The sequence below is a fragment of the Muscardinus avellanarius genome (genome assembly GCF_963383645.1).
Source record: "Muscardinus avellanarius genome assembly, chromosome: 1".
NCBI classification, from domain to species: Eukaryota; Metazoa; Chordata; class Mammalia; order Rodentia; family Gliridae; genus Muscardinus; species Muscardinus avellanarius.
Genome location: NC_137786.1, coordinates 46540612 through 46609052, shown reverse-complemented (window position 1 = coordinate 46609052; position 68441 = coordinate 46540612). Strand labels below are relative to the sequence as shown.

The following is a 68441-nucleotide window of genomic DNA, read 5'->3' as shown; positions in this document are numbered from 1 at the left end:
TGGCTCCCAGGACATGAGGTGCCAGCCGATCCAACCATGCGGGGCACCATCTGACGTGCCTCAAACATTTTCCTTACATAGTATATTGTCCAGAGTTCCTGAGCATGTGGAGCAGTGTTATGAGTCTTACTGATGCAGTGGCGAGAATGACAGGCCACACTTAATGTCTTTCATGAATACTTGGTTTATTTTACAATGCTCAAAGCACTCCCATCCCTCTCTAACTAAGCCACTAGCCAGATAGCATTTGGTTACCTGAGGCAAAACAGGTCTCCGCAGGTAACCTAGGTTCAGGATCGCTGTCACGCCCATCATCGATGGTCAAGGTGCAGATGCTCGATGACCAGGGAGTCAGACAGGGATGAGCCCAACTGTCATTTAGAGGAGTTGTCCAGCAGCTACCAGAGGAATGTTTCCTTCTGGCTGGGCTAACTTTCAGCCTCTTAGACAGTTGGGTCAGAGCCGCCAATCTAGACATTTGGTAGGTCTTATATACCTTAAATTGATGTCATTAATAGTGTCGGCTCATTACTTCAACCATCATCTTGTTTTCTCAGCTGTTTCATCTTATGGATGTATGTCCGGGATGTATGTCCATTACTTCATCCTTGCCTTGTCTTCCAGTTGTCTCATCCTACAGATGTGTGCTGGGGAGTGTGTCCATAAATTTATCTTGGGCATGTCAATTGCATCCTTCTTTTGCCTCTTCTTCTTTGCATATCTGGCCAGTCCACCTGTCCCTATGTTATACCTATATCCTGACATATATTTCATATACTCACAACATTTTTGACATATATTTTGTATGCTCACAACAGGCAGGTGCAGTCTACTTTCAGGGAGATTTCCTCAAAAGTTCAGGGTGGATTAGAATGAATTTGCCTGCCTCTCCCCGATACTGGCCGTTGCCGTTGCCACCATCTTGGCCCTCCTCCTGAGAATTTTTCTTACATAGTATGTTGTCCAGAATTCTTGAGTATGTGGGGCAGGAACAGTATTTTTTCGGGGTAGATTTCTCCAACAGTTCAAGGCAGGTTGGATTGGTTTTATCTACCTCTCCCGAATACTAGCCACTGCTGCCGCCGCCATCTTCACCATCTTGGTCCATCTCTTCTTTCTTATATTTTAGTTAGGAAGTCATGGCTATAAATGTCTCTATATATTGTCCCAATCAGATATTAAACCAGAATCTTATATCTAGGGTTCCTCAGAGGAATACCTGCCCTATTTGGCCACTGCCAGCTATTGTTGCTGCGGCCGCCATCTTCCCAGAAATCTATATATATATAATTTCTAACTGTGGATCTTGTTCAGAATGGTCTAGGGGAACATAAATATACAACTGTGTCAATTTAAGGTTGGATAGCATGGTCCATTAAGATTTCCAGCTCTTTTTTAGTTATACATCAGCAGCAAACAGTGCCAATGATTGAGTCATATTCCTCAGTTTACCCTGCGATTGGCATCAGTACACACCTGGTTCCAGTACCACACTAAGGATATTCTCTGGATGAGACAATGGGCTCAGCTTTCATGAAGGACACGCCAAACATGCCCAGGAATTTATGTCAGGAGTGATCTTAGCATTCTCACTGCTGTATCCCAGTAAACCTGACCACACAACATAGAGTCAGAAAGATTTATTTGTTCACAGTTTCCTTGAAATTCTGGGTTCAGTCCATGTGAGGTCAGCATCCAGGAGGAGGAGAGCAGAGAGAGGGAAAGCACAGGGTCTCTGGCTCCTCACATCACAGAGACTGGAGGCCTGAAGCAATAGTGCAAACAAGGGAATCAGGGACCATATATAATCACCAAGGCTTCAACCCAGGGACCCATCTTCTCTAGCCATACCCTACCTCCCTAGGTTACCACCCAGTAAATCCATCACAATGGATTATCCATTGATGAGATTATAACCAAGTCCCACTTCTAACACTGCTATCTTGTTTCCATGAGGGCTCAGGGGACATATTAAACCCAAACCATTACATGGGAATAGGAATTGGAAGACAAACCTCTAGCCTCTTCACTCTTTCAAGATATTTTACATTTCTAAAATATTAAAACACTATGTCTAAGAAGATCTTCAGTGGGATGGAAACCCTGTTGCCTCTAGTGAGAACTTCTCATCAATGCACGACTGGCTTCCTTTCTCCCTTCACTGACTCATCTTTTGCAATAAGATCATCTTTCAAAAATCTACTTCATCCAAACCTTTGCTTTGGGAAGAACCCAAACTAATAAAATAGCTATTGGCCTCTGTCTTGTTATTGTTCATTTACTAGATGCTAAGTAATATGCTAAACAAAGATTGAGAAAAGGAAAATAAGGTTCAGATAAATGACTTATCCAAGGTCACATGGACAGTAAATAAGAAAATCTTTGATTTAAACTTGGGTTCTTTATTCCAATGCCCATTTTGCAATAACTGTGTTATGAGGTGTTTTTTTTTTCTTCCAAAAGCATGGGATATCTCAGCATAGGCTCTGTGGAGAAACAGTGCCTCAGGGTCTCCCATCCAAGGCATTTAAACCACCTGCACCCCTGAATCTCCAGGTTCCCCATTCAATCAAGTTTTGCCTCATATAGAATTAGTGTATCTATATTTCTGGCTTATACCACTGACCTCATTCAGATGACCACTGGGAAGCTGGGCAGCATGTTCTGCTGGGGAGTAGAGAACACGTAGAAGAAGCCAGACTTCAGTCAACAGCTGCCTGTGCAGGGCTGGCCATCTATGGTGGAGGCTGCAGGGTAGAAGGAATCCCCGGGGCTGCATGTCATTATGCTAACTGTTCCATCCCCTGATTTCATATGCTAAAGCTCCCCCATCTCAGAATGTCACTAGTTTGGAGACTGGGTACTTAAAGATGTGGTTAAGGTAAAATTAGAACATTGAGGTCGTTCCTAATCCAATCTGATCAGTGTTCTTATAAGAAGAGGAAAATTGGAAAGAAGGAAGCCATTTGTACACCAAGGACAGTGTGTCATTAAAGGAGACCAACCCTGCTGATACCTTGGTCTCAGACCTCTATTCACCAGAACTATGAGAAAATTAATTTCTGTTATTTATGCTGCACTGTCTGTGGAATTTTGTTGTGGCAACACTAGCAGACTAATATAGCACAAAGATATTTCTGATACATCCAGTTCCTAAAATTCCTTCTTTCTCTGGAGAGAGGTTCTCCCAGAGGAGATGGTTGTTCTTATATAACTGTAACATTGTAATATTGGAAAGAAATCCACCCAGGGCAACGTGGATTTATTTCTGTGTAAATAAAAATGTTGGGGTTTAATGACTTCTAAAGCTGTCATAAAAGTTGGTGAGTAAGGAGAGCTGCCTTGCAGCATAGATTTGAAAGTCTCCCTTTACTTATTCTAGCACAGGGAGCTCAATCTCAACCTTCCTCTGTCAGATGGAAAAGCCAGATAGAGCTGAAATGGCCAGCCTGGGGCTTGTGTGGACCAGACAAAACCTGCAGCTGTGGGTAATAGAGATGTCCGGAGGTCCCTGTTCATCTCCTAGAGAGAATGCTGAAGGTGGAAGCCAAAGAAGCATGTCCTGGTGAGTCTGACAAGGGTCCCCAAAGAACATCACTCTGTGTACGGCATTAGGAAGAATTAGGTGTCTGAGACAGGGGGACCACAGCAAATCAGAACAAGTGAGCAGAAGTATTTCCTGACTGCATAGTGAAGACAGAGGGCTGCTGTCTGCAGCTGGTACATGGTGCATATATTGTATGGGCCGTCCTAACCCAACCAAAGCCCAGGGCTGGAAATCATTTGTAAATGGATTAACAATGGAATCACTGTTACTGTGTAATTCCCTACCTAATGAGGTGGTAGAACATTCCCTATTATCACCATTATTATATACCTTGGGTCATTTCTCTCCAAAGTAGTGACTGCAGTTGAATTAGATCCTGATTCATTTATTTGAATGAATTTATTTTGATTCAGGGTCAAGTATATGTAAAGAGTGATGGAGATAGCCATGGTCTCTGCTATCAGTTCTGTCTCTGCTTTCAGCTTATCATCCTTTTTTTTTTTTTTTTTTTTTTTTTTTTTTTTTTTTTTGCAGTACAGGGATGGAAACCAGAGGCATTCTACCTCCGAGCTACACCCCGTGCCCTATTTTTTTATTCTTTATTTTGAATCAGGGTCTCGATAGGTTGCAGAGGACCTCAACTAAGTAGTAGCTGAGGAAGGCCACAAACCATGATCCTCCTGTCTCAGCTTCTCCAATGCTGGGATTAAAAGCGTGCGCCACCACGCCTGGCTTCAGCTTATCATCTTTTAAGTCCTTATATTAGCCAATTTTCTGAAACTATGACAAAAGCTATACTAGAAGCCAGGAATTGTATAAAGAAAAAAGGCTTATTTCTACTCACAGTTTCAGAAGCTGGAAGTCTAAGACTTAGTGGTCTCATCTGTTTTGCCTCTTATGAGAACTCTCTTGCCTGGATCACAATACAGTAGAGAGGCAGAAAGGAAAATTTCCACGTATGTACAGAAGAGACCAAGCATGTAGGGTAGCCTCCTGTTATAACAACCCATTCTCTCCAGAGCTAACTCACTCTGTAAGACTAGCGTTAATCTCATCTGAGGGTTGTGGCTCCAGTGATCTAATTACACCCCTATGGTCTCCACTTCTTAAAGATTTCACCACACTGGAAACCAAGCTTCCAACCCACGAGCCAGTGGAGGACACACCAAAACAATAGCGATACTGTACACTTTGGGGTTATTTTGCCTAACTGTATTATTATTATAATAAAATTCTATGCATTTTTCTTTCATCTAGTTTCACAGATTATTCCAGAACTTTGGTCACTTAGTTGACATATTTTTTGTTTGTTGGTTGGTTTTGCTCAAGTGAGATTGCTTAGTCTCACTCATAATTGCCAAAATTTCATTTAATTATTTAATTAATTAATTAATTAATTAATTTTTGGTGGTACTGGGGTTCTTGGAAACCCTTCTACCTCCGGGCTACACTCCCAGACCTATTTTTATACTTTTTAAAAATTGGTGGGTTTTTTTGTTTGTTTGTTTTTGTTTTTTGCGGGTCTGGGGGTGGAACCCAGGGGCATTCGACCTCCGAGCTACACCCCATGTCTTAGTTTTTATTCTTTATTTTGAAACCGGCTCTCACTGAGTTGCAGAGGGCCTCACTAGGTAGCCGAGGCTGTCCCTGAACCGTGATCCTCCAGTCTCAGCCTCCTGAATGCTGGGATTACAAGCATGTGCCACCTCGCCCAGCTTTATACTTTTTAAAATTTGGAAATAGGGTCTCTTAAGCCAGCGCGGCTGGCTTCAAACCTGCGCGATCCTCCTGTCTCCGCCTCCCAAGCGCGGGAATTATAAGTGTGTACCACCACGCCTGGCTCAAAATTTCATTTAAATGCTATCTTTTTGGTTTTTAGTTTGTTTGTGGTTTAATTATTAACATCTTGATATGAAGAAAAGTGTCTGGCTTTGATTTCAAGCAGACTTGGCCCCAAGTTTAGTTCTTATCATTCATAAGTGGAGAGGGGGTTAACTTCTCTAATTTTCCTTATCATTAAAATGGAAACAATAACATTGCCATCACAAGATAGTTGAAAGATATGAAGGAATATTCACTTAATAGTAAAAAATGCTTATAACATGAAATTATACTTACATTTAGTTTGAGCAAGCTAAATGAAAAAGAAGAAAAGTTATTTAAATGCCATACTTTGGGGAACTGGGGGTGTAGCTTTATGGTAGAGTACCTTACCTTGCATGCATGAGAACCTGGGTTTGATCCCCAGCACCACCAGCAACAACAAAAAAGAAATGAAAGAGAAAAATGTTAGTGGCATACTATTGATATTCTTGAAATATTTAAGAATAACAATTTTTAGAGAAATTAAGCCTTTTGAAAAAGCCCTAAGAAAGTGCCTCACTGTGGATATGTAGCCTCCCCAAAAGCCCACTGCAGCCAATTTTTCTTTAGTATTGGGTTTTTCTTTAGTTGCATACTAGATGAAGGAATTGGCTTGGATATATAGACCATGCGGTACCAAAAAAAAAAAAAAAGTGTTTCTTTAAACACCAGAATTACACTCAATGTAGCAAGATGCTCTCACTATGAGAAGCCACGCAACAGTATGGAAGATTCCCGTCTTCCATCTCAAGCTAAACTAGAGTGTATTTATTGAGTGGAAGGAGAACACAGTTACTGGTGTTCCCTAAGTTGTGCCTTCTATCTGCAAGGTAATTCTTCCAACGAATAAGACTAGTTCTGCCAATACATGCTTTGGGAGGTGCTACCACCCTTCATCAGAAGTCCCCATTTCTCCTAATCCTTTGTAAATCCAGTTCCCCAAACTGGTTGACCCTAGTTTCTTTGTGTTAAAATTCTTAAGCTGAAATTTAAGCATTTTCAAGACACTCTTTAGCTTCCATTCTCCTTCAGTACAATATAAAACTACAAAGCAACTGTTAGTACTGATGATTCACTCAACCTTTCTGGTCAGTCTTAAAGGAGTAAGTCTTTGGGGGCAGGGTATGTAGCTCAATGGTAGAATACTTGCCAGTGTGTGCAAGGCCCTGGGTTTGATTTCCAGATGAAAACAGAGAGAGAAGTCTTCTTTTTTAAAGCTAAAGTTAAATGATATTAGAAAATTTTTCACACTATTTTTGAAATACACAAGAAATAAAGAATATGTAATATGCTTTTAAGTCATTTATTATATGTTGAATCTTCCTGTCTTGTATATTTTTCCTTAGAGATTAAGCCTAGTGTGAGGTTTGGGGTATTTTGGTCCTTGGGATTTTCTGATATCAAATACATAATACCATGTAGTGAAAGAAATAACACTTTTCATTTAGTGACTTTCTTCTCTTTTTTGCTGTTGTCAAAGAATTCAGAGGGTCTGAAAAGAACAAAATGAAGAAGCCAGCATTAGTAGGAAATACTAAACAGTATTGAAATTTAAGTATTTTCAACTAGTATCAATACTCACCCATAAGCCATGGTTTTGAGAAGAAACAGAAATGTTTTGAGAGACTTTGATATTTACATGAACATCGTCTAAAAACCACAGATAAAAATTTTTATAAGATTTCTTGTAATATTTTCCACTTCCTACTAAAAATAAAATGATAAACCCAGGCACAGTGACACACATCTGTAATACCATTACTTGGAAGGCTGAGTAAGTAGGGTCGCAGGTTCAAGGCCAGAGCATGGTAACTTAGTGAGACCTTATTTCAAAATGCCTATAATCCCAGTACTTGGAAGGCTGAGCCAGGGAGATTGCAGGTTCATGGCCAGCCTCAGCAATTTATAGGGAGGCCCTCTGCGATTTAGTGACTTTAGCACTACTTTAGAGTCTCCACATCCAAATATAGTTGTTGCTTAATGATCAATAGGGGCAGGTTCCAAGAAACAGGTGTTGAGATATTTTGTTGTGCAAACATCACAGAGTGTACTTACATACATATACATATATATATATATATAGCCTACTGCATACCAAAACCAACTCCATGATATATACCATTATATATGCTCTATGTTGTTGACTAAATGTCATGATGAGGCTCATAATTATACAACCACACTGGGGATTAGGACTTCAACATATGATATTTGGGAGAACACAAGCATTCAGTCCACAACATGCTTATCCAAAACAAACAAACAAACAAACAACAAACAACCCAGCATGCATTTTATCATATTCTTTGCAATATAAATAACAATTTTTAGCTATATATCACATTGTATTATAATAAAATAAGTAGTGAGGAACTGTATACTGATTACTCTTATAACTTACAAAATAAATTTGATTCGATTTTATACATTTTAATCTTGAATTGCCTTTTAGTAATCTATCTTGTAATATATGTTTTGTCATTTATTTCTCGGTGATTTTAAATGTCTCAAAATAAAAATTAGTATGCTCATTAGAATTAAAAAATGATGGGCCAGGCATAGTGGCACACACCTGTAATCCTGGTTCTTGGGAGGCTGAGACAGAGGACCACAGAACTGAAGCCAGCCTCAGCAATTTATTAGACCCTCAGCAACTTAATGAGACTGTTTTAAAATAAAAAGTAAAAGGGGCTGCAGTATAGCTTGGAGGTTGAATACCCCTGGGTTCAATCCCTAGTATAAAAAAAAATGTGGAAGACATTTTCTACAAACTGAAAGGGCTTAATCTGTAACTCCACGATTTTGACAAAAATGTTATTTTAGCCGGGAATGGTGACACATGCTTCTAATCCCAGTATGTGGGAGGCTGAGACAGGAGGATCACACAGGTTCAAAGACAGCCTCAGCTACTTAGTGAGGCTCTCAGCAACTTAAGGAGACCCTGTTTCCAAATAGAGTATAAAATAGGTCTGGGAGTATAGCCCAGAGGTAGAAAAGCCCCTGGGTTCCACCTTAATACCACAAAAAAGTTATTTTTAGGGTGATGGGGATTGAACCCAAGAGTGTTATACCCCTCTGAGCCACCGCCCCCAGTTCTATTTTTTAATTTGGAAACAGGGTCTCACTAAGTTGCAGAGGGCCTAAGTTCCTGAGAACCTCACTAAGTTTCTGAGGCTGGCTGCAAACCTGCAATCCTCCTGTCTCAGCCTCCCACATACTGGGATTAGAAGCATGTGTCACCATGCCTGGCTCAAAATTCAATTTTAAATATGTGATAAAAATATTTTACTTAAAATACCATAAAAATACTGTGTTGGCAAGAGGGTATTAGAATTAAAAAATTCTTGTTTCCATTTTCCCTCTTTTTTGAGTGTGTTGTCTTATACAAAGGCCTCTAAGTGAAAACAAACAGTTATATGGTAAGTCTGGGAAAAGTCTTTGGTAATACAAAAATTGAAGTAAATTATAGTGAAGTAAAGGGCTCCGTAACAAATCCTTTTGCAAATCAGGTAGCTTTTAAATCTTTGCTTTCAACAAAACTAAAGGAAGACATTTAGAATGTCAGTATACAAATCATTAAAAATAATATTGCTAGAAGATCACAACATGATAGATTACAAAAGAAGTCAAAGAATTGAGTGGTGGTTTGATAACAAAGCATTCCCAGGCCTATCTACTTATTTTCATGAATATGGCTTCTCAAAGCTCACTCTGTCTACAGAATGTGAATAGCATTAATATTGAACTCTCATTCAAACATTAACCATTGTTCATATTATGGTACTGGGGATTGAACTCAGGGCATTCTATGTCTAAGCTTCCCTCCTCCCACCCTTTTTCTTAATTTGGAAACAGGATCTAAGTTACTGAGGCTAGCCTCGAACCTGCTTTCTTCTTGTCTCAGCCTCCCAGGTACTGGAAATACAGACATGTTACCACACCTGGATTGAATTCATTTTTTAAAGGAACCGTTCATCTGATCAAGAGATTGATTTCTAATATAATTTTTGTTCAATAAGCTTTCATCAAAATTTGTAATCATTTTGGTCAATAATGAATTAATAGTAATTGTATTGATAACTGAATCTGGAGAAAAAGTATTCATCTTGACTGTTAATTTATAGAGATATTTTTGTGACAGAGAAAAATAGTAAGATATTGACAAAAGACTTCCAAGCCTAAAGCATATTATACTCCTTTACAGGAAAGAGAATGAGAATACGAGCTCAAGGAAAAAAAAAATCATGTAACATTCCCCACTGATACAGAAGAAACATAATTATGCATTTAATTTTTAAAAGAATAGTGGAATATTAAATTGCTGTAGTATTTAGATTTCACTGTATAAAGTTTTGAAGTATTATATAATAGATTTACTTTTAAATAGTCACCATTACAATTTGTATATCCTTTGTAACTATTTAAACTTACAAAAATTAGCTACTAACTTAAATATATGAGAAAGAGTATAGTTACTAAAAATTCTTTGGTACCTGTACCTTAAATGTAAAGCTACTGAGCCAGAAGATTCAACTGGGTTAACTTATAAAGATATGTTAGCCTGATACATCCATCTTAAGGATGGTCCTGACTTTTGGGTTGGACGTATTCTCATGTCTATGGACCAGGTTCCCTTCTCCTTTGGAATGAACTGAGGAGACTGCAATATCTGTGTGAACTTTTTTTTTTTCCTTTCGATTAGTTACCATGCAGACCATTTCCTTTTTGTTAGCAATCTTTGTTTAAGCAAAGCTTATTATAATTAATTAGCTTTCGCAGTCTAGTCATTCATTCCAATAAAAATATTTAATTGAGTATCACACAGAACTGGATATAATTAGAAAAATGCAAGTAGGGTAGTTTGATGCTGGCCCAAATTATTGTCATTACAGCTGTTTTCTTGTTGCTGTGGCCCGACTTAGGGGAATAAGGTTTATTCGGGCTCACAGTTTTGGAGGCTTGGTCCATAGCTGGCTGGCTCCAAGGCAGAAACCCAAAAACGGAAGGCATGGTGGTGGAATGCTGCTGTTCTCACAACATAGCCCCAGGAAGCAGAGAAAGGGAGGGGAGAAGGGCGGGGGCATATATAGTCTCCAGAGTCACATTCCCAGCAACCTCCCTCCTCCAGTTATGGCCCATCTCTGAAACTTGCTGCATGGGGACCATGCCTTCCACATAGGAGCCATTTGGGGACATTCCAGACGTAAGCCAGGTTGAGAGGTAATTTTTGAGGGTGGGGGGAAGCTGAAGACTGAACCCAGGGCTTTGTGCATACTAGGCAAATGCTCTACTACCGAGCTACACTCCAGCAAAAGGTAATGTTGAGATGTTCTAGGTCAGACTTTATGAACCAGAAGCTCATAGACTGACCATCATTTACTTAACAGGATTTATTTGATCTACACTGTCTTTATCTTTAAAAACTAGTTGACAAGTTAAAAAAAAAAACAGGCAATTTCACACACACACACACACAAATCCAGTTTTCTCCCTGTTCTTAGAAAACTAGCATGTCTAGAAGCACTGGGGCCCACATTTTCACAGAGCAAGAGACAGTTTGTTGAAACAAAGTCGTGGCTTCTCCATTTAGGCAAGACATATGGTCCCTGAGTTTGCTATCACACTGGCTTTTGTCTATACTCGTTTGTTTCGCTCATTTATTTCTGCTTTACTAGCACAGCCTGTTGAGATTGAGACCTTAACTTTGGATAGTTTATTGTTTTCCCTTGGGTTAGAAAGGAATCTACAGAAGCTAGTCATACTATATTATTGTGGCCCTATTAAACGTGCTTTCCAGTAGTTCATACATAGTGTGCCTTCAATTTTCATGGATGGTCACTGAAAGAAACAGTGTTGTGAAACCTGCTAGTACATTTGGGAACCTGGTGTATTTCCCTCTATGTTATTTTCACTATACAATACATGACGTTTGTGTGTGTGTGTGTGGTACTGAGGTTCCTGGAAACCCTTCTACCTCTGGGTTACACTCCTGGACCTATTTTTATATTTTTATTTGGAAACAGGGTCTCTTAAGCCAGTGAGGCTGGCTTTGAATCTGCCCAATCCTCCTGTCTCCGCCTCCCAAGTGCAGGGATTACAAGCGTGCGCCACCACGCCCGGCAACACATGACTTTTAACTATGCTGAAAAGTTGTTTCCACTAAAGAATTTGTATAAATCTCTAAGATAAGGAGAATCAAGCAACTGACTGTATTTACTTTACTTCTTTTTTTTTTTTTTTTTTTTTTTTTTTGCTTTAGCTGCCAGAGAGCCCTAAGCTATGGCTTAACTCTCATATTTAATGACCTGCATAATCTTGTTCTTTTTCTAATTAACCTCTTGGTCTAATTAGTTTTATTGGTCCTCATTTTTTAGGTGTACATTTTCCTTTCTTATCATATGTATTTACTGGAAGTTGTCTCAAGCTGCACTTTTATGGATAATCTTTTCTTGATTGATTTCATTTCTAAAGATAGCTGGAAGATCTATTACATTTTGTTTTTTCTTAAAAGATTACCATGATTTTAGTTCTGAGTTTGTCTTGCTCTTGTTTCCATCTATCACCTATAGGAATTACTTAGATTGTAATCTTTTGAAGGCAAAGACTTTTATGGTCCCAACAGTGTCTGGCATCCAACAGAGGACTTAGCTTCCACATAATGCCCCCTGATGTATAGTGACAGGATGGCAATGCTAACAGTAAAAAAAATAATATTTTAACTCCCTGGAAAAAAAGGATTGATCTGAAAATCTTTCAAGTCTTGTCATCAAAAAAGAATGAGATCTATCTACATATAGTAGACTTTACTCACTTTATCATGAAAAGGGATGTGTTATGTAAGACTGGGTTATAAACTTTTTCTCTAGTAATCAGGACAGGGAAAGTAGCTGTTTCTCTAGACTGCTAATTAACGTAGCTTCGTTATCTTTTTACGAATTATTCATATCATGGACACAGACCCCCTAAACTACATAGTGTGGATGGAAAGTATACAAGCTGCCAAAATGATCAGTGCTTACATGAAATCTTAACGGTCAAGAATCTGCACAAACTCTACTAAGTCCATGTGAGTGCACAAGTCTGTGCATTTCTCAGACTTGGCAAAAATGTAAACTTAAGGGTACATTTATAGTTTGGATTTATCAAGTTTACTGTAAAGAAAATGTTTTGTTTTGTTTTTTTCCTGGTGTAAAGTACGAGGCAGGCTGTTGGTCGCCTTTCTTGACCAGATTTCTGGCTTAGCACGCTCAGTGGAGCTGCTCTGGGTGCTGTTGAATGGCTCTGTCCACAGGGCATGTCCACAGCCCTGTTCCTAAAGTTGATCACTCGCACTTAATTTCAAGCCATTTTTTACTCTGAAATTTCTAAACGCCTCATTGAGGATGGTAAGTACAATGCGTGCCAAGCCTCTGGTTTCAAAGTTCAGCTGTTTTTGAGTTATTTGACTGGACAAAAGGTCGCATGATAGCTTTCACAGCAGGGAAAGTGTAACTTTCCATGTCTTTATGATGTTTTGAAATAGTTGAAGTATTTTCCCTAAAATTTCCATAAATCATTTTTTTCCAGTGATGTAAGCTTGATTTTGAGATAGATGCCCCGTGGCAAAACGTTCAAAAGTAACCCATTCCCTTCATTCTATAATCCAGTCTCTAACCCCATTCTCAGTATATCCCCCAGGTCAAAATCCAGACCTTTCACATTTAGGTTAAAAGAACGAAAATAAAAAGAAATAGTCTCTAAAAGTCTCTACACTTACGAGATTATGACATCCACCCCACCACTATCATTTACTGCTAACAATGTTTCTGCAAACAGCTGGGAGAAGAGCTCTGGGGTCTTTGGTACTGCTTTCCCAATCCTGGTAGGGCCCTGCCATAGTTGTCTGATGGTGCTTGCATGTCATGTATCTTACAGCACGCTCACATTGTCATGCATATGACTTCTGGCCTCCCTCCTCGGGAACACGTGTGTATTTCCAACTTGCCAGCACAACTCCACATACTACCTTCTTGCAGAATCTACCTCCGTGGGCCACCTGGTCAGTCGTTAGTGTACATCTCTATGTACTTTTCCAAAGTTGTTCGGTGTGGTTGTGGATCCACCAGAGGTTGGACTTAGCTCCCCCCGTGAAGAGCGAATGGCAATAAAGTGTGTAGATGGAGGTTAGACCGTTCAGCATCCCCATCCACTGGCCCACACTACAGCTTTTATGGTCCTAAACAAATGTTTGGCCTTTGGGGGGAGGCAGGGCGGAGTTTTTGAGGTTCTGCTCATGGTTTTGATACACTATTCCTGTCCTTTAACAGGTCCATCAGTGGCTCGCCTCCGGTCCATCCCCTAGACTCCTCGTAACTAAGGATCTGTAGGACCAGCCCAATCTTTTCTTAAGTGCGTCGTTTGCATCTTCGGAGCGGTCTTCTTTGAATTGTGCCAGTAGGTTCATCCTCGCGCCGCTGCCCCGTCGCTCTTCGGCCTTTCCTTCGCCATCGTCGCGCCGGCGGGGCTCCCGGCTGCGTTCCCAGCGGAGCCGGGCGCCGGCCTCCGTCCGCGCGGGTCTCCTCGGGCGGCCTCCCCTCCCGTGCCGAGGGCCCCCGGGGTCCCGCGTCCGCTCGCCCCTCGCCCCCTCCTCGCTCGGGAGCGTCCCTCGAGCTAGGGCGGCTCCCGACGCGCGAGCCCGGCCGGCGGGGCCGGTGCCGTCGGTGCGTGGCGGCGGCGGCGGGCGCGGGCAGAACTTGGCGGGGCGGGCGCCCCTGCCTCCGGGCGCGGCGGCGGCGGCGGCGGCGGCGGCGGCGGCGGCGGCGGCGGCGGCTGCGATTGGCTCAGGCGCCCATCCGGGGACTGGGCTCGGCGCTGCTCGTTCGCCCTAAAGGTACCAATATGGCGGAGGTGAGCAGGGAAACCGGGCAGGAGCGGCCGGGCGGGAGCGGGCAGCGGGCGGGCCCCGCGGCCCCGGGCCGGCGTGGGGGGCCCGGGCGCGGGGGCGGCGGCGCGGGGTCGGCGCGGGGGCGGCGGGCCGGCCGGGGGCGCGGGGGCGGTCTCCCTCCGGGACTAGGCCGCGGCGGCTCCGGCGGGGCCGGGCTGGGCGTCCGCGGCGGGCGGGCGGGCGCTGACGCGGGCCGGGCGGCGGAGCGGCGAGCCCCGCGGCGGCGGCTGCGCCACTGCCCCGCGGAGGAGCGCGCCCGGCGGCGCCGTGACGAGCGGGATGCGCGGCCGCCGGGCTCCGCGGGAGAAGAGCCGGACTGCCCGCCCCGCAGCCCGGGAGGTGCGGGCGCCCGCGGGGCGCGGCGGACCGGACCCTGGAGCCCGGCTCCGGGCGGGCTCGGCGGCCCTCCGCCTGGCGGGAGGGCGCCCGGCGAGCGGAGCTGCCCGGCCATTTCCCCCGGGACCCGGGAGCTGGGGGAGGGGGCGGCCGGAGCCCCTCGGCCGGGGCGGCCCGGGGAAGCTGGACGCCCTGGGAGGAGCCAGCATCCCCGGACCGAGGGCCGGCGCCCTGGACTTGGGAGAGAGGCTGGGGCTTACGCTTTGGTTTGGGGACGAGTGTCCGGTTCGAGCCGGTCTACGTTCGGGGCAGACGACAGCCTCGGAGTTGGGGCTGCCGGGCCCCGAGGGGCAGACTCGGTCTCGGAGGGAGAGCCCCTCGCCAGACGACGGATTGCGTTTGGGGGAGTTCCTTGGGGCCGTGGAGAGCTAAGGGGGAATCGGGGTACTCCCGAGATGCTGGGGACCGGGGACTGATGCTGCGAGGCGATGGCCCAGGGTGTTGTTGCTTCTCCGCTTTGTAACTTGCTGAGTTCCAAAAGGCGGCTTGGAATTGCCTGTTAGACTCCAAGCTTCGTCCCGAGTCTGCGAGTTTGTACACTGGGGACTCGGGGAGGAAGGCCAGGCAGCCAAGAGGGGGCCCGAAAGGGGCTGGGAGCGAGTGGAGCGCAGCTACGTCTTGCACTTTTTGGCAGCTGTGGAGGAGCTTTCGACTCCGCCCCCTCTGCGCCCTGTTGCCGGCGCTGCCTCTTTCCTGACTGTGTGATCTAACCTCACATTTTCTTTTTTTCTCTTTCTCGTAGGCTTCTTTTGGAAGTTCGAGCCCAGGTTTGTTCTATTTTATTGTCTCTTCGGTGGGTCCCAGAAGATAATGCCGACTGAAAGGCCTGTTGCTAAGGGATTCCGTTCAAAAATTTATCCTGGAGTTTTCTATCATTTTTTTTTTAATAATTTCAGTGCGCTTTTGGCAGTCAGATTGTTCGAGGAAGGGACAGTTATGCTCAATTTTATTTTCCTTGCATGTTAAACACCTTGTTCCAAAGCTGCTGACAGATGTTCCTTTAAGTAGTGTGTCTTTAATTCTCATAGGTCTCTTTCCCTCCAATCCCAGAACAGTCGGTCAACTTTCTACCAACTTAAGCAATTTAGTTTTCTTCGGAAAGTTGACGCTTTCTTAGAACTTTGGGCTGCTTAGATTGATTAGTAACCATAACTCTCCAGCTCTCCTTATTTTGTCTCTTTCTCGTAATTGAGAAATGGCTATAGATTGTGTTAAAATGGAGAATTAGGTAAAGCTGCCTTCAAATATAAAAACCGAAGACCTTCTGAGTTTAACACAGGAAAGAGGTGCTATGGGATTTTTGAACTGAGGCAGCCTTAGATCATCTTGTACATTTTCTTTTCTTTTTTTTTTTTTTTTTTTGTTTAAGCCAGAAGCCCTTGTCAGGATTTGGTACAAGCAAGGGATTCTCCCTGGAGCTCTGTGCTTAGATATATTACATTGAGTAGTTTTAGGACCTCCCTGAGGCAGGCCCAAGGAGAAGACCGCTTTTCTCATGTGCTAAAATGCAAAGATAACTTTGTCAATTTCTTATCCCTTTTCCAGCACCACTTATCTCTTTCCCCTCATAGGGTTCAGGAAAAGCACCTCTGAGCTACACAACCTCCCCTATTTTACAGTGGAAACTTTTTTTTTTTTTTCCTGAAGATGGAACCCAGGGGCCTTCTATGTCTGGGAGTGGGTCAATGGAGACTTTTAAATTACTCTGCTGAGTGTCACTAGTTACTAGTGGAATATGGATGAGCCTCCAAGTCTTTCTTTCCATGTTGCCTTACTGTGAACAGTTCATTTTTCTTGCTGTGTTACTTTTTGCATTTCGTTAATATTCAAGGTCTTTCCTTGATTATCAAGTAAAGGAATTATCATCAACACCAAATAGAAGGAATTGGTGGAGCCTGGCATGGATGCACACTTGTAATCCCAGTACTTGGGAGGCTGAGACAGGAGGATCCAGGTTCGCAGCCTCAGCTACTTAGTGAGGCCCTCTGCAACTTAATGAGACTCTGTTTCAAAAATAAAGAATAAAAAAATGAGCCAGGGTGTAGCTTGGAGGTAGAATGCCCCTGGGTTCAATCCCCAGCATCACACAAAAAAAGAAGGGATTGTTGATTATTTTTTTAAAATGGTTGTCTTTGTCTATATACTTAAGAGTTATCTTAAATATTTTCACTAATTTTGAGACAAACATTTCTTTATTATTGGTTTCAGGGAAAGAATATTTATGTACATGATGCCAAACATCTGGATGATAATGGAATTTTTTCATTTTACACCATTGTCTTTTTAAGAAGTTGCAACCTAAATAAAAAGCACAGGCATTGTGCTCTTGGTGTTTGAACAGTTAGCTGCTTTTAATCAGCCAGTTTTTAAAGTGAATTTTAGAGTTGGAAGGGACTCTTAAGTCATGTCAGCCTACCCTGTTTTTTTTTTAACAAATGAAAAACAAGCCAGGCCCAGGAAATTTAAATGATTTGCCTCAGGTCCCAGAAAATCAAGGACAAAGCCAGGACTAGACCCCCAAGCTCTTCTCTTTCATCCCTGACACTTAGCATCTGATAGAATTTGTGGGAGTTCCTCAGAAAAGAAAAAAATTTAATGGTACATGTTTTGTTTATGAGCTACTTAATAAATATTTATCTTTCTCTTTAAAATTGATAAGTCATACCTACTTCAACAGGTTTCTTAAATGAGCAGATAGTATTTTTCAACACTATAGATCATCATCATGTAAATTGTCTAAAGAAATGAATACCATAGAAATTATATTATTTTTAGAACTAATGATTCGAGTATTCAGCGCTTAGAATCAGAAATATTGAATTATATCTGTAGTTTTTCTATTGTAAAAATATTTTAGCCTAGTTCACTGTTTTGATAATGATCTCATACTGGGCTTAAATGTTTAAAATTTTTTAGATATAGCCGGGCGTGGTGGCGCACGCTTGTAATCCCCGCGCTTGGGAGGCAGAGACAGGAGGATCGCGCAGGTTCGAAGCCAGCCGTGCGCGCTGGCTTAGGAGACCCTGTTTCCAAATTTAAAAAATGTAAAAATAGGTCTGGGAGTGTAGCCCGGAGGTAGAAGGGCTTCCAGGAGCCCCAGTACCACCAAAAAAAAAAAAAAAAATAGATATTAGTTTGATGAAAACTGGATCGAGCTTTTTATGTTAATTATGCTTCTATCCACTTTTCTTCCCTGCTCTGAGAGTCATCGATCTAATTGGATTTGATATTAGAAGAAATGAATGGAGAGAATCCTGTTTTTCTTAAATTCTATTCCATTCTTTTGGGGTTATGAATTTTGTTAATTTTCTTTTATTTTGGAGCATCCTGCTCACTTCATGTTTGCTATTTAAAAGTGTTACAATGTTATAAACAAGTATTAATTGATCAAACAACTTGCAATGGGAAATATCTTCCAAAATCTTAAGATATGATTTTCTATGTTCCCTTTACATATCTTAATAAACTCTATTTGTAATCCAAAGTTAAGTATAGACTTACAGTTTAATGGCTTGCTGATTAATGCTAGAGAGCTGGAAGTATAGTTATGGATATATAATATGATTTTAGTGCTTTAAAAAACTGAACTGTTTGAAGAGCTGCTTCACAGAAACTTGTGTCTATCCTATAAACCAAGTTTTTGTAATTTTGTGTCTATTTGAGAGTTTGAATTTTGGTAGAATTTATATTTTCTTTTTCTAAAGTGTTAGCTTTAAGTGTTTTGTGGTGGTAGTGGTGGTTTGTTTTTGTTTTGTTTTGGTTTGGTTTTTTTCGGTACTGGGGATAGAACCCAGGGGCATTCTACCTCCGAGCTACACCCTCAGCCTTATTTTTTATTCTTTTTCTTGAAACAGGGTCACACTGAGTTCCAAAGGGCCTCACTAAGTAGCTGAGGCTGTCTGTGAACTGCCATCCTCTGGGATTACAAGTGTGCGCCACCACGCCTGGCTCAGCTTTAAGTTTGAATGGATTCTCGTGATGCCTTCTATTTATGAAAATTTAGACTTTCTGATATTTACTGTGTTTTTAAACAAAGTTTGACTGCTTTTCTATTAGAATGTTTATTTAAGTCCATGCTATTAAATCACTTTGCAAGTTGGACCCTTGTAAATATGTTTGTGAATTACTTTGCCTTGTTCTTTTGGTAATTTATATATCTTCTTAGAACCATCTGGTCTAACTTTATAACCTGTAAAATATGTAGTAAATTTATTTAATAAAACCCACAAAAAATTAGAAGGAATTGGCAGAACACAATTTTTTATTTTCTTTTGTAAATAGCCTTGTAAATATGTAAAATGATTGTTTCATTCCAGTTGGGTCTCTGTCTTCTGAGGATCATGATTTTGACCCCACTGCTGAGATGTTGGTCCATGACTATGATGATGAAAGAACTCTTGAAGAAGAAGAAATGATGGATGAGGGTAAAAACTTCAGTTCTGAAATTGAAGACTTAGAAAAGGTAAAGGTATCTTCTACTTGAAATAAAAATAGGATGCACATCTTTCTTTTTAGCATGTCACTGATCTCATTGTTTTGAGAGTAGCCCAAGTACTTTTTCATCTAATTCTCAAAGTGGTTTTTATACCTGTTAACTTAGTTTTTAAGCTTTTACCAGCACAGTGAAGTGCATGTAGTCATCATACAAATGAGAAAATTGAAGTATACAGGACCCTCGCTGCAGTTTTGAACCCTCGCCCAGTCCTCTTCATTATGTCACACTGTTCTGCTGAGGGTAGGACTTGAGTTTAGCTAAGTGCTATAGTATATACAGAGAAAGTCTTTTCCTTCAAATAGCTCAAAGTTGGTAGAATAGTATAAGGAAACTGATAAAGTTTACTATATTTTCAAATATAAATTAATATCCCATTCTTCAGTCCTATGTTAAAAAGTTGGCAGAATTGAGTGTAGTTTATAACTTTTTAAACCCAAAATCAACTAAATTCAAATGAACTATATTATAAACCTGCATTTATATTAAGAGGTTTTCATAGGGTAACATTAAAAAACTGCAGGATTATACTTATCTACAAATTAACCTAATTTGAACATTTCACATCAGCTTGGAATAAAGCTTTATCGAAGAATCTTGAATAATACTATCTTCTGAGTTCTTACATCTCTTTTTTTGACAAGGTAAAGCCCATTCTCATATAATTCTTACTATCTTTGTGAGGCAGGGGTGAGATACTCATTTCTTTCTTCGTGTTATTATACAGGGAAACAGAAAGCAGAGCCTCTAGGGCCTAGATTCCAGGTTTGCTTCAGTAACCTGACACATTCTAAGCAGGTTCAATAATTTGGCCTGTTAGTCCAACATGCAAGTTATATTTAGATTTATTCACTTACATATCGCCTATAAAAGCCAAACAGATTTAGGAATGTAAAGTAAAATTGCTGTGAAATACTCAAGTGGTAGAAGAAAGAAAGTCTTTTGCCTATCACTTCTTTCAGATGAATTATAAAATGGTGCCTGTTGATTAGAAAAGATACCCAAGAGTCTTGCTTCAGGCAATTCCTTCCTACTTCTTATGGGTGACTAGCCTTAGAATTACAGTCTAGCTGACATCACTAAGCTAAGGCCTGTGGTACATCCTGGGATTGTAGAAGTGAGCAATTTGACAATGTCCCTGAACTCTAAGAGCTTACTGTCCAATGTGGGATAGCAAGTGAGAACAAGATTTTTAACATGACACAACTGTGAAAGAAGGAAGCAGGGAGAAGTATGAGAATGTTTAATAAAAGTTGTTCAGCCTGGTGTAAAGGTTCGGGGAAAGCATCTTAACATAGACAGTGTCACCCTCCTCTAGTTGTATGTCAGAACAGTGCTGTGGGCATAGGGCAGAAGCCTCAGGTGGGATCATAGTACATCTTCCTGATAATGTTTGTTGTCAAAAGTATAGAGAATAGCAGTTTGATTACATGATGTTATTATGTAAAATTTTGTGAGGAATATGGTTAATATTGCATTTAACCATGTAAATGGCTATTTGCTAGTAAAATAATAGACCTAAATTGCATTAAATGTGTTAACTTAGTGACTATTTGAGTGTGGGTGGGGATGTTTATAGGCTGATAAAATTGTATTTTTTGGATTTTAGGTTTTATCCTTCTAGAGATCATAGTAATAATAGCGGTCTTGGTCTGTGTTCTACTCACACTAACTTAGCTTTCATATTCTTTTCCTCCTGTCCTAGAAGAACTTACCACATTCCAAGCTACCCATACCCCCCCATAATAAAATAATATATATATATTTTTTTACATAGAACCCTGAATTTGGAAGAAATTGTCTTTTGACCCTGCGTTGGCCTCAGTCGTTCTTTTATGGTCAAGTTTCAGGGATGTTTACATATTCTCTTCTCTCCTAGTCAGTTCTTAGCTTGGCTTTTTCCACCTTGTTGTTAAGTCACCAATAATTCCTGATTGCCAGATGCTAAGAATTCTTATCTGTCTTTTCTCTATTGATTTCTCTCTGGTATTTGACCCATGTGGCAACCCCTGGTTTCTCCATACTTGCTTCTTTAGCTTACAAAATTCTGCTTTCACCTACTCTCAGATGTTTTTGTCTCTCTGTTGTTGGGCTTTTCTTCCTTTAACAAATTTTTAGTTGATGGGATCCTGCAAGGCTTTAGCTACTGTCGTCTTATGCTATTTGCCCTTTCTGGGTTATGTCACTCAAGCCACCTGCGTCATCATTCACCGTAAACTTCATCTTTGTCGTTACAAGTGTTGTTTCAGTTTGTCTGGTGTTTCCATCTCAAAATGGTGCTACAGTCATCTAACTTTTCAGGCCAGAAATCTTTCAGTCCATTTAGTCCTTTGTCGCTTTCGTTCCCTCTATCAAATCAGTCAAGAAACTAATTGTTTTCCCCAAAAACATTTCTCTTCCTTACTTCAGACTCATTCTTCTGCTTTCCCTAGAGTGTTAATTCCAAAATACAAATTGTGTTTAAGATTTTTTAGCTATACACCATTGCCTATAAGGTAATATGTCTGAAAATGTGTCTAATAAAGCATAGACCTCCTCTCTTTCCTCTCTGCCCTCTCTGTGGGTGAGCTCATCAACTCCTGTGGCTTTAAATATCATCTAGATGCTAATGAATGCCAGATTTATATCTTTAGCCTAGCCTGATTCTCTGAGCTCCAGGCTCCTGGCCAACTTGACTTTTCTACTTGGATGTCTGATAGTTTTCTCAAACTTAACTTGTATCCTCTGCAGCACTCTTAATTTTTTTCTTTCAAAAACTCTTTTTTCTTTAGTTTTCTCACTAACTGCCAAGAGGTTACTATCCTCTATAGATAGTTGCTCACATAGAAGTCTGCAGACTTGTCCTTCCCGCCTTTACACCTAGTAACCCATTTGATAACATCCCAGAATGCACCTCATCTATCCACTCATTTCCATGTGTGTGCCACCACCCTAAGCCAGCATGAGGCCGAGAGAGTGGGCTTTGGATCACCCCTGCCCCCTCTGCCAACTTTTCTTCATGCAGCTATCCAGCATTTTAAGAAGAAATAATGTCATGTCATGCCAGTCCTCTAATTCTCCATTGGCTTTCCACTGCCCTGGGAATAAAGTCCAAATTCCTTTTCCTGGCTGTGGGGCCCTCTGTGATCTGTCCCTGCCTTTTTCACCGCTTGTGCTTCTCTTCATTCTATTCTCTGAGTTTTGGCTTCTCAGCGTAGTGAGACCTCAAGTTTGTCTTTTCCTTGGCCTGGAATGCTCTCCATGATACTGACATGTTTCAGACTTGAGTCCTCAGCTAAACATAGTTTTATGTCTTTCCCTGCTATCTCATGAAAGTAGATCTCCACTGTTATTTTGTATTCAGGGTTCTTTTGTGTTTTCTTTCCAGGTCCTCTTAGTTGGCAGTTCTGTATTTGTGTGTTGCTGGTAACCTCCAGACTGTCACCCATAGAAGGACAAGGCCTGTGTTTCATGCCAGCAGCTGGTATAGTGGCCTCCTGACCACACAGTGCTCAGTGTCCCTGATGATAGCCCATGTACCCTTGGGACACAGCCCTTACTTGTTAGAAGCCTTTTTTTTCTTAAGACTTAGCTCAGTGTTCACCCTCAGTGTATACCTCTCTACTCCATTACTGTTTTTTCTGAGTTACAGGTTTCTCTTTTCTGCATTTATGTTTTCATAGCACCAATTCCAGAATTGGGCATTGTAGCCATTATATTGTACTATAATTATTAATTTGTCAGTTAACTAGATTCTTTGAGGAGAAGGATTTTCCTGTAAATTTCTATATGCATAGCCAGTAACCCTCAGCAAAGTACCTAGAAGTTAATATAGAGGGGAAGGTAGACCATCAATGCTTAATAAGTGACAGTTGCCATCTTCCTAGCTCAGAGGGAATAACCTGTGACATTTTGGAGAAATGCTATCAGGTGGTTGGCTAAGCTGCAACCCAGTCACCTTTTCTAACTAATTTGAGCCAAAGGGAATGAGCTTCTGTAGAGAGGCCCAAAGTGGATTCCAGTCACCTTTGAGGGGTTCTTTGGTTTTGGAAAAAGTGGAGGTTTTGGTCTGTCCTGATCATTCATCTCATAGCAGAGGGTTTTGTTTTGTTTGAAATTGGTTTCAGTCCAGGCTGAAAAGATTCCACAAGTGATATGATTGTTAAGTCATTAGAAAAAGGTATGTCTGGGCATGGAGGTGAAGCTCCATGGTAGAGCACTTGCTGTGTGTGTGTGTGTGTGTGTGTGTGACAGACAGACAGACAGATAGGCAGACACCCCCTCAGTTTCATCCCTAGAACCAAGGGAGAAAAGGCCAAAAGAAAGCTATATGTCTCCTGCAAATTTCTGACTTAGCATTCTACCATATACCTTATTCTAAGTACATTTAGCCTGCTCTGTCTTCCATCAGGCACAGTGGTATCTAAGTTCCATTTTGCAAAGGGACCTTCAGAACCTGCACCCCTTTGGTCCTGGTGGTTGCCTATAACTCTAGTTGTGGCTCCTATCAGCTCACAGTGTGACCAACTGTGGGCACATTTTATACACTCTGCTTTTTTCACACTGTGCTGTAAGACTTACACGTTTTGTCTTGAAGGGAAAATTAAACTGAAGGGAATAATTAGGTTTATTTAGAAATAAACCTCTTAATTGATAGACAAAACATCTTAAAAATATTTAAGAAATTAACTAGTTTATGAGTATATTGTTTTGAAATTATATGTTAAAATGATAATTATAAATAGTTCTCTACACTAAACTAAAAACTATTTAAACAGGAAACAGAACACTTACATTCAGACAGACTCATTAAGGGGAACGTGGTGCTTGGGTGTCTGAGCCTGGCATGGGTGTCATAACACAGGCAGCACTGGAGCCAGAGTATAGTGTTATCAAAGCGCTGTCCATAACAGAACTTGGGAGACTGGGATCCAAACTTAGGACTAAGCTTCAGTTTCCTCACCTGTAAGGAGAGACTAATACAATTTTCATCAGATAATTGTGGGGAGAAGAAACTGCTATAAGAGCCAGGAGCAGTGCATCATGCCTGTGATCCCAGTACTTAGGAGGCTTAGACCAGAGGATTGAAGGTTTGAGGCACACGTGAGATAACTTAGACCCTGTTTCAAGATTTAAAAAAATTAAAAAGGGTTGAGGGTATAGCTCAGAGGCAGAACACCACTGGGTTCAGTTTCCAGTACTACAAAAAACAAAAACCCTGCACATATCTAATATAGTTGTAAGGATATAAAAAGATAATTGTACTTTGAATACAAACATGTAAATTTTGCTATTGTTAATAAATGTTCAGCCAAGGTCTTCTAAGTAACATGAATAAAACTAGTGGTTACCTTAATTGCAAGGAAACAAGCCAGAAATTACTTGAAGTTATTGGTTGGAAATATTTTCTAGGTAAATCTTTACACTAATGTGAAAGCTAAATAAAAGATCTTCACCAAGGCTGATAGTTGGAAGATTTTTTTAAGTAAAAGGATGGAAAATAAAAAGATGTTGGGCTTTTGATAATATATTAATAATAGCTCTAGGACTTTAGTTCTGTTTTTTTACCATAATACAAAAAGAAACTAAAACTTGGCCTTGATTGATACTGTTTTGATAATGTGCTTTATAAGCTTAAAGGCATCGCAGTTACCTGCAGTTCACAATACTGCAGTTCAGTATTGTGACGTCTGCTGAGCTCATGTTTGTGCTCTGTCCTGAACAGGAAGGAAACATGCCTCTAGAAGATCTACTGGCATTCTATGGCTATGAACATACAATTCCAGCAGTTACGAATTCCAGTGCAAACAGCTCCCCAAGTGAACTTGCAGATGAACTACCAGACATGACACTAGACAAAGTAAGTACTAGTGTTTAAAAGAAAGATTCAGAAAGCTGGGCGTGGTGGTACATGCTTGTAATCCCAGTACTTGGGAGGCTGAGACAGGAGCATCACAGGTTCAAGACTAGTGTCTTCAACTTAATGAAACTTTGTTTAAATAAAAAGTTAAATTTGGCTAGAGGTTTAGCTTGGAGGTAGATTGCCCTTGAGTTTAATATCCAGTACTACAAAAAACAGAAAGAAAGAAAAATTCAGGAGCTGCTACTATTAACTATTTTTATTAGTTTTTTTCTTAAAAAACATTGTATAATTCTGAAATGTAAACCTTGTATTGACCCATGTGTCTTATCATTTTGGTGACAAATTTAAACATTACTTGGCTTTGATCACACTATTTTAAGAATATTACTATTGTTTTAAGTGTAGTAAGAACTCTGCATGCTTGAGTAGTGCTTCCTCCCTTCAATTTTGCCTTATTTTGATCTGTAAATGCATGGATATATTCATTAATAAAAACCTCTGAAGCCTTTAAGTCAGCTGGTTTAGGTGTGGAGTGGTCAGAGAAAAGTTCTGTTTTCTAGGCTCTGAGAGTGACTGTGGCCTTAGTTCTAGGGCCGTGGTTACAGTCTCTAACATAGTAAGCTGATTGTGGGGAGGCCTCAGTTCTACCAACAGATCCCTGGAAAGCTCTTTGCCTTTTAGGCGTCAAGCAGGGAGAGGAACCCCCATCCTAGAACCTTTTTTTTTTTTTTCTTTTTGGCAGTACTGGGGATGGAAACCCAGGGGCATTCTACCTCTGAGATACACCCCCAGCCCTATTTTTTACTTTTTATTGAAAGAGGGTCTCACTGAATTACAAAGGGCCTCACTAAGTAGCTAAGGTTGTCCAAGATACTCCTGTCTCAGCCTCCCAAATGCTGGGATTACAAGCGTGTGCCACCGTGCCTGGCTAGAATCTTTTCTTGTTTCCCTTTTCCGAGAAATGGGATATTCATGTACCACACTCCTGAGTTTCCATAATCATTTAGTATGGAGTATCTACTGTATGCCAGGCACAAAGAATGAGTGTACACTTACATAAAGATTGATTCAAACTTGCTTCTTTTAAAATTATATTACTAATGCCGGACGTGGTGGCACACACTTGTAATCCCTGTACTTGGGAGGCTGAGATAGGAGGATTGCACAGGTTTGAAGCCAGCTGTGCTGGCTTAAGAGACCCTGTTTCCCAAATAAGAAAAGTATAAAAATAGGTCTGGGAGTGTAACCCGGAGGTAGAAGGGTTTCCAGGAACCCCAATACCACCTAAAAATAAAAATTAAAAAAATAAAATTATATTACTAGTCAGAGCTTTTGACTAGTTGGATTTTTTTTGGGGGGGAGCAGAGAGTAAATATAACTGGTAATCAGAAGTCTGATTTTGTTTTTTGTTTGTTTTTGAGATGGGGTCTCACTGTGTTACCTAGGCTGGCTACAGATGCTTGGGCTCTCATAGCTGAGGCTATAGGTATACACAACTGTGCTTGGTTAGAAGAGATCCTTTTTATTGTAAATTCACTGAAATTAGCTTGTAGCTTCATTTAAGTTCTTTGTTCATATCACAAAATAGGCAAATAGTTATAAGTGTATGATTGTATTCATAGTATTATTTAGCAGTATATCACTAAGCATATAACTGTTAAATATTTACACAAAGTAAATTACAGGAAAATTTCAAAGTTACTTTTCAAAACTAATACAACTTAAACTATTTACTATACTATAAAAACTCATAAAAAAGACATTTTTCTTAATACAATATAATCTTTTTAATGCTAACACCACCTTCCTATTCTTCCAGGAGGAAATAGCAAAAGACTTGTTGTCAGGTGATGATGAGGAAACTCAGTCTTCTGCAGATGATCTGACACCGTCTGTGACTTCTCATGAAACTTCTGATTTTTTCCCTAGGCCTTTACGATGTAAGAAACCCAAATATTACTATTTTTCTGCACAGTGTTAGGGAACAAACCCAGGTCTTCATGCATGCTAGGCAAGCATTCTTCCACTGCGCATCTCCAGCCCAGTTATTATTGATGAATAGTAGCAGTGATACTGCAGTTTGAGTATATTTTATTATGTTCAGTGGCTTATGTTAAAATATTCTAAATGTTTTATGTAGTTTAAGTAAAATATTAAGGTGGGTGTAGAGGTGCACACCTGTAATCCCAGTACTTGGCAGGCAGAGACCGGAGGATTCTAGGTTCAAATACAGTCTTAATAAATAGTGAGACTCTCGGCAACCTAGTGAGACCCTGTTTCAACAAAATACAAAAAATATTAAAAAACAGTAGCTTGGAGATAGAATGCCCCAGGGTTCAATCTCCAACACCACAAAAATAACAACAACAACAGCAACAACAACAACAACAACAACAACAACAACAACAACAATAATAATAATAATAAATGAAAATAAAAATAAAAAGCTGGGTGTGGTGAGGCTGAGACAGGAGGATCACAGGTTCAGAGCCAGCATCCATTACTTAGTGAAGCCCTTCACAACTTAGTGAGGGTCCTCTGCAACTTAGTGAGACCCTGTTTTAAAGTAAAGAATAAAAAATAGGGCTATGGGTGTAGTTCAGAGGTAAAATGCCCCTGGGTTCAATCCCCAGTATTTCAAAATCAAATTTAAAAAAAATTTAAAAATACTATTATAGTCTGGAAAATATTATAACCTTTTTATTGGGTTTGAGTTGAATTTATAGGATATTTAAAAATAGAAATATTGACTTAGTTTTGAAAGGCTATCCCCCCGCCCCAAGGCTCATCTGTTGCTATGATAACCTTAGTTCACTTAAGAGAGTTTTACAGACATTATTTTGGTTTCTGTTAAAAGGCCCTACTCTTCTGGTTTTAAAAACTTATCAGTGCTCAAAAAGTTTTTTTACTTTTAGGGATTCATTCTTTTTTTCTCCCTTTTAGTTCTTGGTGTTACTTTGGGTTTTGTTTTGTTTTGTTGTTTTTTTTTTGGTTTTTTTTTTTTTTTTTTTTTTTTTTTTGGTGGTACTGGGGTTCCTGGAAACCCTTCTACCACTGGGTTATATTCTCAGACACCTTTTTAAAATATTTTTATTTGGAAATAGGGTCTCTTAAGCCAGAGAGGCTGACTTCGAACCTGCACAGTCCTCCTGTCTCCGCCTCCCAACCACGGGGATTACAAGTGTACGCCATCACTCCCAGCTATTGGTGTTACTTCTTAACGTTTATCAGTAACATTGAAACATTTTTGGACCAAAATAAGTGTTTACATGCAATCTCACATATCCTTTGAGGTACTTTTATGGTAGAAATTTGTTCAGTTAACAAGTTCAAATACATATATGTATGAGTGTGTGCACAAAAGTGATTTTTTTTTTCTTGGTATCAGGGATGGAACTCAGGGGCATTGTACCTCCGAGCTACATCCCCAGCCCTAATTTTTTTTTTTTTTTTTTTTTTATTTTGAAACAGGGTCTCACTGAGTTGTGAAGGGCCTTGCTAGATAGCTGAGACCATCCACAAACCATGATCCTCTGGTCTCCTCCTCCCCAATGCTGGGATTGCAAGCGTGTACCACCATGCCCGGCTGCACAAAAGCAGTTTTAATGAATTTCGTATTAGCTATGTGTGTCTCCTAATAAGTGCTTTACTGTCTCTTTAGGGTAATTGTAGTGGTTTCCTTTTACTTCCCAATCTCTTTAATGTTAGACTGTGATTATCATAGGGACACTGTAGACTTTATTAGAGTTCTCAGTATCTTGTTTTGATCGTTGTGTAAATATTGCCAGTGTTGTATAATTATACTGATTTCAGTTATTCAACTTATTTTTAGTAAAAGTCTATATAGTAGGCATTCTCCCAGGTATTGCAAAAAATCATCAGTAAAACTCTTTTAATTTTCTTTTTAAGCAAATACTACATGTGATGGTGATAAGGAATCAGAGGTAGAAGATGTTGAAACAGACAGTGGTAACTCACCTGAAGATTTGAGGAAGGTAAGTTGAATTATCATCATAATCCAGTAGGCCATTTGGACTAAAGTACTTTGTAAAAAGAATAGATATAGATATAGATATGTTCCCCCTTTGGTGCTAGGGATGGAATCCAGGGGCATTCTACCTCTAAGCTACATCTTCAGTCCTACTTTATTTTTATTTGAAAGGAGGGTCTCCCTAAGTTGCTGAGAGCCTTGCTAATTTGCCAAGGCAGGCTTTGAATGTGAGATTCTTCTGTCTCAGCCTCCCAAGTACTGGGGATTACAGGTGTGTGCCACCATGCCTGGATCCTTTTAAAAATATTTCTGAAGTGGCCTATGTTAATTTTTTTGTTGCAAGATTAATTTATTTTGTATAAAAACTTCTTAGAAAAACTAATTAATGGCTGGGTATAGTGGCACACACTTGTAATCCCAGCATTTTGGAGGCGGAGATTCTTGGACAGCCTCAGCTACTTATCAAGGCCCTTTGCAACTCAGTGAGACCCTATTTCAAAAATAGAAAGACTAAAAAGTAGGGTTGGGGCTGTAGCTCGGAGGTACATGCCCCTGGGTTCCATCCCCAATACCGCCCCCCCCCAAAAAAAAAAATTATTAATGATTTGGGACTTTTTTCATTGTTCATTTTTAAAATATGTTGTTTTTACCTCCAAATTTTCCTATAGGAAATAATGATCGGTTTACAATATCAGGCAGAGATTCCCCCTTATCTTGGAGAATATGATGGTAATGAGAAAGGTAAGGAAAGCTTTTGATTTTGATAATGTATGGGTAGGCCAAACTCTACCCTCATATGCTTATTCAAATACCTGATTATATACTAAGCTTGACAATGGAAAAATAGATTTGGGACCAAAGGAACTTCCAGAATTGGAATATTCAGTCCTTACTTAGGAAAAATCTATCATAAGTGTGAGGCTCAGTGCCCTTCCCCCACACTAAGAGCTGTGCTTCTTAGCCATTGTGCTTACTCTCCACCCAAGTGCCACACACACCTTGGGAGCCAAGTATCTGCCTAGTAGCCATGGGTTCTTAGGTCAAACATAATGGAAGTCTGTTTTATCTGTTCTGCAAATTCAAGAGGGAACGTATGCCTTCCCTAACTTTTAAAGGAAGTAATTACATTCTTACCTGTCTTACCTATTTCAATTGTGACCAAGGAGTAAAGAAACTGGTTCCAGAAACTTCTCTGAAAGTCAGTCATAATGCTTAATTTTTAGCTTTGCTACTAACTGGGAATAATAGTGTCTGTCTTAAACAGAGTTGTGAATGTATAACACCACAATTCTTACATATAGTGAAGCTATGTGCAATTATTTTTATTAGCTATATTTATAAAATATTACACACTTGAAGATGGGTTTTATTGAAGCACTGAAATATTTGGACCATCCATAGTACTTTATTGTGTAAAGTAGAAGCTTTGAGTAAGGTGGTAGAATGTATTAATAAAATATAAACATTGTTTTAGTGACGTTTTGTCCATTAATGTATCAGTTACTAAGATAGTGTGGAAATTTTACTTCTTTTACTGTTTGCCCTTCTTTCTAAAAACTTCCCTAAGGAGATTTGACCAATCTGTCTCATCCTTTAAAATTCTCCTTTTGGAAAGAAATCAATAAAGGAAAAATATACCTTTCTTAGGCATTTTAATATTATCTGGTTTATATTTGTTGTTTATGTTTACAGTTTTAATCTCTGGGTATTCTCTACAGCCATTTAGGGAATTTGAGAGAAACTTTTAATGAGATTATTAGAGAATTTAATAGGTTATTTTTACCTCTTATTAGAAGAGTATGAGATATCTGTATGGGGTTCTACATTAGGCTCATCTAGGCATGGGAAGCCTTCTGATTGGTTAGTAAATCCAGTTCCTTACTTTGGTGACTGGAACTAGAAAATAAAGTCAAAACAAATATTTTTTTTCATACCAGTGAAAGGCACTACTTGCCCAGCAATTAAATTACTCGTGTTCTCAAAATCAGTTACTTGTCCTAGTCTGTAGCCTATCAAGGAATAGGAAGAATGGTTGGTGTACATTTTAAAGTGTGCTCACTTATTTTAATGTGTAAATGAAATTTTATTTATCAGCATATGAAAATGAAGACCAGTTACTTTGGCGTCCTGATGTGGTTTTGGAGAGCAAAGTTAAGGAGTATCTTGTTGAGACCTCATTAAGAACTGGAAATGAAAAAGTAATGGATAGGATTTCTGCAGGAACACACACAAGGGACAACGAACAGGTAAACCCATCTTCCGTTTGGAGCAGCAGCCAACTTATTGATTTCATATATTTGCTTGAAATAATGTATGTTGAATATATCTTTTTATGATTTTTGTGGGGGGTGGGGGCTGGGGATTGAACCTAGGGACATTTCTACCTCCAAGGTACACCCCCAGACCTTTTTTATTTTTATTTTGAAACAGAGTCTTGCTAGGTTGGTAAATCTCCCTACTTGCTGAGGCTGTCCTTGAACTTGCAATCCTATCTTAGCCTCCCAAGTACTGAGTGAGATTATAAGTATGCTATTCCATGCCTGGCTCTGTGATAATATTTTTTGAATTTGCAAAATATTGGTTTTTAAAAATTACCTCTATATATTGTGAATATATATGCACACAATATACTACACACACTATAGAGAGATAACTATTATAGTAGTTTTGTTTCTTGTCTTTTTTCTATATATACATATCTTACTTTAGATACCATTTGTATCCTTTTAATCAATTTCATTTTTCTTTGTCATTGAGAATTTAATACCTCATTCTTGATGACTATATTCCATTTTGTACTTTTAATATCTCCTAAGTATTCTCTATGAATTTCATTTAGGAAGGGACTAAAAGTTAATACCACTGGGCTTGGTGGTGCGCTCTTGTAATCCCAGCATTTGGGAAGCTAAGACAGGAGAATCACGGTTTGCGGACAGCGTCAGCTACTACTTAGTGAGGCCCTTTGCAACTCAGTGAGAGCCTGTTTCAAAAAAAATAAAGAATAAGCTAGGCATGGTGGCACATGCTTGTAATCCCCGCACTTGGGAGGCGGAGACAGGAGGATCCTGCAGGTTCGAAGCCAGCTGTGCTGGCTTAAGAGACCCTGTTTCCAAATGAAAAAATATAAAAATAGGTCTGGGAGCGTAGCCCGGAGGTAGAAGGGCTTCCAGGAACCCCAGTACCACCACCAAAAAAAAAAAAAAAAAAAAAAGAATAAAAAATAGGACTAGAGGTGTAGCTCAGAGGTACAATGCCCCTGGGTTTTATCCCCAGTACTGCCAAAAAAAAAAAAAAAAGGTTAAGACCCATTAAGACCATATATAAATTTGGTTGAAGAACATTTGTTCAACACTTTGTATTCGTAGATACAGAACAATCTACTAATGACATGTGGGAGGATTCCTTGTTAAAGGCTTTTTGAATGCCCTTCATTTTGCCCTTCTGACGTCATTTTACCCCTTTGTATACTTTTTAATTTTGTACTGTTTACCCCAACCTAGGTGATCCTGACTAGTTGAATTTCCAAGTAACATAAAGAAGTTGTACTAGCTTAGTGTTAAAGTAGCTTTGTCAGCTGTCAAAAAGAAATCCCATTGAAATTTTGTATTGATAGTTCTATAGATTATTTTGGAAAAATTAATACATTTAAAACATTAAAGCTTGCATTGCAAGAATATCATTTGACTATTTATTTATTTGACTTTTCTTTGGTACTGGTGATTGGACCAGGGGCGTTCTGCTTCTTAACTACACCCCCAGACCTATTTTATTTTATTTTTTATTTTGAAAAAGGATCTAAGTTACTGAAGGCCATGCTAAGTGGCTGAGGCTGTTTGCAAACCTGTGATCCTCCTGTCTTATTCCTCCCAGGTACTAGGGTTACAAGTGTGTACCACCATGCCTGGCTATTTGACTTTTTTTATGTGTGTGTGGTGCTAGGGATACAACCCTGGAGCATTCTACCTCCAAGCTATACTCCCAGCCCTATTTTTTATTCTTTTTTGAAACAGGGTCTCACTAAGTTGTGGAGGGTCTCACAAAGTACCTGAGGTTGGCTGGGAGCTTGATTCTCCTGTCTCAGCTTCCCAAGTACTGGGATTACAAATGTGTGCTACCACACCTGGCTTTTTTTATTTGACTTTTTGTTTTTTTCCCCAGTACTGGAGATGTTGAACCCAGGGACATTCTACTTCTGAGCTATACCCCCAGCCCTATTTTTTATTCTTTATATCGAGACAGGGTCTCACGAAGTTGCAAAGGACTTCACTAAATAGCTGAGGCTGGCCTCGAACCATGATCCTCCTGTCTCGGTCTCCTGAATGCTGGTATTACATGGTTGTACCACCATGCCCAGCATTTGACATTTAATCACTCATATTTTTTATGTTTTTTAATATCACATGCATCTCTTTATTCTTCAATATCTTTTTGTCTGTGTACATATATTTAATACATTATTATTTTAAATATTAAATATATTAATATATTATTAATATTAAATATTAAATTATAGATATAATGGAGATATTAAATATCTCTATTGTATGTATAACTTATTGTTAATATATAAAATTAATGAGAAATTAATTTTCAAAATTTGTTTTCTCTTAAGCTATTGAAGCCATTTGATTTCTTTTAGTTCTTTTAGGTTTTCTAGTATTTAATAAAATTATTATTTTTATTGACATGACATACGTTTATGAGGTTTCCTAGTTTTAAAATAATTTTAAGGTTTTCGTGTTAAGAAAGGTTTAATATATGCTTTCTTGTCATAGCAAGGCAGTGTCCATAACTATTACATATATCACATATATGTAATAAATATATATACATATATAAATAAATGTATTTTAACTACTATGGTTTTAGTCTTTTTATAAAAATTAAAAATGGATATTGACTTATCAGGTGCTTTTTTTGACAGTTATTGAGATGATTTCTGTTTAATGTAACCTATTGATGTATCAAAAGATTTTTTTAAGCCAGGCGTGGTGGTGCATGCTTGTAATCCCAGCATATGGGAGGCTGAGACCAGAGGATCACTGTTCGCGGACAGCCTCAGCTAATTATTGAGGCCCTTTGCAACTCAGTGAGACCTGGTTTCAAAATAAAAGAATAAAAAATAGGGCAGGGGGTGTAGCTTGGAGGTCAAATGTGCACATACACTAAATAAATAATAAATAGAGGAATTTCTCAGTGAGAAGGCCAAACAATTAAAAAATGTCAGTAATAATATTGGTAGATGGCGTCTGAGAGGTAGAGTAAGAATGAATAAATTCATAAGGTACCTGATTCAATTTGCAGGACAATTATGTAGACAAAATACCTGGTCAAATATATCCTCAAATGTCAAGAAATCAAAAAGCATATCAGCCAGTGTTTGTAAAGACCTTTACAGTGTACCTGTTTTCTTTAAGTACTGTTAGATATGAACTGTTAACAGTTTTTACTGAAAAATTTCCCCCTCTTTCTCCCCTAGGCATTATATGAACTTCTCAAATGTAATCACAATATAAAGGAAGCCATTGAAAGGTACTGCTGCAATGGAAAGGCATCTCAAGGTAGGAAACTCTTGGATTCAAGAGAGGGAAGTGTTAGGGGATGGCCATTGGGATATGAATAAGTATAAAGGACAGAGCAATCCTGTGACACTTTTTGTAAAATCTGTGTTCACATTCCTAGCAAATAATTTTTTCCTTTTCTTGCCCTCTATTTTTAGACGTACCAGAGATTGTTCAAATACAAATTAGTTACCCCCTGTCACCTCTACTTTCTTGAAGAAATAGTTACAGAACAAAGCAGACCCCAGAGATGACAATATATCCAAAGTAATTAAAAAGAATAATTTCATAATTTCATTGAAAGAAATTTGTTTTTTTCTTTTTTAAAAAAAGACAATGAAAAGGAGATTGAGGATTAAGAGAGAGATGTATAATATATTCTGTTGAATTTATTTCAAGAAGTGTATTTTTAATAATTATGTAATAGCATTTTATACTGCTTGGTTTTGTTTTTGTGTGTCAAGGAAAATGATTGACTTTTAGTTTTTTTGTCATTATACAAATGGATTGCATGTACCTTGGCTTTTATCACGTTTATATAGAGTGAAAATAATGTTAACAATATTATATAAATGGCTTGGAAAAACAGAAAATAATACATTTAAATTTGTAGATTGAGATACTCAATTGAAATACTTTGAATTTACTTCTTTGAAAAAATTTCTTTTAAGCTGTTAATTATTTTAAGCGTCAAAGCTCTCAAAACGTAAATACTGTTTTTATTCTTAGTTCAAGTTATTTTCCACCCTTATTGTAGACTAATGTTAATGACTTAGGGATTTGGTCCCCAATATCATTAAGTGAAGTGGTTCAGAAATAAAGGGAAATAATAAACTAATTCTTAAGTCTAGGCTGTGATCTTTTGAAGATCTTCCAGGTATCTTCATCAACTAGATTTTTATTCATGAACATTAATACCTGCTGGGAAATTTCATGGGATTTAATATTTTGGGAGCATGGACTGTTTCTTTTTTTTTATATTTTGATAGTATAGCACTCACATATTGACTTTCAATAAATCAGTAAATATATATTGCTTATGTGATCTTTATGTGGTCTCTAGAGATTTTATGTGGTCTCTAAAGAATTTATGGTTTTGATATAAGATCAAAATGAGGCCTCTTTTATTTCATAAAGAAAATAGCCACCAGGCATGGTGGCATATACCTGTAATCCCAATACTTGGGAGGCTGAGACAGGAGAATCACATGTCCCCAAGCAACTTAATGAAATCTTGTTTTAAAATAAAAAAATAAAAAGGTCTGGTAGTGTACCTGGAGATAGAATGCCCCTGGGTTCAGTCCTGAGTACCAAATTTTTCAGTACTAAAAAAAGAAGAAAAAAAAATAGCTCATTTTCTTCTTATTTAAAAATATTATATGCTCCTCATTTTCAAAAGTTGGGAAAACATGCACAAATTATTTAAAACACATTAAATTTTTATCCCATAATGCAGAGTAAAAATATGTTTATATTTTTATAATCTAGATTAGTAGTATGCATGCTTTTGGTAATCTTTTCTGAAATCTCTTACTTACAAAATTTGTATGAATGTCTGCGTGTATGTGTGTGGACATGTGTGAGAGGGATGATGAGTTTATGGTCTTTTATTGGGAAAACATACTAGAAATCAGTGATTCACATCAAAAAGTGTTGAGGCCAATGAATTTGGTTAAATTTTTTTTAGAAGGAATGACTGCATGGACTGAAGAAGAATGCCGGAGCTTTGAGCATGCACTCATGCTTTATGGAAAAGACTTTCACCTAATACAGAAGAATAAGGTAAGTTAGGGAAATCAGTATAGAAAAAGTTACTTACCAATTACAGTGAAATAAGACTCATTTATAAGTCATTTGAATAGGGAAAAAAGCAACAGTTTGTTAATGATTTCTTCTACTGGAATTTCTAATATTACTCTAAACATGATTGGAATTTGCTCATATATGCCACAACATGCTCATGGGATGACTGATAGTATATTCACATTATCTTCTGGCATAAACAGTTATAATATTCAACTCACAGAAAATGGATTCACTATATTTTTCAGGAAGTCTTACCTCTTCCAGTTATTCCTTGACCTTCACTTCCTTCCAAGCTATTCAGAGGTTAGTGGCCTCAAAATGTTTCTGTTCAGCAGTGAGAACTGCAGTTGCTGAAAAAAGAAACATTGTTACTAAAAGCAACTAAAATATATTCTAAGAACACCAAATGCTGGCAGATACTTGGAGCAACAGAAATTCTCATTCATTGCTGGTGGGAATACAGAATGAATGGTACAGCCACTTCTTGGAAGCTGGATTGGCAGTTTCTTATAAACAGTCATGATCTTACTAAATGACTTAGTAATCTTGCTTCGTGGTATTTATCCAGATGGATTAAAAACATAATGTCCCTACACACAAATGTTTAGAGTAGGTTTTAATAATAATTACCAAAACTTAGAAGGAACCAATATTGCCTTCACAGTGAATGGTTAAATAGGAAGAACTGTGGCATATCTAGATAGGGGGATTTTATTTGGCACTAAAAAGAATGAGCTATCATGCCACAAGGTGAGATGAAAAATCCTAAATATCTATTACTAAGTGAAAGAAGCTAGTCTGAAATGGCTCCCTACTACAGAAATCAACTGTATGACATTCTGGGAAAGGCAGCCTATGGACGTAGTAATTAAATCACTAGTTAGCAGAGGTTAGGCAGGAGGGAGAATGAATAGGCAGAAGACAGTAGATTTGAAGGGAAGTGAAACTACTTGCTATGATACTATAATGGTGGTGTCAAGACCCATAGAGTATACAATACAGGTGTGAGCCCTACTGTAACTACAGACTTAGGGTGGCAATGATGAGTCATTGTTAATTTTTAACAAATGTATCATTTGGGTGTGGGATATTGATAGTGAGGGAAGCTATCTACACATGTGTGGAAGCAGAAGAATGTGAGAACTCTGCAGTTTTTTGCTCATTTTGGTGTGTCTTAAAGCTACTTTTTATAGATGAGAGGTCTGTCTAGATTTTTTCCCCCTTTGACATGTGAGTATCAAGTTATTCTGGTACCATTTGTGGAAAAGACTGTCCTTGCTCCACTGAATTGCCTTTACTCCTTGATCAAAGATCACTTGACTAAGCTGTACATGGTGGTGCATGCTTGATTTTTTTTTTTTTTTTTTTTTTTTTTTTTTTTTTTTTTTTTTTTTGTCCTAGTGGCACTGGGGATGGAACCCTTCTACCTCTAGGCTGTACTCCTAGAGCTATTTTATATTTTTATTTGGAAACAGGGTCTCTTAAGCCAGCGAGGCTGGCTTTGAACCTGTAGGATCCTCCTGTCTCCGCCCCCCAAGTGGAGGGATTACAAAGCATGTGCCACCACGCCCGGAAGTGGTACATTCTTGTAATCTCAGTACTTAGGAGGCTGAGATGGGAGGATTGCGGGTTCAAGACCAGCCTCAGCAATTTAGCAAGAGATCCAGTTTTCAAAAACAAAATTATATTTAAAAAGTAAAAAGGGCTAAGGGTGTAGCTTGGAGGTAGAATGCCTCTGGGTTCAGCCTTCAATATTACAAAAATAAACATGAATAAATAAATTGACTGTGTGTGGGTATAATTCTGGGCTCTTCTGTTCATCTGTTTGTTCATTTACTGTTTTGATTACTACAGCTTTATAGTAAAGTATTGAAGCTAGGTAGTATCATTTATTTGACTTTTCCTTCAATATTGTGTTGGCGATTTTTAGTCTTTTGCCTTTCCATACACAATTATTCTGTTACGATCTACAAAATAATTTGCTAGGACTTTTTTTTTATTGGGATTGTACTGAATCTGTAGATCAAGTTAGAAAGAACTGGTATCTTAACAATACAGTCTTCCTGCCCACCAACATAGAATCTCTATTTAGTTGTTCTTTGATTTTTTTTTTATCATAATTTGGTAGTTTTCATCATATAGGCCTTACATAACTTTTGTTATATTTATACTTAAGTATTTAATGGGGGGGGGCTAGTGTAAGTATTATTTTTAATTGCAAATTTCAATGGTCATTACCAGTACATAGGAAAGTAGTTGACCTTTGTGTTCTAATCTTTTTTTTTTTTTTCAGAACTGGGGATGGAAACCAGGGGCATCATACCTCTGAGCTGCTCCTCCAGCCCTATTTTTTAGTCTTTTTATATTTTGAAACAGGTCTCACTGAGTTGCAAAGGGCTTTGCTAAGTAGCTGAGGCTGTCTGGGAACTGCAATCCTCCAGTCTCTGCCTCCTGAATGCTGGGATTACAAGTGTGTGCCAACACTCCTGGCTTTGTGTTCTAACCTTAAATCCTGCAATCTTATTATAATTGCTTACCACTAATTTTGTAGATTCTTTGAGAACTTTTACATAGATAATTATGCCACTTTAGAACAGTTTTTTTCTTCCTTTTTAATCTGTATACCTTTTATTTCTTTTTCTTGTCTTCTTGAATTGACTGTATCTTCAATTATTATTATGTCAAAAATTTCATGCTTTTTGTATGCAAGAAAACCTAATGTTTTCTCAAAGATAAGATGAGGTGTTTAATGTAGTGACTAGATAAACATTTTGTAAGAAGTCTGGGTTTTCCTTTTAAGTCAAAGTAAAACCATTAGTTTTGCAATGACTTGTCAAATTTATTCTATCCATTCATTCCATAAACAATTATGTCCTTCCACTTACCAGATACTGTTTTAGGCACTAGAAATACATCAATGAATAAGACAGAAAAGGTCTGTGGCTCCAAGAAGCCTGCATTCTCTACGAAGACTTAGAATTAATGATGTTTATTGAAAGGTATACTGTATTTCTTGGATTAAAAAGCTTGTTCCTGTATTAGTTATCTTAAATCAGAGCTCATGAATCAGGATAGAAATTCTAACACTCTTTTACTGGGTGCTGATTAAGCAGGGAAGAAAGTGTTTATTGGATAAAGATAAAGAGTTTTGTCCAGATGTCTGAACGCATACTTGTAGCCATATGCAAGTTAGAGGAGCCCTAGTGTGTGAGGCTCAGAAGTTATTACTACCAAAACCTGCTGAAGCTAAGAGCCACAGGTCGGCAGGGAAAAGCCTGGCTTTTAACTAGCTGATCATCTTACATTCTCGGTGCTATAGGTTGCTTATCCCTTTGCCAAGGGTTCTTAATCTTTTTTGAATAAAGGAACCCTTTTATAATCTAATGAGGCTGTGTTTCTTCTCCCCAGAAAATTGTACCTGCATATAATTTGGGGGATTAATAGATTTCATTGAAAACCATTCACAAACCCTTTGGAGCTGGTTAATCCAGGAGTGAGAATCTCTGCTATAGTTAGTCACAGAGTTCAATTTAGAAAAGAAAGGATGATAGAATGTCAGGATTTTCAGTAAACATGGAAGATAATTTATGGATACACATTACTTTAAAAAATAATACAATGTGGTTTTTAAGAAAAAACAGCCCAAAGGCTGTTTTTGAAAACTGCCTTATCATATATAAAGACATTTTAGTAATAAAAGTGTTCAGAATTTCATAATTGCCAGCCAGGCGTGGTGGCGCATGATTATAATCCCAGTGCTTGGGAGGCTGAGACAGGAGGATTCAGGTTCGCAGCCCACCTCAGCAAATTAGTGAGGCCCTCTACAATTTAGATTCTGTTTCAAAATAAAGAATAAAAAATAGGGCTGGGGATTTAGCTTGGAGGTCGAATGTCCCTGGGTTCAATCTTATGTATTGCAAAAAAAAAAAAAAAAAGATTTTCAGAATTGCCAAAATAGAAAATAAGACCGTGGATGGAAGTTCCGGTGTTTTGGGGGAATAATTGTTAAAATATAGGTTGGGTGTATTGGTTTATTTTTAAAACCTACCTTTTTTTATTAGGTGAGAACTAGAACCGTTGCTGAATGTGTTGCATTCTATTATATGTGGAAGAAATCTGAACGTTATGATTACTTTGCTCAACAGACAAGATTTGGAAAGAAACGATACAACCATCACCCTGGAGTTACGTAAGTCTCATGGTCTTGACTTCAGTGACTTTGTTTTTAATTATTATATACAGTCATAAAGTTATTGGTCTTTATATTTCAGGGATTATATGGATCGTTTGGTAGATGAAACAGAAGCTTTGGGTGGGACAGTCAGTTCTTCAGCCTTAACATCTAATCGGCCTGAGCCTATTCCTGATCAACAGCTGAACATTCTCAATTCTTTCACTGCCAGTGATTTGACAGGTAAAATGAAGATCTTGATGCATTCTTTAGTATAGCATGGTACAAAATAGTGTGCTCTTTGCTTCACATGAAAGGGCAATTTACTCAAACCATTTTCCATTTCTTTTTAGCTTTGACCAACAGTGTGGCAACCGTCTGCAACCCCGCGGATGTGAATTGTTTGGATGATAGCTTTCCTCCACTGGGCAACACACCTCGTGGACAAGTAAATCATGTGCCTGTTGTAACGGAGGAGTTACTCACCCTGCCCAGTAATGGGGAAAGTGATTGTTTTAATTTATTCGAGACTGGATTTTATCACTCAGAGTTAAACCCTATGAATATGTGCAGTGAAGAATCAGAAAGACCAGCAAAGAGATTGAAAATGGGCATTGCTGTCCCTGAATCCTTTATGAATGAGGTTTCTGTAAATAATTTGGGAGTGGACTTTGAAAATCACACACATCACATCACCAGTGCCAAAATGGCTGTCTCTGTAGCTGACTTTGGCAGCCTGTCTGCCAACGAGACCAATGGTTTCATCAGTGCCCACGCCCTGCATCAGCACGCCGCCCTTCACTCGGAGTGACGCGAGTGAGGAGCCCAGAGACGCTGGGTGTGCAGTACCAGTAAACTTGAGGGGAGCGATCAGGTTTGCATAGTCTTTCACTGGAAGTCTGAACCTTTTTCACTATGACATCAGTGATGTCAGTATGTATAGAACTATATCTTGATTTATCAAGAGTATTTTCATTTTTCAATCCATAAATGTGGAAATGAACTATGATCAGCAGAGTTGGGAACTAAGATTGAACTCTGTGGTGCAGCTTTAAGCTCTGCTTCTCTCTTCCTCATCCCCTAATACCTCTTCCCAGGCCCTACTTTTCTATTCTTTTTGTTCCCCACTGCCCTTACACCCAATTTTAAAACCTGTAGACGAGGCCACCAGCTCAAAACCAGCACAGATACCTGAACTGAATGATGTGTGGCTTCTTTTCATGTAAATTCCTTTTGCCGTAATGGATGCAGTGGAATAACAATGTTTACAGGTACCAATTCCAATCCCTGCTCAATGTAGCATTTTTTTGTTTTATTTTCTTTATTAATAAAAGCAGGGGTAGGTTTCTTTAAACTGCACAAACATGCAAGGATTTTTTTTAATGGAAACTTCTCTCATGTTATTCAACTAGAGCACTTCAGTTTACAAACAGCAAGTCCATCTTTATGGAAGCCAGCACGAGGAACTGTGTGCAAATTATGAAGACTCTTGCTTGGATCCTGTTTAAAAAATTCTAGACCAGGGCTACCGTACACAGAATTGGTCATTTTACTGCCGGGAGATGTCTATGTAATTTCATTTATTGGCTAAAAATTTGGCATTTAAAGATATGGTATCCAAATGGGGTTTTGTCCACCATTGTCAAGATTGTAATCTTAAAAAGAAAATCATACCAGTCACTGATAATTTATTTTATCCTGAGGCAGTTGACTTGCAGAGGCATAGTCTACAAAGCCCAGGAGGTTGCCACTCAATGGTTTACATTTTGGGACACCTCTTAAGTTTGTAGCACTGCAGTTCAAAGTGTTAATATTTAGAGGGACGTCTAGATTTTATCCATAATGCAGTAGAACCTTGAAGTATATTTAAGCTATTTTGTTTAGCTTAAGAAATGTGAGTGCCTAATCTGAAATAAAATGGTACATTACCACTTTTAGGTTTCAAAAAGTTATAGACATTCTGATGCATCTCAAATGTAGTTTTATTTTTATTCCAAACATTGTGAATGAGAAGCCATTGTCATAAACTTTGGCCATTTTTGCTCTATGGACATGCATCTGTAAGTTATAAGGTGAATGAAACAGTATGTAACACAGTATTAGGATATAATAAGCTTTGCCTTTAGAATACAGTTAAAACAATTACTTTTTTTGCACCCTCTTAAACTTTTGATTTTTACTAGTTGTGTTGCTTTGCAAAAAACTCAGATGTTTGGCTGCATTGCCAATATTTGTATGTGTAAGTTGCTTCAAGGTTGTGCTGATGAATAGATAGGATGTAGTGGTTTTAGTAGTGATGGAAAGGGAGGGTATTTATTATACAAACTGTGAACTGCAATGACATCCTTAGTTTTGGATGATGTGTATTGTTTTCCTTTGCAGCATTTTAATGAAGATTGCTTTGAAGTGTTTACGCAGTAGCACATTTACTATAAAATTTAGTTTAGCACAGTGGACAAAAGTAGTTAAATTAATAACTTAAAATCAGTCTCTAATTTATATACCTAAAGTCTAGCATTCCTGTATGCACACAGTAAATAATGGGTAGCCTGGGCTCTGTTGCTTTCTGATTTTTATCCAAGTTGTCAGCTTCTTATTGCTGTGTTGTGCTAACTTTGAACCTTATTTTTTTGGTAAAAATCAGTATACTTTAGTAAGATACTGGCCATAATCTTCCATTGTTATAACTTTAATTTTCACTCTGGGTTTACAGTGGCTGGTCTGTATAAATAATTTACACAAAGATGACTGAATGCTAATACCAGTTGCACTTAAATGAACATGCCCGTTCTCATTAGCTGATGCAGTAATATATTCAGTTTATCTATGCATTGCTGGGATCTTGATATAAGAGGGAAACGGTGTTTCTTATCTAAAATTTTGATTATCAGCAAGTTGAATGGACACTTTAGTTATTTAAATAAAGATTTTGACCAAAATCCAGAAAATGATATGAGAGAAAAATAAATTCCAGCTAGTTTAATAGATTTTTAAATGCCAATCTGATTTTAGCCTCTTAGAGAGTGCTAACTAGCTGGTAACGTTTACTTTTAATTCCTTGTTAAAATGAGGCAATAATTTGCAAGATTTTTGTATATATGTGTAAATCCTTCATATCTTTTTAGATCTAATTCAATATTTTCTGACTACTTCTGCCATGTATAATAACATTTTTGTGCATGCTTGATGTGACATTCATAAATTGTACCACTATGACTTTATCCATGTAAAATAGCTATTTATTGAATTTTCTTTTTAAAGCTGGATTTACTGGGGTTTTTTTCTTCTTCATTTAAGCATCTTAAGAGAATTTGTTACTGTTTATTAAAAGAATTGCATTTGAAAGCATGAAAATATCTGGTTTGCAGTCATATGAAGAAACAACAATGCCTTTATTATCAAGTTAAGCACAATTCTTATAACAAACTGTGATAAATTCTTTTTTTTTTTTCCTTTGTCGCATTATTCTCATATGAACAAACCAAAAATTCATGGTGAGCAGTTGCAGTGTTGGCTGATCTATCTTTTATGTACAGGGAATTTGAAGAGGACAGTGGATTCATTTAGAAGTGTAACTGGTGCTGTGATTATAGCAATACTTTACTTTCGTTAGTCATACTTCATCTTTTTCATGCTAGCTTTTTAAATGTTTAGTTTTCCTCTTGTCATGGTCAACTGCTGAATTTACTTGAAGGATGTAGAATCCTGTTTTAAAAAAACTAAAAGTCTGTACAATTAGGTCAAAGAATTTTGCAATTGTTTCCTTTTAATTTTTAAAATTGAGGGTCATAAATGTTTGAGAACGTCAGATCTAATAGAGCATAGTGATACTATTTAATTTAACCAAAGTCTCTAGTAAATATCTCAACTTTGAATGTAAATTAACAAATAAACCTGACCACCAAGGAGATTGTTGCCCAGAGTTTCAAAGCACATTGTCTACAAATGGAAATTGAAATAATTTATAAAAATATTGACATTAATATGTTTTTTAAAAAGTTCCTAATTTTTTCACTAAAAGGAGGAAACTATTAGTTTTATTGTTAAATATGGTAGATATTAATATTCCTCTTAGATGACCAGTGGTTCCAGTTGTCCCAGTTTGAAATAAGTACCCTGTGAGTATGAGATAAATTAGTGACAATCAGAACAAGTTTTAGTATCCGATGTTCAAGAGGAAGTTGCTATTGTTGCATTGATTTTAATATTTGTACATAAACACTGATTTTTTTGAGCATTATTTTGTATTTGTTGTACTTTAATACCTGGTGTACAGTTCCAGAAATAAAAATCTGGAAATCTTTTTTTTCTTGGTTTGTGTGACTATTTGCCAACAGTTTTTTTTTTTTTTTAGCACATCATAAGCTATCCCAAATAGGTAGATGTTGTACCAGTTTTAAATTGCTTTTTGATGTAATAGGTTAAGTATTTGATAGGTAAGTAATAAAGTTGGTAGATAAGGTTTTCTTGAATAAACAGTTTTATATCTATAATAAAATTCTAACTATCTCAAAGTGAGGATTCTAGTTTAATTCAGGAAACATTTTCTGAATGTTATGTTTTAAACGCTGCTCTACATGACTGTGCCTTACAGGAAGACATGACACCTGAAATTTGATCAGACTAGAATTTGAGAGATAGTATATATGGATAACTATTCTGTAGGTAAACTCCAGTTTTTATCAACTCTAGTCCTTTTTCTCGGTCATCTTTTCACAGTGAAGATCTTTTTTAGCCTAATTTCATACATTTCTCCGATTTAATTTACTCTGACTAGAGCTTTCTCTAGTTTCATTCCTGATAAGTAGTTACCAAGTTGGACATAATATACAAATTTTGTGTAAGGCCAAGAAAGGGCCAAAATTAAAGCAAAATCTTGACTCTTCTACTTGGATTACTTGTTGAAAACCACATCCCTTAATTCTCAGACATCAAAGGGTCTTCCTGTGAGAGAATGGTGGTGGACACATGCACAGAAGCAGCACAAGTGTTCTGGATGAGAGCTACATAGTCCTTTAAGCTTTAAGAAGGGAGGAGCAGCTTAGAATAATTTCTGTGACTTCCAGGACATCATGGCCTAATTGGCTTTTCTGTTTCCACTTCTGGAACTTCCCAATGCACATTTACTATAATGTAGATGTGGTAATAATACTTCTGTGTTGCAACAGAAGTATTGAATGGGAGTAGTGGGCCGTAAATTTAACTTGGGTAGGTAGTCAAACCTCTGAGAAAGTGACAGGAAAGAAATGGCAATGTGGCTATCTGGGGAAAGGTCTGCAGGCAGAGAAGTTCCCTGAAGCCCTTGCAAGAAGCTAGAAGCAGGTGTATGGGTTGAGTGAGCAAGGGAGACAGATGAGATCGAGGTTATACACAGTTATGTGTCTGAAGGACTTCAGCATCTACTCCAAGATATGAGAAGAGTTTTGAGCAAGGGTATCTCAAGAACTGATATCTATTGAAAATAAACACTTGGTGATATAGTCTAAGGGACAGGAGTAGAAACAGAGGCCAATGAGAAGCTACTGACATTGCAATAAATAAGGTGAGCTGGTTGTGTGGCAGTGAGATACTACGAATCTGATTATAAAGGTCCCACAAGGATTGAGGGACCCAATAAATAGCACCCTCCTTCCTACCCAAGTTTGGAACTGAGTTTGAATAGGAATTGGGTGGGTGGAGATGAAGGTAATGATAACTGGTAAAACCATTTGGGGCAGGTGGCCTTAGAGCTATGGCAGGACTGACTTACATTCATTTGCTGGCAAGCAGAGGCCACAGAAAAACCCAGAAGGATGTGGGCCATGAGTCCTAGTTCTCCAAAGATAGTCAGAAAAGGCATTCTTCTCCAATTGGTGGGAAGAAGCTAGGGGCATTACTAATGGAAGCCCTCCACACAGAAATATTAACATGGAATAGGAGCCCGACATGGTGGTGCACGCTTGTAATTCCAGCATTCGCCAGAGAATTGCAGTTTGCGGACAGCCTCAGCTACTTAGTGAGGCCCTTTGCAACTCAGTGAAACCCTGTTTCAAAAAAAAAAAAAGACTAAAAAATAGGGCTGGGGGTGTAGCTTGGAGGTAGAATGCCCCTGGGTTCCATCCCCAGTACCATGCAAAAAAAAAAAAAAAAAAAAAATGTGGAATAGTTTATTCCTTCCACCAACATTATCCTTTAACTGTAGTCCCATGTTCATAATATTTCTTATACTCTTCTTTTAGCCATTTTTTATTTTATTTTTATTTATTTTTGGATGGCTATGCAATTTTATTTTTTTTAATTGGTGCATTGTAATCATACATCACACTGGAATATAAGACTTGAGAGGATGTACAAGCACACATCATCCAATTAGCCCTCATTCAATCCCCATCCCATTCCCTCCCCCTCCCTCGATCCCATGCTTGATTGGTGATTAACTTTGATACATTTGTTTATGTACCTCCTGAGTTTTAAAGAGGTTCCATTCTCCCCCATCCCATACAATCTGATTGGTCATCTTAACTGCTTCGCTATAGAGCCCTTTCTATAACTCGACCTCCTCCTGCTACCCTTTTGCTCCTAATTATTGCTAATTAGGGGAAGCATCTGGTTTTTATTTTCTGTGATATTTCTCTATGCATGCCGCATTGCAAGTTCCGATCCCACTCTTGACGGCCCCAGTAGTGGCCTGGCCACCCGGAGGATTGATCCAGACCTCACTGGCTCCAGCAACAGCCTTGCCTCAAGGGAGCCTCCGATCCTGGCCTTGGAGGCCCCAGCACCGGCCTTGCCTCATGGCAGGCTCCGATCCCGGCCTCGCTGGCCCTGGCACCGGCCTAACCCTTCAGCAGGCTCCAATCCCGGCCTCACTGGCCCCAGCACCGGCCTAACCCCTCAGCAGGCTCTGATCCCGGCCTTGGAGGCCTTAGTAGTGGTCGTGCCTCACGGCAGGCTCCAATCCCGGCCTCGCTGGCCCCGGCACCGGCCTAACCCTTCAGCAGGCTCCAATCCCGGCCTCACTGGCCCCAGCACCGGCCTAACCCCTCAGCAGGCTCTGATCCCGGCCTTGGAGGCCCCAGCACTGGCCTTGCCTCAAGGCAGGCTCCAATCCCAGCCTCGCTGTTTTAGCCATTTTTTAAATACTCAATGAGAAAATAGTAATAATGACCTTACATTTTCCCCTTAATCAGTTTCAAACAATCTTTATTATTTATTTATTTATTATTTATTTTGTGGTGCTGGGGATGAAATCCAGGGGCCTTCTACCTCTGGGCTATACTTCCAGACCTCTTTTATATTTTATTAGGAAGCAGGATCTCACTAAATTGCTGAAAGCCTCACTAAGTAGCTGAGGCTGGCTTCGAACCTGTGTGATCCTCCTGTCTCAGCCTACCAAGCACTGAGATTACAAGTGTGTGCCACCACACCCAGCTTACAATCTTTATACATATACACACCAATTTACTCATAGCAACACAATAAGTATTTTTTACTTTATTCTATAAAAATAAGTGTTTTTATACATTAACAGTGCTACAAGAATTACTAATGCTTGGCTAAAATTTTATAAAACAGAGGTATACAACATAAAAGAAAATTTGAAATTACAAGTTCAAGTAGTCAGTTTTAATTTAATAAGCTATTGTGTGTTTATGTGAAAATCAATTAAAATTGGAATTGCATTATAAATTTGAAATTACAATGAAACAAATAGCTTTTACCATGAAATTAGAACATAAATATCAATCAAAACATACCCCAATTAGGTCTCAAAATATTTGTCCTACAGGTGGAAATCAGAGAAATTCTTTAAAAAATTTAGGATTAACTCAATAGCTAAGTAGGATACCTGCTTTCTAATTCACCCAAGTTAGCTGACAATTGTATAGTAGTTTGAAAAAAGCTCTTCTCCTTGCTTGATATCTCTAAGTGCTACAAGAACAACACATCGAAGTGGGCTAGAAAGAGAAAAATAGAGAAAAAGTAGAAATATTAAGTACAAATTCATATTTTAATATAACCAATTCGGATTTTACAGATATAATTTTTCTTTTCCTGATGCAGTTATTCTACAATATGTCTATTCTTTATCACTTAAAAAGACCAGAGATGAGTAGGTTTATATAACCAACCATCTCTTCTGAAAATGTTTCTGCGGGCCTCCAAAACTGGTAATCACAAAACGATTTTAATCTTTTTAAAAAGTTATAGTTCAACATTCTTTTATTAATTTGTGTCTCTTCTGTCTGAAAGACAGAAGCATTACTTAAAATTAACTGGAACTTTTAAAAATACTTTTCTGTAAAGAACAAATGCTATTATGAAGTTCTAATGACATGTCCTAGAGTACCTGGCTAAGAAAACCTAATTGTTAATTATACAAACATACATATGGAGAAACACAAAAGTTATTCATTTTTAAGTCCAAGTTTTAATATCATTCATTTTGAAAGGACAGTTTAATAGGTTCCATAGAGCCGGTAATCCTGGCTACTTGGGGGCGAGGGGGCAGAGGCAGGAAGATCTCAAGGTTGAGGTCAACAAGTAAGAACCTGTCTCAAAATAAAAAGAAAGTGCTGGGGATGAAGCTCAGTGGAAGAGGGCCTCCAGGTTCAGCCCCTAGTGCCACAAAAACGGTCCCCATATAAAATAAGATTGCTAATAACTCAATGAAATGATATAGAGTACATCTTCCAATATTATTTTTTTATTAATAAAGAACTCTTAGCTCTTCAGAATTACTAGTATTTAAAATTGTTAGCTGGCATGATAGCACACAGCTGTGATCCCAATACTTGGGAGGCTCAGGCTCAGACAACAGGACAGCTTTCACAACTTAGAGAGGACCTTAGCAATTTAGCTAGACCCTGTTTCTAAATGACAAAATAGGGCTGGGGGTATAGCTTGGAGGTAGAATTCCTCTGAGTTCAGTACCTACAAAACACACACACACAGAGTTTTTGAATTTTGAGTGTTCCCAGTAAGTTCAATACCCCCCCCCCCATACATACACACTGTTTTTTGAGTGTTCCCAGTAAAAATGTCCTCTAGGGGCTGGAGGTGTAGCTCAGTGGTAGAATGCTTGCTTAGCATACCTGAGACTTTGGGTTTGATTGCTGGCACGCACACACACACACACACACACACACACACACACACAAAATCTTCTAGATAAAGGCCATTTTTTTACTATTAGGATTAAATGAAAATATATTTGAAGATTTTTGTGGATAGAAAACAATCACTTGAAAAAATGTTTTAAGGTCAATGCTTGTGAAATGCTGCACAGAATAAAAATGAGTTATAAAAGCAGAATGAGTTAAGGGAAAATTTTTACTCTCATTTAAACCTACAATAACACATTAAAGTGACATGAACATAAAAGTCTAAGTTACAGAGGTGTGTATAGATACATAATTTGTTTTGGCAGTCCTGGGGATTGAATCCAGGATGGTGCACATGCTAGGCAAATGTTCTTCCACTGGGAGACATCCCTAGCTTGTACTTTTTCCACTTAAAAAAAAAAATTTACCCCAAAGTTTTTAAAGCTTTTTTTCAGAAATTATATATAACATATATGATATATATTAAATACTGCATAAAAGAGAAGCTAGAAAATGCTCTTAGAAGACTAACCTTTGTTTGTCATAGTTGTAGGCAATGTTTGGGAGATACTGCTTCAGTTCTACAGGGAAAACTGCAGGCACATCAAATTCCTGATAACAGACGTTAGCTGCTCTGTCTAGTAACAGACACATGATTTTTAGAAAAAGAGCCATGATGCAAGGTCATGGAAAATATTAATTCATTATATTTGATGTGTATGGTTTTCTAAATTATCAGAACAAGCTGGGCATGGTGGCTCATGTTTATAATCCCAGTACTTGGGATGCTGAGACAGGAGGATTACAGGTTTGCAACCAGCCTCAGCTACTTAGTGAGGCCTTCTGCAACTTAGTGAGACCCTGCTTCCAAATAAAGAATAAAAAGTAGGGCTAGGGGTATAGCTCACAGGTAGAGTGCCCCTGGGTTTCATCCCCAGTACCACAAAAAAAAAAAATAAATAATAAAATAAAAAAATATAAATATATATCAGAACATGCTCAAATAATAATTACTATCATGTTTCAGGTACTATTAGATTTGACATATCTATATTTTATAGTCAATTAAAGTATATCATATAAAATGAATTTCAAGTAAATAATAAAGTATTTGTGCTTAGATTATATGTGTGTATATAATAAATATCCGTGAGTTTTATTGTCTACTTTTTTTTTTCCCTATTGGTGATTGAATCCAGGGGCATTCTAAATCCAAGCTATACTCCCAGCCCTTTTTATTATTTTATTCTGAAACAGGATCTGAGTTGCTAAGGCTGGCCTCCAACCTGTGATCATCCTGTCTCAGCCTCCCAAGTACTAGGATTACAGCTGTGTGCCACCATACCCAGTTTATTGCTTATTTTTTTTAAATATCAGAAAATAGAAGCTTAGAACGGTTAATGGTTAAATAAAGGAGTCAGGTTTTGAGTTCTTGTCTCACCGACACCAAAACCTGTATGCTAGTTGAAGCCAGATGATCAAACTTTTACCTATGGGAAAATCAAAAATCAAGTTTTCTTTCTTTCTTTCTTTCTTTCTTTCTTTCTTTCTTTCTTTCTTTCTTCCTTTCTTTCTTTCTTTTTTTTTTTTTGGTGGTATTGGGGTTCCTGGAAACCCTCCTACCTCCGGGATACACTCCCAGACCTATTTTATATTTTTATTTGGAAACAGGGTCTCTTAAGCCAGCAAGGCTGGCTTTAAACCTGCGCGATCATCCTGTCTCCGCCTCTCAAGCGCTGGGATTACAAGTGTGCGCCACCACGCCCAGCCAGAAAATCAAGTTTTCAAAATGCCAAGTGAGCCTCGGTATGGTGGTGCACACTTGTAATCCCAGCACTTGGGAGGCTGAGACAGGAGGATCGCACAGGTTCAAAGCCAGCCTCACATACTTAGTGAGGCTCTCAGCAACTTAGTGAGACCCTGTTTCTAAATAAAATAGAAAATAGGTCTGGGAGTGTAGCTCAGAGGTAGAAAGCCCCTGGGTTCCATCCCTGATACCACAAAAAATAAAAAATAAAAAATAAAAATAATACCACGTGACCCATAAACGTAGCAAGAAAATGGGTATACCAGTTTAGTGATTAATCTGTAAGATTGTATTGAGAAACTGGTAAAATACTCTCTAAGTTAACTATTCAAAAATGCTAAGATAATAATGATCAAAAGAATAGTTGTACATTCACTGTAAAAGTCAGAACAAAAATAGTAAAATAAGAATTTCCAACCAGGCATGGTGGTGCGTGCTTGTAATCTCAATACTTGGGAGGCCTGGGACAGGTTCACAGCCAGCCTCAGAAACTTTAGTGAGGCCCTCTACAATTTAATGAGACCCCGTTCCAAATAAAAATAAAATAGAGGGGAAATAATTTCCAAATAATATACAGCATTATTTCTCCAAAACTGTCTCTGTGATATCTTCCCTCAAATAGTTGCTTAATCAGGACTTAAAACGTTACCTGCGACCAGCACTCAATCAAATGGTAAAGAACTAGCCTCTGCTGTTACTCATCTCACCTCCATGATACCAACTTACCATTCGAACAATTGTTGACATACTGCCCTACAGCCAGTGGATTCTGAACTTCTGAGGTTAACCAGGTACTATCACTCATTTTTAAAGGGCCAAGTCGATCTCTCCCATTGCAAGATCTGAAACGGGTGATAACATTAGCTAAGTGACTGTTCTTTTTATTTTAAAATAAAACCCAATAGTACTTACCCTACAACTAAATAACTGAAATTTATCTTTTAAAAATGTCATATCAATCAGACAACTGAGTTTCTACATAGCAGCCATTTAAGTAGATTTCTGTTTCAAGTACAAGTGCTATGGGCTATAATCATGGGAAGTATGCTTTTATATCCTACAATAAACTTGAATCTGGGCATCACCTACCTGTACACAACTTTTGATATTCCTTTGTCATTTCCATCAATGAGTACCCCATCCAGGCATCTAAAGATAAATGGATTTCCAATGGACTGGAAAAAGATTGGCTCATATTTCTGATATACTGTACCTATTATACAAGACAAAGACATATCATGGCAATGGGCAAAATTCATAAAAATTCTGATAAGGAGCTTTTTCTAGAACATAGGAACCCAGGAGAATCTGTTTAAATTCTTCTATTTTTTTAAAAAAATATTTCCTCTAATACCTAGAACATCACATTCTCTTTGGTGACTTTCCCCTTTAAAGAGATTGTGCCTAAGAGCAGATGGAGCACAGAACCAACTGCCCACATAGCAGAACACAGATATAACTATCTTTCTTAATGATAATATGAACATAAGATTTTATGCTCAGTTTTACAAAGTCATAAATATATACGTATATTTTTACAGTAAGTGTGATTCGAAATCAAGTATTTTAAGAAATACAATTTGCTAATAAATAATGTAGACATGGGTGGAAATAGAAGAGTCTGACATTCGAGCTGTTTATCCTTTCACTGGCATAGGAGGAAAGGAGAAAATTTTTGTTGGGTGCTTCTTATAAACTAGGAATGTTAATCTATTTATTAAATTTATTTTAGTATTGATTTGTTTGCCTGTTGGCTTGTTTTGTAAGTCATTACAGAATTAGGTTAGTTGTAAAAGAGAAAACTGAGACTCCCTTGATTAGGAACATAAAATAAATAGCAGAAGGTCTGGGGATGAAACCCAGAGGCATTTGGCCTCCGAGCTATACCCCCTGCCCAATTTTTAGTCTTTATTTTGAAACAGGGTCTCACTGAGTTGCGGAGCGCCTCACTAAGTAGCTGAGGCTGTCCGCAAACGGTGATCCTCCAGTCTCGGCCTCCCAAATGCTGGGATTACAAGCGTGTGCCACCATGCCTGGCCTCAGAATAACAGTTTTAAGACATAGGTCTGACTCAAATATTCACACACCCACTTACTACTATACCAAATAATGGAGTATTAGTTTAATAGGTAACATTTTCAACTGAATATTCTAGCCAGCCATCTTTTGTGAAAAAACTGCTGTATCTTTCAAATGTATAAAGAGCAGGATGGTCTTTAGTCAGTAACTTATAGGCTTAAATAGTTTTATGTTTTATCCAATTCCATGTTTATCTTTAGTTATCAACTAAGCCAAACTGCCTTATTTGCTAGTGCTTTCTTTTCAATACTTTAAAAGTATTGAAATACTTTTTATTTAAATACTGGGTTATTCTAACACCTAGCCCTGTTTATTATTTTTATTTTATTTTTTGTGGTACTGGAGATGGAACCCAGGAGCGTACTACCCCTAAGCTTTACTCCAGCCCTATTTTATTTTTATTTTGAAACAAGTTCTTACTAAATTGCAGAGGGCCTCATCAAGTTGCTGAGGCTAGCTGCGAACCTGCAATCCTTCTGTCTCAGCCTCCCAAATACTGGGATTACAGGCACGCACCACTATATCAGCTATTATTTTTATTCTGAAACAGAATCTTGCTAAGTTGCTGAGGTTGGTCTTGAACTTGTAATCCTCCTGTCTCAGCCTCCCAACTACTAGGATTACAGGCATGTGCCACCACTCTTGGCTCTTGCTATTGCTAAGTAACTTATTCAAGTGGGCCATACTATGTTTTAAATTTAAGCACTGACTAGGAAAGAGTTCATTAAAAGAAAAACCATTTATCTCAACAAATACTACAGGACAGTTTCTAATATACAACATAATTATAAAGTTATTATCAAATAAAATGTTTTTAAAATCTATGGAAACCTGGTTTTCTAGTTCAACCCCTTACTCTAAGGAATACAGGAATAGACATTTTGTTAAAATTTATCAGGACATAAGAAATTCTAGGCAGTACTAATTGAAGCGTTACCAGGATACATAGATACAACTGCGCCTTTTGGTACCAATCCTTTAGTAACGAAGACACCTCTTCCTGCAGAAATCAGTGAGCTATTTGCTCGGGCAATACTGAAACCCAATGTCTTATAGAGAATTTCTTCTGGCTTAAAGATATTTTGCTGATGATGTCTGTTTTCAATCAGATTCACCCTTTGTTGCTGAACTGCCAGTAGGTCTTGATATTTTGACTTAACAGGTTCTGGAAGCACAGTCAAGATATCTAATTGTTTATTGAAATCGTTTAAGAATAGAGCCTGGAAAACTTTCAGTAATGCTCCTAGGACATCTTCATCTGAGATAACTTTGTCTTTGGATTCCTCTGGAACATATCGAAGAGTCCTGAAAAGGGGAAAAGTTTCCATTCACTACCCTTCAAATGATAAAAGCCAGACTGTCTTCATGATTTCTTGTTACTGATGTGTGTGAAGAGCACACAACTAAGAAAGTTGAAAAACTGGGGTAGCTCTAGATATCTAATTCCCAACACAAGTAGCTCTTATGACAGCCTCATTCCATATCATATGCTGCTGAGTCCTTACACACTTTATACCCTCTTTGCAATCTTAAGAAACTGAGGCTTAGGGAATTTGCCCAAGATCCTAAAGCCCTAAATGGGAGTGTCAGAAGCAAAAATGTAGCTCAGCTTTTTCCTCCATTCCAACCAAAAACCACTGAAATGTTATCACATACTGAGAATTCTATTTCTGCTTTTTTCATAGGTGTGTAGTTTCAAAGACAAACTTAACATATCATATCTTTGTCTTATTCCCTCCCATGAGTATTCTCTTAATGACTCCAAGTTTGTTTCCATAACTATTATTTTTTGTGCTGTAAATTGAATCCAAAGGCATTCTATCTCCCTGCTCTTTTCTTCCCCCAGCTCTTTTTTGTTTGTTTTTAAACAGGTCCTACTAAATTGCTGAGGCTGGCCTCAAACCTGCGATCTTCCCATCTCAGCCTCCAAGTGCTGGGATTACAAGCATGTGCCACCACGCCCGACTAGTACTAATTATACTTTTATTTCTGAACAAAGTGGTAGCAATTCCTGCCTCATAATTCTACAGTAACGATGCACCAGAATTCACATTTCTATAGTAGGAATCTTTAGGAAAGCTTTTTGGTTTCACAGCTTTTCAGAAAAGCATCCTTCCACGGAGGCTGCCTACTTGGGGGGGCTTCTTGCAGATGACCAGCGCGCTCTTGTTGCCAGCCAGGCCGCTGTCCACAGGGCGCCCGTCGGCCAGATGGGCTGACCCCGGACTGTAAACGCACACGCCAACGCTTCCAGGTGCTTTTTGCAAGTTTCTATGCGTTTGCTACTCTTAAGTTTTCCTCAGAGCCTGAAGTTGGGTGGTTTTTTTCAACCTAAGTTACTTCTACGGATCTAGGAAAATCACCTTGGCTTTTTTGAGGAAGCACTAAATTTTGGCGGACAAAAATCCCGCAAGAGAATCATTTTAAGTTTGTAATTTTTGCCTAGACACAGCGCCCCAGCTAGTGCTTACAGAATAAGACGACCACACCAGCGGGCAACCCAGGCATCGCGGCGCGGCGCACGCCGGGAAAAAAATCACAGGCCCCGCCCACCGGAGGCCAAAGCCACTCCAGGCACCGCCTCCACCCGGCCCGCTCGCCTGGGACACCTAAGGGCGCGCAGGCCTCGCCCCCGACAACGCCCTCCTCCCGCCTCAAATACCAGCCCTGCCCTCCACGGGCCCGCCCTCTCCGGCCGCCCGCCTGAAGCCCCACCCTCCTCAGGTCTTCTCCGAACCTCAGACCCCGCCCTACTTAAACTTCTACGAGGCACTAAACCCCGCCCCCAGGCCCCGCCCAAGTCGGGCCCGCCCAGGTCCCGCCCTCCGCAGGCTCCTCCGGGCTCAGGCTCCGCCCCCTCGGCCGCCCTGCCTCCCCTTGGGCTCAGGCTCCGCCCCCTCGGCCGCCCTGCCTCCCCCTGGGCTCAGGCTCCGCCCTCTCGGCCGGCCGCCCTCCCCCTGGGCTCAGGCTCCGCCCTCTCGGCCGGCCGCCCTCCCCCTGGGCTCAGGCTCCGCCCTCTCGGCCTCCCGCTCCCTCCCCCTGGGCTCAGACTCCGCCCCCTCAGCCGCCCTGCCTCCCCTGGGGCTCAGGCTCCGCCCTCTCAGCCGCCCGCCCTCCCCCTGGGCTCAGGCTCCGCCCCCTCGGCCGCCCGCCCTCCCCCTGGGCTCAGGCTCCACCCCCTCGGCCGCCCCACCGCCCCCTGGGCTCAGGCTCCGCCCCTTCAGCCGCCCGCCCTCCCCCTGGGCTCAGGCTCCGCCCTCTCAGCCGCCCGCCCTCCCCCTGGGCTCAGGCTCCGCCCCCTCGGCCGCCCCGCCGCCCCCTGGGCTCAGGCTCCGCCCCCTCGGCCGCCCCGCCGCCCCCTGGGCTCAGGCTCCGCCCCCTCGGCCGCCCGCCCTCCCCCTGGGCTCAGGCTCCGCCCTCTCGGCCGCCCGCCCTCCCCCTGGGCTCAGGCTCCGCCCTCTCGGCCGCCCGCCCTCCGGACTCCGGCTCTGCGGCGGCGGCGGGGGGGCTGAAGGCGCTGCACCTGCACTCCGCCCGCCCTCACCTCGGGTTGTGGCTTAGGTTCAGCGCGATCCAGGGGACGAAGCGGTACTTGTAACGGCGCCACCGCTGCCAGAGGCCCCGCAGCAGGCGGCCCGGCATGGCTGCCGCGGCGCCGTGACGGGGGCGGCGCGGGCGAGGCGGTCGCGGTCTCGGGCCCGCCCGCCGGGGAGGAGGGCGCCGCGCCGTCCCGCCCCCGCGGCCTCGCCGGCCCCTGGCCAGCGCCCGCGCGGGAGCTGAGGTGGCCGCCCGCGCCGTCCCTCCGCGCGCGCGGAGTTGCGCTCCACACGCCCACGAGAGCCCAGGGCTCGGGCGCCCGCCCTGGCCCGCACGTCCCTCACTGCCCAGCGCTCCCCCCTCGGCGTTGTCTCTCCGCAGTAACAAGTTTGACTCCTACCAAAAGACTTGAGGCCCCTGAGAACATGGGATATATATTGCGAATATATAAGCGTAACATAAAATGTGCTTATAGCCTGATTCCATTTTTCTCTTCATTCTTCCAAACATCTAAAGCAAATCTACATAGGCGGTTACCTAGCCGTTTTTAAAAGGCAATTTTATTGAAGTATATAGTTGACAAAAGATAAACTGCACATGTTCAAAGTGAACATGAAATTTAGCCGGGTATGGTGGCGCATGCACTGGAAACAGGAGGATCGGGTATTCGAGGCCAGCCTCACCAACCTAGTGAGACTCAGCAATTATGGGAGACCCTGTCTTTAAAAATAAAATAAAATAAGATAAGGGCTAGGAGTGTAGCTCAGAGGTATAATACTCCTGTTTTGATCCCCAGTACCATAAAACAGAACTAAAAATAAAAATAAGTAAAATGAACATTTTGGTACGTTTTTGACACATTTACGTTTGCAAAACTATCACCATAATCAATGTGAGCATATCCAGCACTTCCAAAAGTTTCCTTATGGCCTTCCATAACCCCCATCCACTCCTTCCACCAACCCCCAAGCAGCTGTTGATCTGCTTTTTGTCCCTAGATTGGCTTGATGTTAATGTGTGTGTGCGTGTGATTCATTTGGTAAGAGCTTGTTCATAAGAATCTGTAGTTTTCTTTGGGTGTATCTGGCTTTGGTATTTACAATAATACTGGCTCATAGAATGAAGTGGGAAATAGTCCCTCTATGGGGACTTTTACACACACACACACACACACACACACACACACACACACACACACACACACCACTTTGGGCAAAGCTTACTTCCAGTGGAGTCACACTACAGGAATCCCTTAACCATCTTCAAATCAATACGTATTTATTAAGAAATGAAGCCAGGTGTGGTGGTGCTTGCCTATAATCTCAGTATTGGGAGGCTGAGACAAGGAAGATCACAGGTCTCGGTTCACAGCCAGCCTCTGCAAATTAACAAGGTCCTCAGCAACTTAGTGAGGTCCCATTTCCAAATTAAAAAATAAAATAGGGCTGTGGGTATAGGTCAGAGGTGGAACACCCCTGGATTCAATCCCCAGTACCACAAAAGGAAAAAAAAAAAAAAAAGAATGCATTGATGCACTGTTGACATTTCCTCAGGCGGGAACCTGGCTTCCCTATTTGTTGCCTGAGAATGAGGGTGAATCCCAATATAAGCAGAACAGTTCAGATCTAGTGAAAATCCAAGTAGATGCCAGGAGCCTCCGGTCTCCTTTTATTCTGAAAGAAATAAAGGGAAATATCTCTCTTTATTTTAAGTTTAATATGATGTAGCAACAGTCTACATCAGTTCAAGGGTTTGGTTTTCCCCTCAGATTCTGTGTTTGGTAACTTGGGCTAGTCCAGATTTACCTAACTTGTTAAATGGGGTCAATTCAGTTCCAGAGTGGATTAATAAATGTCAGATGGAGAAAGTATCATTATAATATCCAGACTTAGAATGAACCAAAAAGAACTACTTAAGTACCTATATTCAACATGCTTGTCTTGTTGTTGTTACTGTGAATTGAACCCAGAGTCATTCTACCTGTGAGCTATCTCCTCAGACAGATTTTATTTCTTATTTGAAAATGGTCTCACTAGGTTGATGAGTCTCACTATTTCCTGAGATTGTCCTTGAACCTGTGATCCTCCTGTCTCAGCCTCCCAAGTACTAGGATTACAAGCATGCACCACCATGACCAACTTCATACTTGTCTTAAAAAAAAAAAGACATGTGTGGTGATTGCATTTCCAGTGGAATCACACCACCAGGAAAGTCAATTAGGAAGTTAATAAGCAGGTTAGGTGGGAGATGATGTAAACTTGGACTACAGTGATAAATGTGAGGTGGACAGGTTGGTTGGGGTAGGGTTATATTTTGCAGCTGACAGGACTTGCTGATTGGATGTGAAAGAGTGAAATTTTGGAATACCTCTGAGAAATGTCAAATAAGTGAGAAATGTCAAATAATTTGTTGAATTTTCACATCTGGACCTCTGAAGCCGTAATTGGAGACAGAGTCCTTAGCCAGAGTGTTGGAGAAGGTCACCTAGGAAGAGAAAGGGGAGAGCAAAGGACATGGATAGAGCAATGGCCACGGGTTTTCCCAAAATGCAGACCCTTAATGACTTGGTCAAACACAGCTTCAGTGATAGATTTGAATGTGTTAGGAAAACTTGAGGAAGGGGAAACCAATGTGCACATTTCTCTCAATATGTTTTATTGCAAGAGAGGCAGAAAAATGGAGCCCAAAACAGAAATTCGGTAAAGGGTCCTCAGCCTATCTGTGTGCTGATGAGAACAATACAACAATAACAACAAAAAGATATTTGTGTCGGAAGAAGTGAAAAAGCAGGGGAAAGGTTTCTAACTTTACAGTTCTCTGCTGGAAGAGAGAGATGATATTTAGAGGTGGTGGATATTCTGCAGGTGATTAGAATAATTGTTTATGTCACCTAACGTGGCTAACAGAACTGGCAAATGTTTATTCACTGACAACTGTATGCCTATGTATAGCCTCAACAGATTACAGTCTAGTGGGGAAACATGTAACTTAGAAAAAGTCTATATTTTCAGAATTTTTAGTGTGAGTTACTGGAGTTAGAGAATGTTTCAAAGAGAAGTAAGCAGAAGAGAACCGAAAGGAGGACACAGCAGAAACCAGCAGTTCTCTAAACATGGCCTGGGGACACCGGAGGACCCTAGGATCTTTTCTGGGGTTTGCAAGGTTGAAATTATCTTCATAATAATATTAAGATGCTGTTTGTCTTTACTCTTATTCTTTCACAAGGGAGTTGTCCAAAGGTTACATGATGTGATAAGAGGTTAAACACAGAAGTAGATGTGAGAATCCAGCTGTGTGTGTGTGTGTGTGTGTGTGTGCGCGCGCGCGTGCGCGTACGAGTGCGCGCATTCATGCTACTGGGGATTGAACCCTTGGGGGCATTCCATCTCTTAGCTACACCCCCAGCCTTATTTTATTTTCATTTTGAAACAAGGTCTTGCTAAATTGCTGAGGCTGTCTTTGAAAATGTGATTCTCCTGTGTCAGCCTCCTACGTACTTGGATTACAGATATGTGCCACCACACCCAGATCCAGCTATCTTTTATTAGCATAGAAATTAGATAGAGTTGAAAGTATCTCCTCATTATTTTTTGAGGGGGAGCAGTAAAACTATTTTTCACAAAGATATAGTATCCATTTTAATATGCAATAGGTTTTCACTATTATTTCTTTTTGTGTGTGTGTGATCTGGAATGGAACCCAGGGGCATTCTACTTCCAAGCTACACCCCCAGCCCTATTTTTATTCTTTATTTTGCAACAGGGTCTTACCCAGTTGCAAAGGGCCTCACTAAGTAGCTGAGGCTGTCCTCCAACCACGATCTTCCTGTTTCAGCCTCCCAAATGCTGGGATTACAAGCATGTGCCACAACGCCTGGCTTTCACTATTATTTCTTTCTTTCTTTCTTTCTTTTTTTTTTGGTAGTACTGGGGGTGGAACCCAGAGGCTTTCTACCTTTGGGCTATACTCCCAGACCTATTTTATACTTTATTTGGAGACAGGGTCTCACTAAGTTGCTGAGAGCCTCACTAAGTAGCTGAGGCTGGCTTCGAACCTGCGCGATCCTCTTGTTTCAGCCTCCCAAGCGTGGGGATTACAAGCGTGCGCCACCACGCCCAGCTTCACTATTATTTCTAATAAATTAATGCATAAGTACCAATAGATAAAAGCCATGAAGGACTTTTTTAAAATTTTTGGTGCCGAGGGTCGAACCCAGGGCCTTGTACATGCTAATAAGCATGTGCTCTATCATTGAGCTAAAACCCCAGCCCAATAACTGTTAAAAGTGTAATGGGGCAGGCGTGTGGTGCATGCCTTGTGATCCCAGCATTCAGGAGGTGGTGGAGACTGGAGGATCGTGGTTTTTGGAAAGCCTCAGCTACTTAGTGAAGCTCTTCACATCTCAGTGAGATCCTGTTTAAAAAATAAAGAGATTAAAAAATAGGGCTGGATGTGTAGCTCGGAGGTACAATGTTCCTGGGTTAAAAAAAAAAAGAAGTGTGATGGGGTCTGAAGACAAAAATATTTGAAAATTGTATGAACAAGTTTCACATAATGGTGTAATTCAAATTTTTGAGAATGCATTTCATCAGATGTTGAAGTTAATACCAGTTCTCTGAACTACAGTTGTATGTCACAAATTGATTAAACTAGATACAAAGTGTTTTTGAAGTTATTTTGTGCTTTAAGACCTAAAATATTGCATAAAAAGGAAGAGACTAATGCTTTCTGCTAGTTTTGTTGTTTGTAAAAGTCACCTGCTCTTCGGTCACTTACTGCCATCTACTGGAACATAATTATAAGAAATATACAAATCTAGGAGGACTGGAGCGTGCACTGTGTCCCACAGGGTTGTGTAGTACAGACTGGTTGTGACAGCCTTGAGTGCCAGCGGAAAAATTTGGTAGCAGCAGTTCTCAATTAATTGCTTTGAGACCAAAAAGTTAGGGAAGTCTAGCATGAGCAAAGGAACAGAGGTAGGATGGAACACATTGGGTTCAGAGAGTAAGAATGCAGGGACAGGAGTGAAGCCAAAATTTAGAGTTAGAATGGGAAATAAATAAATAGGCAGAGTAGGGTCAGACCATTGGAAAACCCTTGACATTTAAAGTTGTAGCACCAGATAATAACTAAATGTTCTTAAGCAGGGCATTAGCTGGAAGTAGAGCCTGGGAAGCCGCAGGAAACAGTGATTGGCAGGAGGCATGGACAGAGAGATGGAGGAATGGATGGGTAGGTGGAAGGATGGCCAGCCAGCTGGGAGCAAAATAGTCCTGAGAAGACCAGGAAAGAATGCATTGATCTCTTGGTATATTCTCTTATTTTGGAGCAGAATATTGGAGCGGGGATGGGGATGGAATTCTCAGTGATTGGCCTGAGGATTTTTGCCTCTAAGTTCTATAAGAAAAACATTGAGATTTCTGCTCTGTCCTTGAGAAAGGAATGGGGTAAAGTTTGGTTTTGAGATATTTGGCAAAGTCAACCATTAGGTTTACTCTTAAATAAAAGTTTTACTCTGCTGCCCTCTTCTGGACATTGCATAATTGCCAAAATAATTATTCTACTGGTTTTCAAGGAGCGCAGACTAAATTGTCACTAAAATACAGAAATTCAGCTGCAAAATAGGAAAACAACAAAAACAAAATACAAACAGAACTTAAGTCAACCCCAAAATGTGCAAACTTAGAAATATTTTTAACTTTTCATTTTGAAAATTTATTTATAACCTACTGTATCTTTTTTCTAAGTTCACCAATTGTTAATATGTTGAAACATCTCCACTTTCACATACAGATAGACACACACACACACACACACACACACACACACACACACCTATGCGTGTATGTATATTTTTACCTTTCCATTCGCCTGTAAACTCCATGTTATTTTCTCAATAATAACCTTTTTATATAATTCCAATACCATGATCACATCATTAAAATGAACATTAATTCAATATTATGAATATACAGCCCATATTTAAATTTTCCAAGTCTTTTATAGCTGCTTGTTATTTTCTATTTTGTTAAAATTTGGATCAAGATTCACATATTGCATCTAGTCTGTTTTAATCTAGTGTAATTTACCCCCTACTTTAATCTGCTTTTCACAACATAAAAGTTTTATGAAGCTGTGTGCAGTGGCACATGCCTTTAGTCTCAGATTTTGAGAGGCTGAGATAGGAGGATGACAGGTTCAAGTCCAGCTTCAGCAACTTAGCAAGACCCTGTTTCAAAGTAAAAGACAAAACAGGGCTGGAGGTATATCTCAGAGGTAGAGTGCCTCTGAGTTCAACCTTCGGCACCAAAAAATGAAAACAAAACAAAAAACTTTTATGAAGATATAAAGCCTCATCTTGCATAATATTCTATGTCAGCACTTTTCTGATTATTTCCTCATAATTTGATTCAACTTAGTTTATACACACACACACACACACACACACACACACACACACACACACACAGAGTTTACTTCTTCCTATATTAGGAGTCACATAATTTCAGGCTGCTCCACTATTGGTGATGCTAAATGTAACCGCTCTTTTCAGGTAACAACTAACAGATCACCATTGGAAGATACTAGTTTCTTTTTCTTTTTGTACTTAATAAATAATTGTTATACTATTGTATCTGAAATGTTCCACAAAGGTTCATGTATTGAAGACTTGGTCCCCAATGCAGCAGAGTTTAGAAGTGGGCTTTGGGGAAGTGATAGGGCCATGAAGGTTCTGATCTCACTTGATTAATCCATTTATGGGTTCACAACTGAATGGACTGCTGAGAGGTGGTGGGAACTGTAGGACACAGGACCTTGTTAAAGGGTGTAGGTCTTTGGAGCTGTGCCCTTAAGGATTGTCCCTGGCCCCCTTTTTTCTTTCTGTGTTTTTTGTTTGCCATGAGGGAGCCAATCTGCCCCACCACCTGCTCATGCTATGATGTTCTGCCTCACCATAAACCCAGCAGCAGTAAACCCAGCTGACCACAAGCTGAAACCATGGGACAAAATAAATCTTTCCTTTAGAGTCATTTATCTCAGGCATTTTGTCATAGTAACAGAAAGCTAACACAGTGATTTATGGAATGATGCTCTATCACCATTTGAATATCTTGTTTCCCAATAACATTTCACTAAATAATTTCAGCAGCAATAATGATTCGTGCCTTGGTCAATTATAGTGGGATCCACATTTCTGATCCTATTACCTTTTCTGTTTGTTTGTTTGTTTTGTGGTACTAGGGGTTGAATCCAGGGACATTCTACCTCTCAGCTACACCTCCAGCTCTAGTTTTCAGTTTTTATTTGAAACAGGTTCTTGCTAGGCTGATTGCTGAGGCTGTCCTCCGACCTGTGGTGCTCCCGTCTCAGCCTTTAAGGTACTGGGATTATAGTTGTGTGCCACCATGCCCACCTCATCTTTTCTGTACTTATTCAATACTTTCTTGGCTGGAATTCTTTAATTATAGGTTTCTTTTTCTCACTTCTTACCTTCTAAAGTCATCGTGGGCACTACTAGTGATGTTGAACTTTTTTCATATACCTGTTGGCCATCTATAGGTCTTTGAGAGGTGTGGTGTGTGTGGTGTGTGTGTGTGTGTGTGTGTGTGTGTGTGTGTGTGTGTGTATACATGTATATATATTGCTTTTGAGTGTTTTAAGTTTCTATTCTAGATATTAACAGCTTTTCAGATGTATAGTTAACAAATATTTTCTCCAATTCTTTATGTTCTCTTCATTCTAATGATTGTTTACATTATTGGGTAAAAGCTTTTAAACTTGATATAATCCCATTCATTTTGATTTCTGTGATTTTAGGCTCTTCTCATTGTCCATCTCAATGTCCTGAAGTCCCCTTTGTTTTCTTCTAGTAGTGTCATAGTTTGAGGTCTTACATTTATCTTTAATACATTTTGAGTTGGTTTTCGTAGCTCATGTGAAAATTTGTTTCATTGTTCTACATGTGATTACCAGTGTTCCCAGCACTACTTATTGAAAGGCTCTTTTCTACCCTGTATGTTCTTAGTACCTTTGTTGAAGAGCAGTTGGCTGTCGATGTGTGGTTTTACTTCCAGTTCCTCTGTTTCATTGGTCTATGTGTCTGTTTTTATGCCAACGCTATGCTATTCTGATTTCTGGAGCTTTGTAGAATATTTGAAATCAGGTAGTATAATGCCTTTGGCTTTTTTTCCTGCCCTCAAATTGCTTACTATTTGGGTTTCTTTTTGGTTCCATACACATTTTAAGATTTTTTTTTGTAGTTCTGGGAAGAATGTCATTGGCATTTTGACAGGGAATAGCATTAAATCTATAGATCACTTTGGGTAGTATAAATCATTTAATAATATTGATTCTTCAATTCATGAACATGAGATGTCTTTCAATTTTTTTGTTCTTTTCAATTTCTTTAGTGTTTTATAGTTTTTGTTGTAGAAATCTTTCACCTCTTTGGTTAAATTTATTCCCAGAAAATGTTGAGGGGGTAACTATTGTAAATGGGATTTTTAAACATTTCTATTTCAGAATTCACTATTGGCATTTTAGCAACATTACTAATTTTTGTATCCTTCAACTTTGATAAATTCATTTAAGTTCTAAAATGTACATTCCTTAAACCACATTTTACAAACTCTTGAAAACAAGTGTACAGATACAAATGACTTCTTAAGTCAGTGACATTTTCCAAAATTGGGCTATCTAGTTTCTGAATTTGATCATGTGGAAATGACTACTGAGCAGAAATAAGAATAAAAGCAAAAAACAACAACATTCATCTACAGTGCAACAAAGTGAGATTAAAACCATGCAGCTGAGCAAATGAGTTCCCTCAGTATTTCCAGAATTGTGTAGTTATCAAAACTCTCGTTTCCACATTTGTAAAATAGTGTAGTCATCATGCTTCAAGGTTTGCTGGACAGGAGAGTAGCTGGCAAATAAATCTTTATTGCCCTTCTGCTGGAGCCAGCTGGCAAAAGTATGGGTTCTGAAGAGAGGCGTGAGGATTAACAAGCATGGGAGGGTGATCTAGTCTCTACTAGCGCCCCAACTTATTTTTCTGAAGGCAGTTTATACAGTTTCTAGCTTTGGGTTGCACAGGAATGCAATAATGACAAGTCCAAAGTAATATATCACTTGTAAGTCAAACAATACCCTGGTACAACATAGACCTAATCTTAACTAGCAGACAGAACAATTAGCATCAATAATTCTGAGAGGGTCTTATTTACTTAGACTCCATGACTCCAAACCTTGTTGTCTCTGGGTGAAGGACAGTCAGAAGGGCACTTTTGAATAAGGGTGAGACAAGATAAGGTAAAAACCTTAATGGTTCCCCACATCCTTCCCAAGAGTTTAACATAAGACAGTGTTTATGCTTTTTAAAAATACTATATGATATAAAAGTAGTTGTATAAACAGAATCGATTAAATTGAATTTACACCATCTGGGAACAGTAGTAGCATTTTTGTGAATATATGTAATGTTACATCATTTAAGGAGAAGTTAAAAAGAAGTATAATTTTCATTGAAGGTTAAAAATATTCTAAAGCTTTCTATATTTTTGTCAAAAACCCCTTAGATGCTAATAGTAGGAAAGGCTGTATGTGAGTACAGGGAATATATGGGAAATCTCTGTACCTCCTGTCCAATTTTGTAAAAAAAATATTTTAAGTGCTTCACCATAAAAATGTTTGAATAGAGACATGTGTATCATGATTTGAACCTTACACAATGTATACATATTAAAACATCATATAGCACCCTATAAGGGTGATTTGATGTATCAATTAAAATAAAGATATAGCTGGGTGTGGTGGCGCACGCTTGTAATCCCCGCACTTGGGAGGCAGAGACAGGAGGACTATGCAGGTTCGAAGCCAGCCTCACTGGCTTAAGAGACCCTGTTTCCAAATAAAAATATAAAATAGGTCTGTCTGGGAGTGTAGCCCAGAGGTAGAAGGGTTCCATCCCCAGTACCACCAATAAATAAATAAATAAATAAAATAAAAAATTACTTCTTGAGAAGATCCTTTGTTAGAAAGAGACTGAGTATATAAAGAGGCTAGAGCAGTGGGTGATGATTATTTTGCTGCCTCCACAAACGAGGACTCAGATGATAAGACGGCATGTTCCCAAAGGGGACAGTCAGTACCACTCACTGATCCCAAGTGGGACTCCAACATCTCGAAAAATGAATGGGACAGAAATCATTATCTATACTGCATAGAGAAGGGATTAAGGAGAGCTAAGGTTAAGCCCCTCGGTTATGGCCAATTAGCTGCCATATATCAAAACCCCGATGAGGCTCCTATGACGTTTTTAGAAAAATTAAAGGAAGCTATAAAGTTCACTAACCTAACTCTAGACTCAGTAAAAGGGGAGGCCATCCTCAGAGACAAGTTTTTAACCCAATCTGCAACCAGATAGAAGAAAGAAATTCCAAAAACTAATGTCAGATCTGGGAAAATACACGCTGGAACAATTAGTGCAGGCTAATAACTCTGTCTACTATAAGAGACTTAGGGAGGAACAGAAGAAAAATCACCAGGTGAAATCCTGCTGGCAATGTGTCTAAATGCCAATTCCACAAGAACTGCAGTATGGGTGCATGCCAATCCCACAAAAACCCAGGCTCAGATCTGCTTCGGGTGCAGAAAGCCAGGGCATTTCAGAAGCCAGTGCCCTCGACCAGTAGGTTACAAATGCCCTAAAAGGCCTTGCCCAAAATGCAGAGGGCACCATGGGAAGTCTGAGTGTCCCCAGATCCCTCTTATAAGACAGTCTTATCCTAAGATTGTTCCAAATGGGAAAGAAATAAATAGGGATATCAGAAGGCTAAAAGCAAGTCACAGGTTTAAGCATTTAAAAGAATGATTGTGTAGGATAAAGTTTATGAAAGGAATAATGCATGTGATAAAGATATTTAAATATTATTCAACAGGTTTAGAGTGAGGTTCTATTAAGATAATTTCCTGCATTTTCTACTGCCCCCTTTTTCTATGGTTATCTAATTTCACTTCTAAAGTAAAAGTTAACCCTTGTGTAACTGTATTGCTATATTTGTGCTTCCCAAATTTTAAAAAAGTATAAATGGGTATTAGACAAAACACCAGCCAGTTTAGCTATCCCAGTTCATCACAGCTGCCTGAAGTCAGCAGCCTCAGAACCAACTGTCCCAGAGACAACCCGCCAGACTGCTCACAAAGTCTATATGGTTCCTCATGGGTGGCATGGCTCCTACCCTTTATAACCCCTTTCCATTTTACTTTTTGGGCCATGTCTACTAAACTGTATTGTGGGTTTTGTTTCTCACAGACTTAAAGCTGTCAAACTTCAGATGATGC

At 39.4% G+C, this 68441-nt stretch overlaps 2 protein-coding genes across 2 annotated transcripts; one reads left to right on the top strand and one right to left on the bottom strand.

The window, feature by feature from the left end:
- Positions 1 to 14612: 14612 nt before the first annotated feature.
- On the top strand, positions 14613 to 41403 carry MIER3 (MIER family member 3; the record flags this gene model as incomplete). Its single annotated transcript, XM_080719707.1, has 13 exons — positions 14613 to 14672; positions 15472 to 15496; positions 19046 to 19191; positions 24926 to 25060; positions 26883 to 27003; positions 28973 to 29058; positions 29723 to 29795; positions 31149 to 31300; positions 34534 to 34615; positions 36303 to 36397; positions 40483 to 40610; positions 40693 to 40835; positions 40946 to 41403. The coding sequence occupies 13 exons, from the start codon at positions 14613 to 14615 to the stop codon at positions 41401 to 41403; spliced, it is 1704 nt and encodes a 567-aa protein (XP_080575833.1).
- A 7038-nt stretch (positions 41404 to 48441) lies between these two features.
- Positions 48442 to 57203, bottom strand: SETD9 (SET domain containing 9; the record flags this gene model as incomplete). The annotated part of the gene is made up of 6 exons (XM_080694712.1): positions 48442 to 48529; positions 50208 to 50313; positions 52209 to 52324; positions 52572 to 52695; positions 54499 to 54866; positions 57106 to 57203. The coding sequence occupies 6 exons, from the start codon at positions 57201 to 57203 to the stop codon at positions 48442 to 48444; spliced, it is 900 nt and encodes a 299-aa protein (XP_080550838.1).
- Positions 57204 to 68441: the final 11238 nt, after the last annotated feature.